The 72,089-nt window shown below is 42.5% G+C and overlaps 1 protein-coding gene, 1 non-coding gene and 1 pseudogene across 4 annotated transcripts; all 3 read left to right on the top strand.

Moving 5' to 3' along the window:
* Nucleotides 1-14,271: 14,271 nt before the first annotated feature.
* Nucleotides 14,272-14,378, top strand: LOC142449487 (U6 spliceosomal RNA). The gene has a single exon (XR_012784647.1). It is a non-coding gene; the product is annotated as a U6 spliceosomal RNA (small nuclear RNA).
* Nucleotides 14,379-28,755: 14,377 nt separating this feature from the next.
* On the top strand, nucleotides 28,756-71,639 carry NDUFAF6 (NADH:ubiquinone oxidoreductase complex assembly factor 6). 3 transcript variants are annotated; one of them, XM_075549469.1, is made up of 9 exons: nucleotides 28,756-28,956; nucleotides 34,813-34,912; nucleotides 43,744-43,866; nucleotides 52,588-52,644; nucleotides 55,779-55,881; nucleotides 56,828-56,961; nucleotides 61,066-61,167; nucleotides 65,063-65,119; nucleotides 70,153-71,639. In XM_075549469.1, exons 1-9 carry the CDS (start codon nucleotides 28,760-28,762, stop codon nucleotides 70,279-70,281), a joined length of 1,002 nt encoding a protein of 333 aa, XP_075405584.1. In that variant the 5' UTR covers nucleotides 28,756-28,759; the 3' UTR covers nucleotides 70,282-71,639. The 3 variants fall into 3 exon arrangements, with proteins under 3 accessions (XP_075405584.1, XP_075405585.1, XP_075405586.1); XM_075549471.1 differs by having other exon boundaries at nucleotides 28,923-28,956; nucleotides 34,813-34,916; XM_075549470.1 differs by lacking the exon at nucleotides 52,588-52,644.
* Nucleotides 56,974-61,035, top strand: LOC142448017 (nascent polypeptide-associated complex subunit alpha pseudogene; annotated as a pseudogene).
* Nucleotides 71,640-72,089: the final 450 nt, after the last annotated feature.

The raw sequence follows: 72,089 nt of genomic DNA, 5'->3' as shown, positions 1-72,089 counted from the left end.
AGTTGGGAGCATATGTTGTCATTTAGTAATACTTCATGGAAGACAAATGAACATGACCAAGTCTTGTCCATTGTAGTTGCATAAAGAAAAACGGACAGCCCAGGACCATGGGAAGAGCACGGTTGAGATCTCCGTGTGAAGTGGAGAGGGCTGAGACCCGAGGCACGGGAGACTGTGGCACAGAGCAAAGGAGCAGAGTCTCAACCGGAGACCAAGACATGAAGACCATCTTTCTGGTCTACAGAGTCAGAGACCAAGAGACCAAAGGGCCGATGAGCTAAAGACCCCATCAAGGCTTCCTTGGCTGCTGGTAGACAAGGTAATTTTGTGGACCAATGGCTATCTCATTACTGCTGACTGATCCTGACTTGGTAGCCCATTCGCTTCCCTAGTTGTTGTTGCGAGGTGCCATCAAGTAGGTTCCAACTCACAGTGACCCTCTGTAGTACAGAAGGAAACGCTGCAGGTCCTGCGCCGTCTCGCCATTGTTCTTATGTCTGAGCCCGGGGTGGCTGCCCCTGTACCAGTCCATCTGGTTGAGGACCTTCCTCTTTTTCGCTGCCCCTCTAGCAAGAAGGAACTCCCTGTCCACTTTTGAGGAATGAGTCGCTCAAAGCCGTGTGCAGAGCATGAACTTCTCTAATGACCCCTCCCTTAATTGTAAGAAGAACAGGGGAAAAAAAGAAACACCGAGTAATCTTACCTTTGATAAGGCAAGAAAGGGCAAATTCTAAGGTCCCCAACTGCTGCAGCCTAGGTTTTTCTATAAATAACTTTTTGTAAATGCCAGTTTGATGTGTCATGTTAAGATCACAAGGCCTTTACAAAGGAACTCTATACTGAACTTTGACTCAAAGGAACAACTGGCATTGATGAGTATTGCCCATTTAAATATTTTCCTTTCAAAATAAACTGAGAGAAGACTTTCCCAATTATAATATGGACTATACTAACATTCTTACAGGTCTTTTTATTGATGTGGAAATATCTTGAAATGCATGTTTTCGAACAAAGCCAACATTACCACTAGCCAACATAAAATGCATACAGATCGATGTAAATGTTCTTTATTCAAATGATGGTTTTTTATTCCATCCTCATTTTAGTAGCCTAGAAGAGAAACTCAAACATATTGGTGCCATTTGTAGCTGAAACCACCCTTTTGTGTAGTCTGTTGGCTGTCCCAGGCTGTTGATAGGAACCAGATAGAGCTGGGCTTAGAGCTTTAGTCATCTTGCATTGCAAACTGCTGGGTCAGTGGGTCAGAGGACAGAAGGTGGAAGGTACCAACAGAGACCCTCAACAGGGAAAACGCTTAGAAGCCTGAATCTTCAGAGGTTGAAAAATCTCCTGGTCACTTTCTCAGCTCCCGGCCAGCTCAGAAGAAAGTGAAGTAAGAAGGTTCAGTAGTCTGGGGAGGAAGCGGAGAGCCTCCTTTTTGTAAGAAGAGCCAGGTGAAGATGTAATTTCAGCAGAGATTGCGAAAGAGGGCAGAGAAAGGAGTGTCCAGAGAAGAAAGAAAATGGACAAACATATTCCCCTCTTACGCCCACAGGAAAATCATTTCAAATGTCAATTCTCCCCGCTGTTTACTTTGTAAAACTAAAGGGAATTTAGAATTGTTCACTAAGACAGAGACACAATAGCTATGCTTTAATGCTTCTTGTAAAGTTATGAATTTTTAAAAGTCGTTTCTTTTTTCTTAACAAAACACCCCTCTCTGCCCATAGACAAAGGGGCTTGTAAAGGCTTGTGGGAAAATTCCATTATCATTTATAATTCCACTTTAACGTGAACTAATTGAAAAGCCCCTCATGCCCTGGATTGGATTGGTATGATTGGAAATTCTCCAGCACATACACGGGGATGGCCACAGGTCCCTAGGTGAGCAGGGTGGCATCTCTGCAAAAGAAAAGTATGTGTATCTCTAGGAACCACCACCGGTCAGCTTGAAGGGTTTATAGAAAAAATTCAGTCAAATAAAAAAAAAGAATTCAAGTTTATATCGAAGACCTAGTGGACTTTTATTCAAATAACTTCAACTAGCTTATGGGTATTTCCCCTACACCCAACTATATAGGTAAAGTATTTCGGAGTAATACAAACATCTTATAACCATTTGGAACTTTTATTTCTTTCAATATTGTGGTTGAGGAGAAAATTCATGAAGCGTATTAATTTTCCACTTAACAATGTATACACAATTTGTCACGTGACATTAGTTGCAGTCTCCTCGATGTAAAACAGGACTCTTCCCATTTCCTCCCTGGGATCTTCCCCCGCACCCCGCTCCCAGTCCACGTGTTTCCTGTCAATTCCTTCTCTCTGAACTTCATTTTGGGGCAATACTGTGCTTTCCGTCTCACTGGTTGATTGTTCTGAGGCTCCCCTTCCTCGTGTGGGTGTTATTGTTCACATCATGTCTATTGTGTGGCTGCGACATGATCTGCAGCGTTGGGCTGAGCCCTAGGTTTGAGGGGTGGCCTGTCCGGGGGCCATGGTCTCAGAGTTTCCAACAGTTGAGACTGTTTTCACTAAGACAGTGGCATGGTTGTTTTTAACCTACATTTGTTTTCTGCTATTTGTTTGCTTTTGTCTCTGGCGGCCAAGATTGCCGTTCATGTGCTTTTGTGGTGTTGTCACGTGACAAATTGTGTATACATTGTTAAGTGGAAAATTAATAAACTTCATAACATCGAGCCCATTGCTATAGCCACTGTGTCAACCCATTAAAGGTCTCCTTTCTCCCTGACTCTCTCCCACACATGATGTCTTCTCGAGACTGGTCCCACTCCATAGTGTCCTAAAGGTGTAAGACAAAGTCTCCCCATCCTCGCTCCTGAGGCATATCCTGGTTGTACTTCTTCCAAAATAAATATGGCAAAGAATGCTGAATATACTGGACTATATGTGATGTGCCGGAAGAACATATTTATTTTGTGGTTGTGAGACTGGCACAGCCCCTGCAGTGTTTTATTCTATTGTACCTAAGATCCCGGGGGTCTGAGCTCAGTCAATGGCATTGGACAACAAGAGCATGGGCTCTGATGCACAACAAGGGGTTTTGATTAGGATAAACATCTAGATTCTCTCTAAAATTAGCAATCTGCTGCTCATAAAAGGAAAGATTTTTCAAGCAATATTTGTTCAAGAGTGGACTCCCCTCCCCCCAATTCCTACAAACAAAATGAAAAGGAGCAAATTCCCAAGGGAATTTGGAATTGTACACCAAGACAAAGCCAGTCATCCTCTAAAGTTAGTTTATTGTGCTGCAAAGAACATACTAGCAACTATTGTTTTATTCTCTCCCCCATTCTACACCCCTCCACCCAAGCTTGAATTAAAATGAGAAATAGTGCCTTTCAGGGTCTTTACCAAAAATAAACCAACAACACCTCATGCTGACCTCCAGCAGGTTCAAATGAGGTGTATCTAGCTGTGCCAGCAGGCCCCTCCAGAGAGCAACCACTGAGGTAAAACAGGGGAGGGGAGAGGTTATTCCAGTGGGAGCTGTTGTGGAGTTCATCCCACCCTGTGAGAGCAGAGCTGTGTTTCAGAGCAGATCACCAGGACTTTGTTCCGAGGTGCATCTAGGTAGACTCAAACCACCAATCTTTCAGTTAGTCTTTGGGTGTGTTAACCATTTGCCACTTCCAGGGGCTCCTGGGAAAGATTTAGTGGGGTGTCAAGGCAAAGAGGAGAGAAGCAGGCTTGAGTAGAGGGAGCCATCAGACCTGGTGCAGGTGAAGGAGGTCCAAACAAAGCCTGTGAAGGAAAGGAGCCCCCCACCGCCCACTTATGGTAGAAACGGCGAGGACTTGTCCACTGCCTGGCTCTATAATCTGGGAGGGTCTCCCTGAGAAGAACAGTACTTCATCTCAAATGCTCAAGCAGATCTAGGAGGAGTTCTAAATTGGAAGCTGTCAACTATTACAGGGTGCAAGAGATCTCAAATATCGTTTAAGGAAAACATTTACTAAGTCTTGAGCAGGAGAAATCATTGGGTTAAGGGAGACCCGCGAGGTCATAATGGTTTTCGGGGGTATACCGAGAATCAGGATATACTGAGACTTAGCTAGGACCTGGGAGAACAAAGGGAACTGTCATAGAAGCACGAGCAGTAGCAGGCTAATATACCACAGTCGCAGTGGGACGACAGGCATGGGAGTGGGTAATCACCAACTTTATATGGAAAGGAAGGAAACCCAGGATAAACGGTACATTTTTCACAAACAAAAACAAAACAGGAGGTCTTTCACTCCCCAATTTCAAAATCTATTATACAACCACAGTAATCAAATCAGCTTGGCATTGATATAATGATAGTTCTATAGACCAATGGATTCAAATGGAGAACCTAGAAACACAATCAAGTACCTGCACCATACAATATCCGAGGCTATGCAATCAATTCTGACTCATAACAACCATATTGGGTAAAACTACCCATGAGGGTTTCTGAGACTGTAACTTTTTATGGGAATAGAAAGCCTCATCTTTCTCCTGCAGAGCCACTGGTGATTTCGAACTACTGACCTCGTGGTTAGCAGCCAAATAGGTAACTACTACACCACCAGAACTCACACTTGATTTTTGATAAAGGACTACAACGCACTAAGTGGGGGAAGAGATAACATTTTCAATAAATGGTGCTGGAAAAATTGGATCTTACCTGCAAAAGAATGGAACAGGAACATATCTCATACCATGCACAAAAACAAACTCAAGATGGATTAAAGACCTAAATAGAAACTCTAGACCCATAAGCCACCACTTGTCTGTCAGTTTGTCATGCTGTAGTGGCTTATATGTTGCTGTAGGATTAACTGAAGGGCAGAGGGATAAATGGCTCGGTGAGCCTCGCCTTGGTTGTTCTGTGCCTCAACTTAAAGGGGTACACTACCTGTGGGATGCCTAGCCTGTGGACTGTGTCGCTGTAAGGTGAGGTCCCTTCAAGCCCACACGATTGGAATGTTCATCTCTGGAGCTGGGGACCGACAGTTGATGACAGTTGGGGACCGGCCTTGCTGTTTGCTGCCTGGATATATATAGCCCAGCTCTCTCTACAGAAGGGGTCTGGCAACTGGCAGCTCTCAAGCCTTAAAGGACTGCTAGTGTCTCACTGCTTTATAATTTAACTGTTAATTTCTTGTATTATCTATCTGTATATAATTATATATCTATCTTTATAAATATATTTATATATAATTACTAGAAATCTGGTTTGTCTCTCTAAAGAACTCTGTCCAATACACTGGTATTTCAAATGCCAGCAGGGTCACCCACAGTGAACAGGTTTCAGTCAAGCTTCCAGACCAAGAATAGACAATGAAGAAGGATTCAGCTCCCCACTTTGGAGGAAGGGGCCTCTGAAAACCTTACGCATACCTTAGAAACATTGTTGGCCTAATAAATAGAAATGTAACATTGTCAGATGGTGCTGGAGAATGTAGGATGGTCCCTGGGGGTGAGGGCATTGGAAATGTAAGGGGAGGAGCTCTCAGGAGATCTCAGAGTGGAGTTAATCATGGAGACATGAGTCAAGTAAAGCCTGTGGGAGGATGATACGATCGCTGAGGACAAACAGGTGCATAAGCAAATGTGGCGAAGAAAGCTGATGGTGCCCGGCTATCAAAAGAGATAGTGTCTGGGGTCTTAAAGGCTTGAAGGTAAACAAGCGGCCATCTAGCTCAGAAGCAACAAAGCCCACGTGGAAGAAGTACACCAGCCTGTGCGATCACGAGGTGTAGAAGGGATCAGGTATAAGGCATCATCAGAACAAAAAATCTTACCATAGTGAATGAGGTGGGGAGTGTGGAGTGGAGACACAAAGCCCATATTTCGCCACTGGATGTCCCCTTGCAGAGGGATCTAGGGGAGATGAGTCAGTCAGGGTGCGATGTAGCACCCGATGAAGAATACAGCTTTCCTCCAGCTCCTAACTGCTTCCTCCCCCCCAACTATCATGGTCTGAATTCTACCTTGCAAGTCTGGATAGAGAAGAGGATGTACAGTGGTGCAGATAGGAGCTGGAGGCACAGGGAATCCAGGGTGGATGATACCTTCAGGACCAGGTGTGTGAGTGGCGATACTGGGAGGGTAGAGGGTGAGTAGGTTGGAAAGAGGGAACCGATTACAACGATCTACATGCGACCTCCTCCCTGGGGGACAGACAACAGAAAAGGGGGTGAAGGGAGACGTCGGACAGGGAAAGATATGACAAAATAATAATTTATAAATTATCAAGGACTCATAAGGAAGCGGGGAGCGGGGAACGAGGGAAAAAAAGAGGACCAGATGCAAAGGGCTTAAGAGGACAGAAAATACTTTTAAAATGATGAGGGCAAAGAATGTACAGATGTGCTTTACACAATTGATGTATGTATGGATAGTGATAACAGTTGTATGAATCCCTAATAAAATGGGTTTTTTTTAAAAGCCTGTGGGTGTGGAGTCTTCAGGATCTTCATTTGCTAATGAGGCTTGACTCAAGATGAGGAGAAACAGCTGCAAAGATGCTAAAGATCAGAACTTGGGGTGGGCAGATTGTGGATGTAGGAAAATTGGAAGTTCTCAAAAATGGAATGCATAAAGATTGATATCTTGGGAATTAGTAAGCTAAAATGAACTGGTTTGGCCATTTGAATTAAAAAATCATGTGATTTACTACACCACGAATAACACAATCAAGCGGAGGGTGTGGCATTCATTGTCAAAATCAGTCATGAAGTATAATGCTGTCTGTGAAAGGCTTATATCTGTCAGCCTTTGAGGAAATCCAGTCAATATAACTATTATTCATATGTATGCACCAACCACAAAAATTAATAATAGAGAAATTAAAGAACTCAAACAATGACTTTAGCCAGAAATTAATCAAACATGCAATCAAGATGCATTGATAATGTTTGGTGATTAAAATGGAAAAGTTGGAAACAAAGAGGAAGGATCAGTAGTTGGTGATAGAAAGGACCCTGGAAATCGCGTGATAGAATTTTTCAAAGCCCATGACTTTTTCATAGCAAATATCTTTTTTTCAATAATGTAAAAGGTGCGTTTACATGTGGATTTCTCCAAATTAAATACATAGAAATCAAATTGTGGGAAGAGATGATGGAGAAGCTCAATATCAGCAGCTAAAACCAGGCCACGGGCTGACTTCAGAACAGACCATCAATTGCTTATATTTAAGTTCAGGAGAAAGCTGAAGAAAATTAAAATAAGCCCAAAAGAGCCAAAATATAGCCTTGAGTCTATCCCACATGAATTTTGAGAACAGCTCAAGAACAGATTTGCTGTATTGAACACTAATGAAAGAAAGACGGAGAAGTTGTGGGAGGACATCAAGAACATCATGAAGCAAAAGGCCATTGAAAAGGCAGGAAAGAAAGAAAAGATCTTCGAAGTGGATGTCAGAAGAGATTCTGAATCTTACTCTTAATTGGAGAGTAGCTAAGGCAAATGGAGGAATGGATGAAGTCAAAGGGATGAACAGAAATTTACAAAGAGCAGCTAAAGAAGGCAAAGCCAAATATTGTAATGAAATGTGTGCAAAGACTTAGAGTCAAAAAACCAAAAGGGAAAAAACACATAGCATATCTTTTTTTTTCCCACACAGCATATCTTAAATGGAAAAAAACTAAAGAAAAAAATTCAAACCTCAAGTAAGGAGGGAGGATGGGAAAAGAAAAAAGGAAGAAAAACCATATACGTGGATGTTATGTGTGCACACGTGTGTGTGTGTGTGTGTCTGTGTGTACTGGGATACTGTCACTATTTTGATGTGAAGGGCTGTGGAGGTCCATATAGGATGTTTTTCTTTATATTTCACAAATAAAAGTAGAGGGGGGAAAAAGAAATGGGAAGGGAAGCATTTAAGACGCACATACTATGCGAGGCAGAGGAATTTACACGCTGCAGGATATTGTTTTTTTTTTCTTTAAAAAAATCATTTTACTGGGGGCTCGTACAAATTTTATCACAATCCACACATATACCCATTGTGTCAAGCACATTTGTACATTTGTTGCCATCATCATTCTCAAAACATTTGCTTTCTACTTGAGCCCTTGGTATCAGCCCCTCATTTTCCCCTCCCTCTCTGCTCCCCCCTCCATTATGAATTGATAATTTATAAATTATTTTGTCATGTCTTACACTCTCCGATGTCTCCCTTCACTCACTTTTCTGTTGTCCATCCCCCAGGAAGGGGGTTATATGTAGATCCTTACAATCGGTTCCCCCTTTCCACCCCACCTATCCTCTACCCTCCCGGTATCCCCACTCTCACCACTGGTCCTGAAGGGATCATCCGCCCCGGATTCCCTGTGAGGATAGCGTTTTCTGACCAAGGCAACCCCTGGATCCTGACTGTGCATCCCAGCAAGGCACCCTCCACTAACGTAATCTACTTTCTGACGCACTCCCCGAGGTCAGAAGGAACGGACTGGAGGCTTCATCCCCACGGGGCTTTCAGTGCAGGTGCCACCCAGTGGGTTCTGGCCCATACCCGTCCTGAGCACCACCAAGTAGAACCTTGCCCCTTCCTGCACGATCCTAGCGGTTCCTCTTCTGTTGAGCCCATTGTTGTCGCTGCCCCTCCCCTCTGCCAAGCATGATGTCCTTCTCCAGGGACTGGTCTCTCCCGACATCATCTACAAAGTCCATGAGGCCAAGTCTCCCCTGCTTGCCTCTGAGGAGCACTGTGGCTGCCCTGCTTTCAAGACCGATTGCCCGCCCCCAGGACAGCTTCATTTCACAGACGAGGACATGAACACGTGGCGACGGGCTCCAGCAGCAGCTCTGGCTCCTTCCCCCAGGTCCGCACCTTGGGCCACTCTTGGGCGGGGTGGGGATGGGGGGTTAGGCTGCCGCTTCAGGAAGCTGCCCAGATGCGTGCGCGCTCATTCTCTGCGCGAGGCTCGTGCCCTAACTTGCTTGGTCACAACAATGCCGCTCGCGGGCGGGGTCACATTGTAGACGTGTCCGGTTTTGCCGTGGTAACATTTGTGCGGCATCTCCTTCTGAACAGTGCCCATGTCTACAATGTCACCTTTCTTGTAGATTTGTTGGTCCACACGTTCAGTATTCTTCACCAGCACCTTATCCTGCTGCAAACGTGGTGCTTAAGGTTTAAGCGCTCACGTACAAACAACGCTGAATAAGGAAGACTGCAGAAGAATGGAGCCATTTGAGTTGTGATGCTGGCTACTAAGACGGCTGGGATCTACCATCAGTGCACGTGGAAGCAGCAGTCAAGAAGTCAAAAGACCACTGCTGTGGGTGACTCTGCACAGACCTCAGAGCAGTGAGCAGCAAGGCCGTTCATCTGAGGACTAAGGGGTGCCTGACCCAAACAATGGTATTTCCAAGAGCCTCATATGCAAGTTAGACACTGAATAAAGAAGACAGAGAATAATTGATGCATTTGAATTGTGGTGCAGACAGCCAACCCACCACCAATTGTGGGAAACAGAAGGATTTCTCCCAAAATGTCTCCCTCAAATAGATGCCAAACTTAGCTGCTTGCGAATGACCATACACTTGGAGGTCATCAGGAGTAGATCAGGGGTCATTCTCCCTAAGAGCTAAAAGCCATCTAGACCAAACAGTCACCACTGTTTATCCCACAACAAATAAGGCCCACTCCCTTCTGATGGGATAGTAGTTGTCTGTTTCCTTGTAGGAGACCCCAGAGAGGTCAAACCTGCCCAAGGATGACTCAGGCTAGGCTGCCATCATGAATCTAGGGTCCGCCCATCTTGTCACATGTATAGTACTAGACCTTCCCATTCCTGTGGGCACACCCCTAGCTCATCCCCTTCCTGTCACGCTTATGCCTATCACACATCCCCTTCCTATGATATGTATGCCTATTGTACTGCCCCTTCCTGTGACTTGTGATTAGCTGTAATCATGTCCCCTAATGAGATATAACCCTTGGTTAACAATAAAGTTAGGGCTCTCTCCTGCTCTCCCGGCTGGGTTCCCCCCTCGAGGACAATCAAGCGAGGCTGAGGTGCACATGCTACCATGAATGTGTCTGACTCCATTTATTTCAATATTTCTCTTCTACCTCTCATGCCCTCTATAACTTTACTATAATCTTTACTTATTATCACTGTATAATTCCCCCTACCGGACCTGTGATGATTTGTGGGGGACTCTCCTCACCCCACAACCAATTCCATTCTTTCTGAGATTTTGTTACCCATCCCTCTCTTTTTTCACTGCCACCAAATCGATTCTGACTCATACCAACTCTCAGGACAGAGTAGACCTGCCCCTGTGCATTTCTGAGGCTATAATTCTTTATGAGAAGAGAAAGTCTTTTTTTTCTCCTGAGGAGCGACTGGTGTGTTTGAACTGCTGACCTTGTGGTTAAAAGACCAACTTGTAACCATTACACCTCTAGTGTTCTTTTCTCACTTCAAAGGAGTGGTATTTATAGTTTGTGATATAGATTTTGGAACACTCTTTGATCAATCTGTGGACTATAGATATACACACTGAGGATTTCTGAAAAGCTTCCTTTCTGTAATAATACAAAAGACCTTACAGACTTAACAATTATGTCTGTATTATTGTTGTTGGGAAGTGTGGAGCCATGTGTGAGTCATAGTGACCCCGTGTGACCATAGTGAGAGAAGCAGATCATGAGGCCTTTCCTGTGGAGTCTCTGGGTGGGCTTGAACTTCTAACCTGAGGGCTTAACCATTGTGCCACCCGAAATCCTTGACTATACCTACAAGGGGGCTTGATAGTGTTTTGGGGGAAATTCCATTATCTTTCAATTCCAATTTTCAAAAAACATTTGGAAGCCCCTCTAGGAGAGTCTATTTCCTTATTTACTATTTCTTCATTGAACAAATATTGATTGCATACTTCCTGTACCCTAGGCACTGTTTTAATGGCTGTGTCTATAAAATTATATCCACATGTTGGAAAAACTCATATCCTGGTTAGGGGAAGACAGATACTGAACTAGTGAAAACAAATATGTATGCCACATAGTGGTGGGACATGCTACCAAGCCAAATAAGGTAGCCCAGGAGAGAAATTTTAGAAAAATATTGAATCTACCATAGCCTGCTAGAAGCACTAGCAAATTTGTCTTGAAAGAAGTGTGGCCATGGTGCATCTTAGAAGGACGGCAAGACTTCCTCTCATGTACTTTGGACATGTGATCAGGAAGGGACCAGCCCCTGGAGAAGGACATCTGGTTAGATAGCTCAGCAGCAGAAAAGAAGATCCCCTCTCTATGAGATGAATCTACACAGTAACTACGACAATGGGCTGACACATACACTTGTGAGGATGGTACAGGATCAGTCAGTGCTTCATTCTGTTGTGCATAGGGTTACTATGGGTCAGAATCGACTCAAAAGGCGCCTAACCACAACAATAGAGGACAAAAGCAACAGGATAATGCGATTTCTGATGGGGGAGTAAGAGGAGTTGGCATGTGAACTGGACAAACTCTAGCACAGGGGGGCTCACGCTTTTTCAGCATGCGAGCTACTTATAAAATGATCAAGTCAAAATGATCTGCCAACTACAAAAATGTGAAACATATTTTTATTTTATTTATTATATTTATTCATAAATACATTAAGAATTCTTTATATGTACAATGTATGTTTATGTACCTTGCATAACTGCATGAGTCCATATTGCATAACACAACATAATTAACTATGTACATTTTTTGCCATTACCTGAGTTTACGCTGATGACTTGCACTGAATGGAAGGATCCAGGGATGCGTAGTCCGGACAGTAGCTGCTGACAGCCAGCCTCAAGCACACTTCCGAATGATCATCAGTCATGGTGGAACGGTACTTGGACTTAATGATCTTTATGTGGGAGAAGGCTGACTCACATCAATAAGTAGAGCCGAATAATGCAGTCAAGGAGGCGGCACATGTTCTCATGTTTGGGTGCTTTCCCTCTGCGAGTTCCTGCGCTCTGGACTTGAGCTGAATGTCGGCTTGTAGCGTCAAAATCCCCCATTCCGTAGGAAAGTGCTACGTTTTTGTCTTCTTACTTGGTCCAGCGCCCCATTCATTTTAATGCCCTTTCTTACGTTTAAGAGAAAAAAACAAGGTCTGAAAATTGGCGATAACTTAGCTTGTTGGTTTTGCTGCACTTAGTGTAGTTGTTTTGTGTATGCATTTGACACCTAAGCTTGCATCTGATTGGCTGCGCTGTATATCGATTAAGTGACGGGATTGATGATAGGCTTATGTCTATTTTGTTAATGCCGTGCGATCTATCCACACTTCATTTGGAATCGACTCGTAGATCGCGATCGACGTCTTGAGCACCCTGCTCTAGCAGATAACTGAGAGAAGCATACACTAACAGAGAGAACAGCAAGTGCAGAGACCGTGTAGTGGGAACATTCTTGGCAAATGTCAGAAACCGCAAGGCCAGACTTTCTGGAGCATAGTGAGCAAGGAGAAGGCAGACACATACAGGAGGAGCTGTGTGTCCTTTAATAAAGGGACAGGGTCACCTGGAGGCAACCTCACAAGACGGGAACTCCGAGATAAAGCGACCTGATCTTTCTTCTTCCTTCTTTCCTTTGACTCCTTGCTGAACCCAACCAGAAGCCAGATCATAAGCATTCAAGAATGTGGTCCATACCGGTCAACACTCCTAGTGCAGTGGAGGGTGGAGGAGAAGAGAGGATCTGATTTGAAGGGGCAGCAGACGAGAGAGATTTTGGCCAGAGTTCTCAGGAAACTTCCTTCCAATCCCTAGGTATTTAGCAAGCTGATAACCTGCTGCCTCATCCCATCCATTTCTTATTGACCATGTTTCATGGACTATAGAAACACTCTGCCCTGGAGTGAATTCTGACTCATTGCAACCCTGTAGGGCAGACTACAGCTGCCCCTGCGGGTTTCTGAGACTGTAACTCATTACAGAAGTAGAAAGTCGTATCTTTCTCCATGGAGTGCCTGGTGGGTTTGAACTGCTGACTTTCTGTTTAGCCGCCTTGACTGGATTAGGGAACATGGTGAATCAATAGCAATGGGTGCCAGAAGAGGGAAAGTGTTCCAAAGTTTATTGTGGTGATAATTTCACACCTTTTAAAATATGATTGAACTATTGAATTGTATGACAGTTTATTTATTTACTTATTTATTTTGTTTTGGTTTTATGACCGCTGAAATATAGCTCAATAAAACTATTTCTTAAATGCACAGTTCAATGGATTCTAGCGGATGCTCATTAAATACAAATTATGCTGAACTGTTCTTGGTACTGTTGTGGAGGGCAACTCTGAGTGATGCCAAAAGAGGAAGAGAAAGCAGGATGAGGTGAAGAAACAGAAGAAGAAATTACATCATTGGGAAGTCTTAGGGCTCCTCACCGTTTCCTCCCAGAACATACACATAACTAGGCAAAAGAAATAAGGGATTTCAGCTTTTAGCATGTAGATATAAGTTCATTTTTTCCTCTCACATCAGAATGACATTATCTTAGGAATAATCTTGAAACATCATATAGTTATATATAACATATATGTGTATAACATGCAAGAGAGCTTTAAAAAAGTTCATTCCAAAATGGAATTGAGAGATAATGGAATTTTTCATGAACTTTTTTGAAATACACACACATGCGCACATACGTACATATATATTCAAAGTTTGATTCTTTATTTTAATTGAAAACAAATAATTTGTGCAGATATACCCGAACAGGGTACATTTCAGTGTTGTGTAGATATCACCATCAATCTTTCTTCACATGTATAATTTTATATATTCAATGTAAGGAATATTGAGCAGATATTTCTCAAGAATGGCTAATGATCAACTTGTGGTTGCTGCAGAGTTTGTGGTAAACCTTGCAAGCAGGAGGTAGAGAAAAAAAGGTGGCAGAGAAAACAGAACTAAAGAAATGACAACTTCATCATTAGGAGGTTGGCAACATAACCCCAGAAGCTTGCCCTTAAACCTGAAATATCCCCTAAAGTCTTCTTTAAATGAAAAACCAACAATAACAACAACAGATCACTCACTCCCATCGAGTTGATGCCGACTCATCCTGACTCACTAGGACAGGGCAGAACTGTCCTTCTGAGTTTCAGAGACCCTTCTTTTTACAGGAGTAGAAAGCCCTGTCTTTCTCCTAATGAGCAGCTGGTGGTTTTGAACCTCTGAGTTTGCAGATAGCAACCCAGCATGTAACCACTATGCCAACAGGGCCCATTCATGCCACTAAATGACAGCTTAATTGGTAAAGAAAGTCTACCTTGTGCTCGCTTCGGCAGCACATATACTAAGATTGGAACGATGCGGAGAAGATTAGTACGGCCCCTGCGCAAGGATGACATGCAAATTCGTGAAGCGCTCCATTTTTTTTTTAAAAGAAAATCTGCCTGTACATTGTGTCCCTTTAAGATTTACCTCTTTGAGGACCAAGGAGGCTCTGGTGGTGCAGTGGCTAAAGTAAAATGCTGGCTGTTTGAAACCACCAGCCACACTCAAGAGGAGAAAGATGCGACCATCATTTCCATGGAGATTTCAACCTTGGAAACTATGGCGCAGTTCTATTCTTTCCTATAGGGTCTCTGTCAGTCGGAATTCACACAATGGCAGTCAATTGTTTTTGCTTTGTTTTTTGGTTTTTTAATATGGGAATAAATGGAAAATAGCAACTCAAAAGATTAGACAAGAGACTTAGGAGGGCAGTGAGTTTATGTTATTTGGTGTGAAACAATTCAGCAATGAATGGTGAGAATGTTTATATAAATTGAAGAATGTAAATGCCAATGGATTGTACAAGTAGAAACTGTTTAATTGGTATATGTTATGCTATATATAGGAACCCTGGTGGTGTAGTGGTTATGCGTTGGGCTGTGATCCACATGGTCAGAAGTTCGAAACCACCAGCAGCTCCGTGGGAGAAAGACTGGACTTTCTACTCTCACAGTCAGTTGCAGTCCTGGAAACCCACAGAGAGTCACTATGAGTCAGCATTGACTTGATGACAGTGAGTTTGGAGGTTTTGGTGCTAGGTTTAGGAGCCTCAGTGGCATAGTGGTCACAAATCAGCACAGACTCTATGGCACTGAGTTTATGCTGTATATCGAGGACCCCTGCTGGCATCGTGTGTTACATGTTGGGCTACTACTAACCACAAGGCCAGCAGTTCAAACACACAGGCCTCTTCAGGGGAGATAGATGAAAACATTCTGCTCCCATAAGATGTAGTCTCAGAAACCCAGAGGGGCAGTTCTACTCTGCCTTATAAGGTTATTGTGAGTCTACATCGACTTGATGACAGTAAGTGATGCTGCAAATAGTCTCAACAACAAACATGAAATTGATTAAAACAACAAATAAATAAAATCGATTTTAAAGAAAGAAAAAAAAGTTGACAATATAAGATCACAGTAGAAAAAAAAAGGAATTGTGGAGACACAGTGTTGGGATTGGACCGGTCTGACGCCACCACACTGAGGCAAAACACTAAGGGCATGCGGCAGAGCAGCTGGAGGAGCAGAGCAGGGAGGTCCCGAGGGAATGCCAAGGATAGATTTGGGGGCCAGGGCATGGGTCCCCCATGAGACTTGACTGGAAGACACTCCTAGAGGTCAACAAACAGACCTTGAACTATTTACAAGTTTTTCCTTTTTTTAATGTTTGTCATTGGTTTTTTAGTTCTTGTCATTTTGTTTTCATTTGTCGCTTTGTTTTGTCCTGTCTTGTATTTTGAGCATATTATTATCTCTGCAGGTCTGTTTCGATAAGATAGGCTGAATGAACAGTCTGGAGGAGAAAACAACGGGACCTAGGGTTCCTGGGGGACATGGGAGAAAGGAGGTGGTGGTGACCAACCCAGGGACAAGGAAACAACAAGTGATCCAAAATCAGTAGCAGGGAGGGTGTAAGAGGCCTGGTAGGGGATTGATCAAGGGCAATGTATCTGAGAGAAATTACTGAAACCTAAATGGAAGGGTGAGCATGATAAGGGGACAAGAGGAAAGTAAACAGAAATAGAGGAAAGAACTAGGAGGCAAAGGGAATTTATAGAGGTCTAAATATAGGCATGTACATATGTAAATATATTTATATATAATAATGGGGAAATAGATCTATGCATATATTTATAGGTTTAGTATTAAGGTAGCAGATGGACACTGGGCCTCCACTCAAGTACTCCCTCAATGCAAGAACAGTTTGTTCTATTAAATTGGCATTCCATTATGCACACCTTCCCGATACGATCGCTGAAGACAAATGGGCGCATAAGCAAATGTGGTGAAGAAAGCTAATGGTGCCCAGCTATCAAAAGATATAGCGTCTTGGATCTTAAAGGTTTGAAGGTAAAGAAGCGGTCATCTAGCTCAGAAGCAACAAAGCCCACATGGAGGAAGCACACCAGCCTATATGATCACGAAGTGTCGACGGGATCAGGTATCAGGCATCAAAGAACAAAAAAATCATATTATTGTGAATGAGGGGGAGTGTAGATTGGGGACCCAAAGCCCATCTGCAGGCAACTGGACATCCCCTTACAGAAGGGTCTTGGGTAGGAGACGAGCCAGTCAGGGTGCAGTGTAGAAAAAATGAAACATACAGCTTTCCTCAAGTTCTTTAATGATTCCTCCTATCATTATCCAAATTATCATGATCCAAATTCTACCTTACAAATCCAGCTAGACCAGAGGATGCACACTGGCACAGATAGGAACTGGAAACACAGGGAATGCAGGACAGATGATCCCTTCAGAATCAGTGGTGAGAGTGGCGATACCTGGAGGGTGGAGGGAAGGTGAGGTAGAAAGGGGGAACCGATTACAGGGATCTACATATAACCTCCTCCCTGGAGGATGGAAAACAGAAAAGTGGGTGAAGGGAGACATGGGACAGTGTAAGATATGAAAAAATAATAATAATTTATAAATTATCAAGGGTTTTTGAGGAAGGGGGAGCGGGGAGGGAGGGGAAAATGAGCTGATACCAAGGGCTTAAGTAGAAAGCAAATGTTTTGAGACTGATGAAGGCAACAAATGTACAAATGTGCTTGACATACAATGGATCGATGTATGGATTGTGATGAGTTGTATGATCCCCCAATAAAATGATTTTAAAAAAGAAGAAAAAATTGAATGAAGCAACAATTGTATTAGCACAGTGTTCATTTTACTTCTTCCTGTTTCTGACAAAATAATGTTTTGGGTACCTGTTTTAACCTGTTTAAAGTAATTATTTGACCTTGGACAATTTTGCTATTCTTGCTAGTGGGTAATTCATACCAAGTATAAGTCCAATATGAAATGGCCAAAAGTGTGTATTGAAATCGATAGCTCACATTCTTTCAAATTGGATGATTTTACTAAAGTTAAACATATATTAATCATATAGGGGTGCAAACAGTTTAGTTCTTGGCTACTAACCTAAAGATTGGTGGTTGCAGTCTTAAATAAACGATACAGTTATGGAGTTTGCATGCTAAAAGAGGAAGAGAGAAAACAGGATGAAGTGGAGAAAGAGAAGAAGAAAGTACTTCTTGCGAAAAATCACAGCACTTGCAACCTCTGTGGAGCAAAGTTCGGCTCGGACACAGAGGGTCTCCGTGTCTTGGGGTCTAAGTTGACAGCAGCTAACGACAACACATGACATCCAAAAGCACCATGCATTCAAGTTCTTCCAACTCCTAACGAATTGGTTTTCTACAATCAGGTAACTTAGGCTGGACTCTTGGGTAGATAGTGGCCACTTTCCACAAAGGGGAATGTTCTTTTTGACTCTGTATGCCTTCCTATTCTTAAAATATCTGAGTCTAATTGTGATATTTGGTGTAGAAAGTTACACGTTGGGTTGCTAACAGCAAGGTAAGCAGTTCAAACCCACCAGCTGATATTGGGACAAAGAACAGGCTTTTCACTCCCATAAAAGTTCATAGCATACACTGGTACAGATAGGAAATGGAAACACAGGGAATCCAGGACAGATGATCCCTTCAGCATCAGTGCCAAGAGGGGGCGATACTGAGAGGGTGGAGGGAGGGTGGGGTAGGAAAGGGGAACCGATGACGGATGTACATATAACCTCCTCCCTGGGGGACAGACAACAGAAAAGTAGATGAAGGGAGACATCGGACCGTGTAAGATATTATAAAATATAAGGGCTTCATGAGGATGGGAGGAGCGGGGAGGGAGGAGATCAAATGAGGAGCTGATACCAAGGGCTTAAGTGGAGAGCAAATGTTTTGAGAATGATGAGGGCAATGAATGTACAAATGTGCTTTATATGTATGGATTGTGATAAGAGTTGTGTGAGCCCCTAAGAAAATGCTTTTTAACAGAGCATTCAAAGCCTGAAAACCCTGGGAGCAGTTCTGCTCTGTCCTATAGGGTTGCTGTGCATCAACACTGACTTGACGTTTCATGGATCTTGGTGTAAATTGGGAGGTCCCCTCCCTGGCCTGCTGGCCTTCTTTCTTGGGCAGAGGCAGCCCCACAGCAACTCCAAGGGCCCCCTTGGCCAGGCAGGTTTGTGTGGTGCATAAACTTTACAACCCTAGGCAGATGCCCTGTTTCCAGTGCCCAAATCCATGGCTTTCAGAACAACACCCTGTACACCTCTCCGTGTGGGGTCCTCTGCCAGACCCAGGAGAGAAAGAAGAACAAGACAGTCTGCCTTTGGCATTCTGGGAGGAGGGCCAAGTAAACACATGACCACAATCAGGCCTAGAAAGCGATCAAAGAGAAATCCACACAAACAGCTAAAGGAGCACAAAGGAGGGAGTCAACTCACTTTTCTGAAAGGAAGAGGCATGTGAACCGGGGATCACAGAGCGAGGAGAAGTTCGTGAGTTGGAAAAGGGGCACTAGGACTTTTGGAACAAGGACACCACGTTTGGGGTTGCCCTTGAACTCCTGGCCTCTGCAAGCCTTAGGCTTGCAGCTGAGTCAGTTCAATCAAGGCCTTCGACATCACCATTTTTCTAGAACTTGCCTGGCTGTGCCTCCTTGTTTGCCTTTGAAGAGGCCAGACAAGCCCAGCCCTGCTGGAGTCTTACATGGGGGGTTGGGAAACAATGTTCTTTTGCCAGATCTGTCCCTCTGTATCGCTCTCTGGGAAGGCTGGTCAAAGGCTGGGGATTTGGGACCTCAGCCAAATGACCTCCTGGACAATACAACCCACAAGGACATTCCAGGAAGAGAGAACAGTGTAATGGCACAGTAATTTGTGTGCCAAGTGGAAATATACTTAGTGACAAACGTTTTGTTTAGCTTCAGGTGTGACCTTTGACTATGCAACACAATTGTGGATCAGCAGCAGTGTAACTGTCGCAAGACCGAACCTGCTGACTTCCCAGGAAGGATCAGTTAGTTTTGTCCAGAAAATCTATTGCAAGATCCCAGAGTGTGAGTTTGTCCTTAACCCTAGGAGACTGTTTTCTGGTTGGCAAGTGTTCCTGGTTTCCAGAAGAATCGAGGGGATGTGCGTCGCCCAACACAGGACATGGTCTGAGAAACAACTCTGTTTGGGTTCTTGGGGCAGGAAGTCCTAAGCCTCTTCTTTGAGTCATTAGACAGAAGAGTCATATGCTAGGCATTAACTGATTGTATCTAACGATCCAAGGGAATGGTCTTTTTTTTTTTCCCTGATATAGACCCTCTGGCATGACTTTGATGTTTTTATTTTTAATTTTATGTTTTAACAGTTTTATTGACAGATAATTCACTTCAATAGTTCAATCATATTTAAAAGTTGGACAATCATCACCACAATCACATTTAGAACATTTTCTTCTTTCTTGTGCTCATGGTTATTACCATATATACTCGTGCATAAACCGAGTTTTCAGCACATTTTTAATGCTGTTTGGGTGGTAAAATTAGGTGTCTTGGCTGATATTTGGGTTGGCTTATACTAAAGTATATAGTAGTTTCCCATTTCCCCCCAACCTCCCTGTCACACCCCCCAGGAAACCATTGACACAGTCACTGTCTATAGATTTACTTAGCCTGGATTTCTTATCCAGAAAAACATACAATAACACCAAAAACCAATGAACAATAATTTAAAAAAGGGAAAACTTCAGTAGAAAAGAAAGCTAAAAATATTAAAAACAAGAACAAATTTAAAAGAGGTCTAAAAGGAGATCCGATGATAAGATTGCATTTTAAACAAGCTGCATCACCAACAATCCACTTTCCAGTGATGCACCGGGCCTGACAGCAGGCTATTCACACCCGTGCTACATGGTGAGAGGGGGTCACCAGACTTCACTCCTCTGTGTTTCCCTTTCACTTAAAATAGGTCAAAAGGAAGAGCAAATGCTAAGCTTTTACAGATATAATTTAACATAATTATATGCCATAATCAACTGTATAATGCTCTCTGTCTGATAACGAGGATCTTCACACCCTTCTACTGTGGTCAGAGAGGATTCACCAGAGGCTTAATCCATGTGTGGACCCTGCAAATGGATTTTGGGTTTCCTCTGTCATCCATAGCCTTCTAATACAGTTCCTTCCTTCTGATTTGGATTTTGTTATCTACACATTGATGTTTTTAAATCACCATGTCCTCTAAACCTATTCGTAGAGTTCAAGGAAGGCTATAAGCTTCAGTGTAGTTGAACGCCTTGGTATTTACCCTCATGAGTTGAAAACGTATGGTCATAGAAAAACCGGCACATAAATATTTATAGAAACTCTGTTTATATTTGCCAAAAGTGGAAGCAGCCGAGATGTCATTCTGTGGGTGACTAGATAAACAAATTATCCTACATCATACAATGACATGAGCAACCAAACCATAAAAGACTTACAGGGATCTTTAAATGCATATCGCTAAGTGAAAGCATGGAGTCTGAAAGAGTTACATACTGTATAATTCCAACTCTAAGATATGCTGGAAGAGGCAAAATTCATGCCAACGAGTAACTTCTGACTCGTGGGAACCATATGCACGGCCTCATGGCAGCCCTATAAGATAGAGTGGAATCGTTTCTGAGGCTAAAAGTCTCTGTAGGAAAAGGGAGCCTTCTCTTTCCCCCACAGAGTGGCTGGTGGTTTCAAACTGCTGACCTTTCAATTAGCAGCCCAATGCCAAACCCAATATACCACCAGGGCTTCAGATGAGAGTGTATCAATATTGGTTTATCACTAGTACCAACTATACTACACAAATGCAAAGCTGTTAGTAATAATGGGGCAGGCTATGTGGAAGCATCTGTTCTTCCTGGGGAATTCAGTTAGAAACCTTAAAGTGCTCTTTGGAAAAATGTGTGTGTGTTTTAAGTAAACAGAGTATTTGCCACAATGGAAAGTATGATTCAGATATATGAGAAAGACTTAATAGTGTTAATATATAAGACATCATGCAGATCAAATAAAAAACATTCCCAACATAATAACGGAGAAGGATGTTAATGATAAATCACTGAAAAGACAATGCAAATCTGTAGCAAACAGGTTTACAAACTGACATGCACTGGGCTGCTTACCGTAAAGTCAGTGCTTAGACACCACCAGGCATTTCTGTCCTGCCCTATGGAGTCACTATGAGTTGAAACCGACTCATTGGCAGTGAGTTTGGTTTGGCTTTCCTCCTCCAAAGCACTCATAGTTTAGTGGGTTACAAACTGGACTGCTAAGCACAAGGCTGGTAATTCGAACCCATTGGCTGCTCTGGAGGAAAGAGAGGAGACTTCCGGCTCCCCTAAAGGTTTACAGCCTGGGAAACCCAAAGGGGCAGTTCTACTCTTTCCTATAGGCTCCCTATGGTTGAACTGAAGTTGTGACTCAGAGAAAATCTGGAAAATAAAGCTATTTCAGCATTTCATGGGAGTAGTTTTCAAGGAGCTCTGGGCCATTTTGTGTATGTGCATTCTGGGAAGGGTGGCTACGGATGCACAGCTTCACTGCTTCTGTTGCCGTCTGACATTTGTGCGTTTGGAGCAGAAACACCAGATCTTACAAGACATTGGCCCGTTTGAAACGTGTGTTGCTTGGTCAGATGGTGTGCCACCTCTAACCATCAGACTAGACCTCTTCTCCTGAGATAGATGCTGGCATTCGAAGGTCAGGAGATCCTTAGAAAAGCAGCGGCCACCTTTGGAAGGAAAGACGGTCTGGTCATTTTAATAGAGGTTAGCCTGGCTGGAACATCTTAGCATGATGTAGCTACTTCTGTGTGGCTGTGTTATGTTGTGATATGCTGCTTTGAGAATGCTGTGCTGTAGTTGATCAGCAATACATAGAATGTCATAGGGGAAAACAGACAGTAACCTTATCCACCTGTTAGTTGAGCTCAGAGATCCAGTGAGTGTTTGATTCTGATGCAAGAAGGCATCCATCCGTCTGCTTGTGGGCCACGTCAGCATGTGATCCACTCACAAGCGCTGCCATCCATAGCCGTTGGCAAGACAGTCTGTCTTTGGGTTTTGTTCCCCTTGCCCCCAGTCAACTCCCTTAGTACAGTGCTCTTTGTGAGTCGTAGAGAAGCAGTCCTTTTGGAAAGTGTGCTATAAAAACTGCTGTTTATTTATTTAATAATTTATTTATGGATCTTTCTTTCTCTTAGAGGGGGTACCTGGATATGAACCAGGGACAAAAAAATTATTTATTTTTGAGTGGCATAACAAGGCCTTCAAAAGCAAAAATCTTATGAAAATTCAACTTTACCTCTGAGGGATATTAGTAATTACATTGTACATATACATATGTATTTGTGCCAACCCCAACTAAATTCACTGCCATTGAGTTGATTCTGTCTCCTAGTGACCCTATAAAACAAAATGACGCTGCCTTGTGGATTTCTGAGACTGTAATTCTTTACGAGAGTAGAACGCCACATCTTTCTCTTTCAGAGCAACTGGTGGATTCGAACTACTAACCTGTGGTTACATGTGTAACCCCTGATGCCACCATGTCTAACTTAGGTATCCTGTTTTGGGATGCAAAAGAGACCCCAATCTCAAATATAATTTAAGGAGAACACGTGTTAAGTCTTAACAGAGAGAAACGCAAAAACACAGACCCATCACCTGGATGAGGGAGGCCATTAGCATGAGGTCAAATGGTGTTCAAGGAGTCAAGTTAGGGTGCTGGTTAAATTAGGCCTAGAATCGAGGAACGGTTCTCAATTCATGATTAGAGGCAAATCAGTACGACAACTTTACAGGTGGGACCGTGATTGGGACACCTACATTATGTTAGATAGAGGGGTTGACACAATGTTCCAGAGCCATCAACCAAGGCATTCAGGGCCTGAATGATAGGACCTGACTCATGACTAGGGGACCCCCCTGTCCTGTCCCCAGTAAGGTGACCTCCATCAACGACACACCCAGGGAAGCCCCCAAAAGAGACTGCCCTTCCTTGGGCTGACTGGAGAGGGATGGAAGTCATCTACTTTCCAAGGCACTCTGCCTGAGAACAAGGAGATCTACAGTTTTAGTTCACAATGAGAAAGAATTCAGTTAAGTCTTAATCTATGAGGGGACGCCACAAGTAGATTTTGGGCTGCCACTGCCATGCATAGCCTTGTGCAAACTGGGGTGCTTGGAATTCAGGCTCTAATACAATGTATAGACACGTATATATGTTTTTCAAGGAGCTCTCGTTTTACTTTGTGACATGTTTATGTTTATGAATGACTTTAAAAATATGATGAAGAGATAAAGAAATGATTCATTCAGACAGATTTGGGAGGGATGTAACAGCTGTGGAATAAAAATCTTTACAAGTAGCTTGTGTCTTCATCTAAGGAACAAAGGACATTTTAAAGGTAACACTGTTTTTTTTCCAGAAACCTAGGACAAACTTTGAGGTGATATATGTGTGTGTGTGTGTGTGTGTGTGTGTGTGTGTGTGTGTGTATATATATATGAGAGAGAGAGAGATGGTTGCAATCCATAGCAACCTTATGCATAATAAAATAAAATGAAACACTGCACGTTCCCTTGCCATCCTCACAATGGTTCCCAGGCTTGAACTCACTGTTGCCGCCATGGTGTCAGTCTATCTCCTTAAGGGCCTTCTGCTTTTTCAGTGTCCCTCTGCTTTACCACATGATGTCCTTCTCCAGGGACCGGTTTCCTGACAACATGCTCGAAGTATCTAAGAGGAAGTCTCTCCATCTGTGCCTCTAAGGAACAAGCACTGGGGCTGTACTTCTTCCAACACAGGCCTGTTTGTCCTTTTTTTAAAAAAAAAAACATTTTATTAGGGGCTCATACAACTCTTATCACAATCCATACATACATCAATTGTGTAAAGCACATCTGTACATTCTTTGCCCTCATCATTTTCAAAGCATTTGCTCTCCACTTAAGCCCTTTGCATCAAGTCCTCTTTTTCAATAGTCTTCTCCAGCACCAGAATTCAAATGCATCGAATTCAGTCTTCTTGATTCAATGTCCAACTTTCACATGTACATGAGGCAATGGAAAGTACCATGGCATATATATCTGAAAATCCTTTTCTTTCAGGGGTTTGCCTTTGTAACACTAGTCCCAACTTTTCTTCCCATTAATGGTTAACCACAATAGAGCTTTCCCATTTCACTTTCATCTAATCTCTGTCTTTATTTCTTAAGTCTGACCTGGGTTAGTAACAAATGTCAAGAGGGGTACACTTTCCAAATAAAGCTGTTTCTTCATTGGAGTTGGGTTGATTGGGATTGTAACAATCATCTTTGAAGTACTGAGATGGCAAAGTCACCCTATGACAGAGTCCATCTGGGTAGGAAATCAGAATTGGAGGTATGGATAAGTGATTTTTTAATGGAACAGTTTAACATGTTTGTCTGAGATAACAAACAGAAGCCAAGAGGGAAGACAGCCATCAGGGGCTGATTGCCCAATAAGCAAGGTACGTAAGCACGGGCATCCTTGAGCATACTTACTACCCTGTAGTTAAATGTTGCATGTTGTTCACTACAGGTGTGATATTTGATGTTTCACCCACCTGAAATACTTGAGGGACAAAAATGTAAGAATTAAGCTTTGGACTGCTAACCCCAAGGTGAGAGACTGATGTCTACATCTACTTAGAAGAAAATGCCAGTGGATTTTCTGATGAACTGCATGGAGAAAGTGCTTTTTAAGCTTAATTCAAACTCAGGTTGCCCTCTATCCGAAACCTGTGTTCTTTTAATTATGCTAAAATGTTCGATTAAAGTAGGTTCAGTTTATTGACAAATACAGCTCCTTTTAACCTTTCAAAACCAAACTCATTGCCATTAAGTCAATTCTGATTCATATTGACCACAGAGGACAGAAGAGAACTGACCCTTTCAGTTTCAGAGACTTCACATCTTTAGGAGAATAGATAACTGTGTTGATCTGGGTTGACTAGAGAAACAAATCCAGAGAACTCATGTGTAAGAGAGAGCTTTATATCAAAGAGCAATTAATTGTATGTTGAGAAAATATCCCAGCCCAGTCAAGATCAAGTCCATAAGCCCAACATTAGCCCAAATATCTGATACTAGTCCATAAATTCCTTTTAAGACTCTCACAGCACATGCAGTGATGTCAAATGCAGGAAGACGAAGGCAGAGAGAGAGAGTGTGTGGTCTGCCTCCAGGAAGAAAGCAAGGAAGTTTCCAGAATCCCCAGGAGGTCATGTCCACAAGGAGGCATCATCAGGCTGTGACCTGATTGACAGGCTAGACTTCACCCCTTCATTCTTTAATATCCTCAAGTAGACATCAGATTATGTAACTACCAAAACCTCATCTTTTTTCCAGAGTGGTTAGTGGCTTCGAACCACTGACAGTGTTGTTAGCAGCTCCATGTGTAGCTCACTATGCCACAGGGCTGCTTTAAATTCCTTAGGGTTGGCTTTATCAAAAGGGATTATCTGTTGATATAGGCAGGGCAGGATGGCGCTCCATTACCCCATTGGAGTCTCCAGCTATCTTCCTCAAAGGCTACATACCACAGAGGCAGCCATTGTGTGGTGATACTAGATGTTTGTAGTGTGTCCATCGCAGTCTCGCAAAGTCAGTGCTAGCCCTGCCTTACAGATCCCTTATGAGGAGGCAGGAAAAGGAGTCTCTCTCTCTCTCTCTCTCTCTCTCTTTTTTTTTTTTTACATTTTATTAGGGGCTCATATAACTCATCACAATCCATACATATACATACATCAATTGTATAAAGCACATCACTACATTCTTTGCCCTAATCATTTTCAAAGCATTTGCTCTCCACTTAAGTCCTTTGCATCAGGTCCTCTTTTTTTCCCCCTCCCTCTCCGCTCCCCCCTCCCTCATGAGCCCTTGATAATTTATAGATGGTTATTTTGTCATATCTTGCCCTATCTGGAGTCTCCCTTCCCCCCCTTCTCTGCTGTCCATCTTCCAGGGAGGAAGTCACATGTGGATCCTTGTAATCAGTTCCCCCTTTCGAAAAGGAGTCTCAATAAGATTTAAATTCTTCTTCTAACAGTCTCATGCTTTTCTATAAGCATTAGGCTACACACTGAAAGGTTGGTAGTTCAAACCCACCAGCAGTCCCTTAGGAGAAAGATGAGGCTATCTGCTCCCATAAAGATTTATAGCCTCAGAAATCCTATATCAGGCTACTTACTATGATTTGGAGTTGACTGCATGTCTCTGGCTTTGACTTGGGGTTTGATACACATTCAAAAGTCAGACATCAAGTTAGCACTCTGGTAAAAAAGATATATACTGTCCTGCTATGATGAGGTCACTATGAATTGGAATTGACTCAGTAAGAGTGGGCTTTGGTTTCCTTGATAAATATATCTTATTAAGAACTTGGAACATCAGGTTTAAATATTAACTTTCTCACTATTTGGAGTTCCATGCTAGACCTTGGAGGCTCAAAAATGGAAATTCTAGCCTGTGGTCTGGCCTCCTTTTCACCCCAAACAGGACTTTGGAGAAATACAGATGTTTGACTCCGACCCTGCTGCTTACCCTTTCTGTAATTATAGAGGAGCCGCATAACCAGTCTCGATTTCCATATGTAAGTCGAAGTTAAAAAAATTGCTTTAAAGAGTTGTTATGAGAAATGGAAGCAAATGTCACCTGTAAGGATCAGATCTATCTATTAAGCTTCTGCAGTGTGCTTCAGGCTGGGAAGACCATATGGAACAAATCAGCCCCTAAGCCAGGGGTTCTCAACCTGTGGGTCGTGACCCCTTCGGGGGGTGGTGTAGGATGACCCTTTCACAGCAGTCGCCTGATTCATAACAGTAGCAAAATTACAGTTATGAAGTAGCAATGGAAATAATTTTATGGTTGGGGGTCACCACAACATGAGGAACTGTATTAAAGGGTTAGGAAGCTTGAGAACCACTGCAAGCCATGGTAAACTTGAGGTGTAGTGCGAGAGCCATTCAGCAAGCAGGTGAGCATAGGTCTTGGTTGACATTGGTTTAAGATCATAGGTTTTCTTCTAGCCGTGAAAGGCAGTCAGTGATTCTAGGGAACAGTCAAGAGTTTGAGATTGTGTAGGAGCGCTTGGTGATCTGCTGTTGTGGACTGTTACCCCGCCCCCTGATGGAGGAGCTGGTGGCCTAGTAGTTACCGGTTGGTCTGCTAACAGCTAACTGCAAGGTCAGCAGTTCAAAACCACAGCCCATCACCCCAAGAAAAGACGGGACTTTCTACTCCTGTAACTAGTCCATGAGTTAGCTCCAGGGGGTCGCTATGAGTCAGCATTGACTCTATCAAGGCGATGCTGGGTTTTTTTTACATTTTATTAGGGGCTCATACAACTCTTATCACAATCCATACATATACATCAATTGTATAAAGCACATCACTACATTCTTTGCCCTAATCATTTTCAAAGCATTTGCTCTCCACTTAAGCCCTTGGCATCAGGTCCTCTTTTTTTTCTTTCCCCCTCCCTCCCCGCTCCCCCCTCCTTCATGAGCCCTTGATAATTTATAGATTGTTATTTTGTCATATCTTGCCCTATCGGAGTCTCCCTTCACCCCCTTCTCTGCCGTCTGTCCCCCAGGGAGGAGGTCACATGTGAATCCTTGTAATCAGTTCCCCTTTCCAACCCACTCACCCTCTACTCTCCCAGTATTTCCCCTCACACCCCTGGTCCTGAAGGTATCATCCACCCTGGATTCCGTGACTCCAGCTCCCACATGCACCAGTGTACAACCTCTGCCCTATCCAGGCCTACAAGGTAGAATTCGGATCATGGTAGTTGGGGGGAGGAAGCATCCAGGATCTGGGGGAAAGCTGTGTTCTTCATCGGTACTACCTCGCACCCTGACTGACTCATTTCCTTCCCTAGAGGATCTCCAGTGGCCGAAAAATGGGCCTTGGGTCTCCACTCTGCACTTCCCCCTTCATTCACTATGGTGTATACATATATATTGGATGATGCGCGGCGATGTTTTTAAAGAGTTACAGTCTTGTAAGCTCACCGGGGCAGTTCTCCCCCGTAGTTTTATCGGACTGGGTGGTTATGAGCCCGTCTCAGGAGGCTTTGGGCGCCGCGCTGGCGGGATGTGATTTTGGCAGTTACTTCTCTCCGGAGGAGGCACTCAGCACCTCTCATGGACAGATTCTCGGAGGCTTGCCCGGGATATGGCGAGAGGCCACACTGCTCACACCAGGGCTTTCCCAAGGCGCAAGGCCGGATGGACAGGCCCACAGCGACCCCTACATCTGCCCACGGCGGCTCGGCTTCCGGCGGCGGCGAGCGGCGCGGGCGTGCGTGCGGCCGGGGGCGTGGCCGGGCGTCGGCGCGGGGTCGAAGGGCACGCGGCGCCGTCGCCATCATGGCGTCCTCCACGCTGGGCTCGGCCTGCGGTCTGCTGCGTCTCCGCGTCCCCGGCGTGTGCCGCCCGCGGCCGCACCGGGAACTCCGCGCTGGCCCGCGGAGGCTCCCCGAGCTCGCAGTGTCCGGGCGGAGCGTAGCCGCGCTTAGCGGCCGGGCAGCGTCGGGCAGTGACCTCTACTGCTTGGAGCTGCTGCGGTGAGCGAGCCGGCCTCCTAGCGGCGGGAGGGGAGCCGCCGAGGTGCGGGGGGCGCGGGCGGGCGCGCGGCGCTGACCCGGGCCCGCGGAGCTCGTGGGCCGGCGCGGGCCTGGCACTCCGAGAGGGAGAAGTAGAAAGAACAGCCACACAAGTCACAACATCGGGGCCGTTTCTCCTTGTTCGCTCACGCCTGTCGCCTCATTTCAGGTTTCTGCATGCGTCGGGGTTTGGTTTGACACGTGACACCATTATTAACGTTCATGACAGTACTCACCAAGTTTAAAGCCGTTTACGCGGGATGTGCTAGTTACGAAGTGTGATTAAAAACAAGCATAGAGCTGCTACAGAGGGCTGTGAGGAGAGGGTTAAGGCCTTCTAGAACAATGCCTGACAAAGTAAGGTCAAAGTCAGTACAATATGCATTATTCCCTCACTTAATAAACTTGTAGCGGGATTAGGACATTTATCAGAAGCTCCTTAGAAACTCCTACCTGAGCAGCAGAAGTCTGACCCGCTTGTTAAACCAAGCGGACTTAAGGGGGAAGAGTCGGTTCTTCTGGGTGTTCTCCGTGCCACATCTCTTAGAAACGGTCAAACCTATTCCAGCTTCATACTCGGGTCTTAGTTTGGAAGCTTGGCTGAAACCTGCCCTCCATGGGTGACCCTGCTGACGTTTGAAATACCAGAGGCAAAGCTGCCAGCACGGCACCACTGCCCACGCCGCTGCCCTAGAGAAAGCAACGCACACTGCCCGAAGAACAAACAGGTCTGTCATGGAAGAAAGAAGTACAGCCAGGGTGCTCTTCAGAGGCAAGGGTGAAGGGACTTTGCCTCAGATACTTTGGACATGTCTGCAGAGACAAGTGGAGGGGGGACCGGGTGCGGGAGTACCTCGTGCTTGGTAATGCAGAGGGTCAGCAAAAACAGAAGAGGCATTGACACAGACGCTGCAGCAGTGGCTTCAAACATAACAATGGTGAAAATGGTGAAGGATAGGGCGGTGTTATATTTGGTTGTACATGGGGTCGCTGAGAGTCAGAACTGATTCGATGGTACCAAACAACAAAGTTAGGTGGCAGGACTCAGGACTGAGGGCCCCTTTGGAACGTAGGCCTGACTGCAGACACCGGTTGGTATCCCCATGCCCTTCTGAAGTATCAAGCCTGAGAGTATGAAGTCTCAAGGATTTGTGAGAAGTACTAGTAGACCAAACTACTTTGGATCAGAGTGGACAAGTATATCCAATTTTTAAAAAGTTCTCCGTTAGTGCAGAGTACCATGTTGTATTATTGCCATCGAGTCTGTTCTGCCTCATAGTGACTCTGTACATTCAACAGAACAAAACATTGTCTGATCCTGCACCTTCCTCACAAATGTTCTTGAAGTTTGTGCCCGTTATTGCAGCCACTGTGCCAATCCATCTTGTTCAACGTCTTCCTCTTTACACTCCCCCTGTACCAAGAATGATGTCCTTTTCCAGGGACTGATGTCCATGTCCATGTCCAAAGTGTATATGAGACTTAATTCTTCCCATTCTTGCTTCTAAGGAGTAGTCTATCAACTTATTTCAAGACAGGTTTGTTTCTTTTGGTAATTTATGGTACTTTCAATATTTTTCACCAGCACAATAACTCAAATGCTTCTATTATTCTTCAGTCTTCCATATTTATGTTCTAAGTTTCACGTGCATATGAGGCAATTGGAAATACCGTGACTTGGGTCAGTACCATGAGGCAACAAAATTCCCTGGTATTTTTAATGCTTTGTGTTTAATTGCTGGGTTGTTTGTAGTATTCTGCTCCCCCTTATTTGTTTGTTCATTATTTACAGGGGAAGCAACATAGAATTAATGCAAATCAGGGCTTTCATTGTAAAAGTCAAAGCTGTCAAAAGGTTGTATTCATTTTTGTGCATTTCAAAGTTAGTAATTTTTGATAGAAAATCCAAGTTGCCAGAGTATATTGCCCTTTCCATGTTTGTTATAATTCTCTCTAGAAGTGACACTTTTCTTTTTTAGAAATAGTTACTCTTACTAACTTCCTGTGCAGTCTTCTAGTGTTACCTTATGGATTCACAAGCAAGTGAACACACAGCTTTTCTGAAATAGATAATGTTCACATGGCTACTCCGTATGTAACCCATCCACATGGATAGTCATTTGAATCGGAGGCTATTGACTGGAGAGATTAAAAAGAGCTAGGATTTTGCATACACTCCAGACCTGAGTTTCTTAACCCTAACTCTCAGTGGGGAAATTACTTGAAGGCTCATATTTTTCCTCATTTGTGTATTTCTGCTCCTGCCTTAAACTGGGTTGTAAGGATTAAGTGCCACTGTGTTTATAAAAAGACAGCATTGAATTCGTGGTTTTTGAAAGAAAAAAGGAAACTGGAAGGGAAATAAGAATGTCAGGCTTCCAGCTGTCCATCAGCAATCTGTTTATGCAGAGTTGATTTGGACATTCATCTTACACAAGCCCTCCAACTGTCAGGAAAAAATTCCATGCCAGAGCTTCGACTCCTCGAGGGAACTAGTCCCGTTTGATTTCTGGGAAAGTTGCAAACCTCATTTACACAGGCTTCCTTGGAGTTTGGTTTGATGAAGGGTAAACCAGGAGGGCTACCTCAAGCTTTGGGAGTAAGGCTGCCACGAGGGCGGGAGCAGGCAGTGATATTTGAGAGCAAATTCAGTGTTCTCCATCCTCCTTAAGCCTCACCAAAAAAACAAAACCAAGCTCACTGCCATGGAGTTGATTCTGACTTGTGACCCTAAAGGACTCTGTCTCCCCGCCCCTGTGGTGTGGAAGCCGTATCTTTCTCCTGAGGAACAGCTGGTGGATTCAAATGACCTTGTGGCCACTGGCCCAGCACATAACCTCTGCTCTGATACACTCTTTCTTACGTCTGTCCGTGCTAGACCTCAGTGTACACCTATCTTCAAGGTCCACCATGTTGTGCGCACATAGCAGTGTGGGAAACTGAGGGACTGGATGAGAATATAAGCGGCCAGATTCTCTGCTCATAATCACCGAGTCTGGAGGGCCAGCTCTCAAGATAAAATGACTCTTCATGCACATTCTCATGACTGAAAATAGTCCCTACCATAGCTCTCCATAAAGGAGCTCATAAAAGATGCACCTGGCTGCTCACTGTGCACCAGGAGGTTATCTGTAGTTAAGAGCAATCAGAGTCTATTGCCCATCCCACCCTAACATGTAGCTAACTCCCTTCTGATGTCTTCTGATACTAGTCATCGATTGTTCCCCTGGGGAGGGCTCAAGGACAGAAGAGGTTAAGCCATTGATTCATTCTATTACCTGCTTATTTTATTACCCATTCACTCTATTACATGTATGCCTGTTGAAAGATTTGTAAGCCCCATGATTATAGACACTCATTGAAAAATATATTCACTTTATTGATCCCAACATTGGGATGAGCCCTTGTGCCTCACTATTCTGTCTTATTTTCCGTAACCGCAAAGCCGCTCCTAACGACCCTTTTGTTTGTGGGACAGATCCCACAGCAAGCACTGAATACATGTTATGAGCGAATTTAAGGTGATTGGCCCTGGTGTTGCTGCATAAAACTCTGAGTTCCATATCTCCCGTATTATCACATTTCTCATTCTCCGGAACAGCCCTGAAGTACCTTGGCCTCAGTCACTTACAGCATCCCTATATGCATGTAATCCAATAATTGATACTTATACCAATGATGCTGATGAGAAAGTAGTGAAATAATTTATCTACTAGAAAGCAGAGAAGCAGCTAATAGAACAGGGCTTATGTTAGTGAAAAATTTCAGTATATTCTAATGCAGTTCTCCGTGAACTTTTTGAGTTCTCTACTTGTGTTTTTTTTTTTTTCAAATTAACACCCCACCCACCCACCCCCCACCCCCCACACACACATACAAGTGAAGTTGGGAACAGATCAAACCCTATAATGTGTAGTTTATTTTGTTTCCCAAAGGTTGCTAAAAAGTGGTGCTCTGGGGTCCATGTATTTTTCATTTTCTTGTGAGAAGCTTGAAGTATTTCACTTAATGGCTATTTTATAGGCGGTATAGAACAGGTAGAATGTCAAGACTCAATTTGCAAATGAGAAAACAGATTGAGTAATTAGTGTAATTTCTGTCAATAGCTACTTGAGTAATAGAGAATCAGATTGTAGTTTTGATTTCCATTCAGGATCTTCTCACTATCTATTAATAACTTTCAAATGCTTCAAGTACACTAAAGCTCGGAGTTTTCCGTGTAAAATAGGAGTATGACTGCTTACACTTACCTAAAAGTGGAGGCGGGCTTTGCTGTCGTGGCTGTTAGAACCTTTTTGAAGAACCCTGTTGTGGGTGAAGCCACGTTAGATCTGTGTGTAGAGCTATTACTGTTCCTTTAATTTCTGTCACCCTTGGGGTAATCACCAAGGGAATGTATAGAAGGGGCCTAATGTCTCTATTAGGCACAGGGCAAAATAGGAACCAGTTGAAAATAGGAATAGTTAACATTTAAGTGTCTAAACTCAGGAATATATTTCAGATGGGGCCCATTTTATGTTGAATTCTATCAACGGGCTTCAAAAAGTTCATGGAAAAATTGCATTACCTTTTAATTCCATTGTTCTATGAACTTAAACACCCCCCCCCACCAATATTTTATAGTACATATTTCTGGAATGTACATAGAAATATACCTTTTTAACTTCATTTTGAAATATTTTTAATTTACATAAAAGCTACAGAAATAGTATGTAGGGCTCTTTTGGAATTTACTCAGATTTCCTCACTACTATTAACATTTCTGGCCCACTTCTGAATAAATTGCAGATATGATGTATCGTTCTCTACTTTGTAGAAATCGCTCTTTTTATCCTTACATAGTGATGTTTGCATTTTGGGTAAGAATATTTTAGAAGTGATTCTATGGTTTTATCTCTGTTTCTTTCAGAAAACACATGGCACTAATTTGTTCTACTACTGTGATAGTAGCTTTTTTATTACTTAGTTGGAAATATATATCTTCCAGGTTTCTCTCCTGTGTGCTTAATAATATTAGCTAATGAGCAGTAGGTATTTTATGAGGCGATATTTCAATACCATATATCCCTTTAAAAAATCACTCTATTGGGAGCTTTTACAGTTATTACAACAGTATAAATGTCCTATTTCCATTAAACTTTAACCCATTTAATAGTCAGTCATGGATGATTTTTGCTTGAGTTAACTATTAGTATTTTCATAGTTAACAAATGGTGGTTTCTAAATTTCCATCCTGTTTTCTCAGTTTATTCATAGCATATTTCTGTATTGTAGAGCTTTTCTTCCCATTTGTGTACTCATTAATTTATCTCTATTGGTCTTTGAAGGCCCCACCTTGTTTTCATTTTTGAAGCAGTCTTATTGGCACATAGTGCCCATATGATATAATTCAGTAGCTCAGTGTCTAGAAGAGCTGTACAGTCCAGTTTAGAGCATGTTCCTCTTGTGCTCCCGGTTCCTAGCTGCCCATTTCCCCAGCCTCCCTGCCAGACCCTAGGAAACCATGAATCTAGTCACTGTCCCTGCAGCTTCACCGATCCTGGATTCCTATACCAAGACTAGATGAAGTCCCAACTTCCTCATACCTGTATGTGTGTGTATCTGGGGTTCAGAGTATCACACAGCGGAAGTGTATGTGTCTCTTTTTAACTGGTTAGGAGCTGGGGGCAAATAGATTTTTTTTTACATATTTGTTCAGGAATAGGTATAAAGTATATGAACTTTTAATCATGTTCTGAGCAGAAACTAATGTTGGTTAACATTTTTGTGTGCCACTTGGAAGTGAAGAGTGACTGTCTTTTTTGCCTTTTGTTACAGGAGACGAGACTATGAGAGCTACTTATGTTCCCTGCTGCTCCCTGCAGAGTCCCGACGTGCCGCCTTCGCATTGAGAGCCTTCAATGTAGAACTGGCTCAGGCTGGTATTAAAATGTCTTATCATTTTATTTACAGAATGGTGATGTCATGGGCTTATTTTAAGTTGAGCAGTAAAATATATTTATAATTTATTTGTTAGATAATTTAAAGATCTCTACTGGTGATTTATTTCTCCTGCTAACTATGTAGTCTTAATAATTAAACTGTAAAAATACAGCTATCTGATGGACTTAGTGTTTCCTGAAATTTTATTTCTTCTAAGGCTTTTACCCTGTGAAACTGCAGAACAAACTTCAGTTTGTTCACTAAAGAGGTTTGTCAGAATATCACTGCTTATCATCTCCACCAATTGTGTAACTTCTGTTTGCACAGTGAGTGTTCCAAAGTGAGGTTGTAGCTCCAACGACAAATAGGGAATGGAAGCGATTACAGCAAATTCAGAACTCTGATCATAATCAACTCACTTTCTAAAAATATTTTACAGTGCACTTTTAGCTTTCCAGAAAAAAATAGCAGAAATTCCAAGTTGCCAAATACTCCTACCTTCTGCATACAATTGCCCTTAATACTGACTTCTTATTTAATGTGTTTGTAACTATCGATGAGCCAATATTGGTTATTACTTTTTAGTTCCCATTAGGGTTCACTCTGTGTTGTATGAGTTGTGTTATATACCGCTGTATTATCACTCAGAATATCCTTGACCCTTGAGGAACATTGGTATGAACTGCACAGACCCCCTTGCACGTGGATTGGCCCCCAGCCAGCCCATTTTTTGAGCTAAGGGTTGGAACTGTCCGCTGAAAACATGGTGTGATGCAATCATTCCTGCGTGTGCGGTTCTCTAGTCATAGGATGGAAGGGTGGAGGGAGGAGCTACCCACTCGGCTCTTTGAGCAGATCGTCCAGTGTCACCTGTAAGTGGGCCCTTGCAGTTCTAATCAGTGTTGTTCAAGGGCCACCTGTCAGTTGAGCCTGGATTTTCTACCTCGTGGCAGGTGGCCACCCAAAGCACCGGTGTTGTTCAAAGGCCCATTGTTGTTTTATTCCCCTAAAAATTTCTCGGTTTTCCACTATTCACCTTTCTCCTCACCCTCATATCGCCCCATACCATGGCAGCCACAATGTTTTTATTGTCTTATTGTTTTGCCCAGTCTAGAATGTTGAAATCATACTGTATGCAGCATTTTCAGATTGGTATCTTTAATTTGTAATATGCATTTAAGATAACTGTTTTTTATGACTTGACAACTCATTTATTTTAAAAATCATTTTATTGGGGGCTCATACAACTCTTACCACAACCCATCCATCCATCCATTGTGTCAAGCACATTTGTACATTTGTTGCCCTCATCATTCTCAAAGTGTTTGCTTTCTGCTTGAGCCATTGGTATCAGCTCCCCCTCTTTTCTCTCTCTTCCCCACCTTCCTACCCTCATGAACCCTTGATAAATTATAAATTATTATTTTGTCATGTCTTACACTGTCTGATGTCTCCCTTTACCCACTTTTCTGTTGTCCATCCCCCAGGGAGGGGGTTATATGGAGATCATTGGGATTGGTTCCCCCTTTCTACCCCACCTTCCCTCCACCCACCTGATGTTGCCATTCTCACCACTGATCCTGAAGGGTTTGTCTGTCCTGGATTCCCTGTGTTTCCATTTTCTATCTGTACCAGTGTACATCCTCTGGTCTAGCTGGATTTGTAAGGTAGAATTAGGAGCATGATAGTGGGGTGGGGTGAGGTGGGATGGGGTGGGGTGGGGTGGGAAAGAATTACACTGTACCCTGACTGGCTCATCTCTTCCCTACTACCCTTCTGTAAGGGGATGTCCAGTTGCCTATAGATGGGCTTTGGGTCCCCACTCCATACTCCCCCTCATTCATAATAAGATTGTTTGTTCATTGATACCTGATCTCATTGATATCTCGTGATCACACACTGGTATGCTTCTTCCATGTGGGCTTTGTTGCTTCTCAGTTAGATGGCTGCTTGTTTATCTTCAAGCCTTTAAGCCCCAGACGCTATCTCTTTTGATAGCCGGGCACCATCAGCTTTCTTCACCACATTTGCTTATGCAACAGCTTTGTCTTCAGTGATCATGTAGGGAAGATGAGCATAATGGAATGCCAATTTAATAGAACAAAGTGTTCTTGCATTGAGGGAGTACTTGAGTGGAGGCCCAATGTCCATCTGCAACCTTAATACTAAACCTATAAATATATGCACATAGATCTATTTCTCCATCATCATATATAAATATATTTACATATGTACATGCCTATAATTAGACCTCTAAATGTCCTTTGCCTCCTAATTCTTTCCTCTATTATTTCCTTTTACTTTCCTCTTGTCCCCCAGCATTCTCAGCATTCATTTGGGTTTCAGTAATTCCTCTCAGTTACATTGCCCTTGATGAAGCCCTGCCAGGCTTCCTACACCCTCCTTGCCACCGATTTTGGATCACTTGTTCCCTTGTCCCTGGGTTGTTAACCCCACTTCCTTTTCCCCATTCCCCCTCTCCCATGTCCCCCCCGCCCTGAACCATTGGTCCCGTTGTTTTCTCCTCCAGATTATTTATCCCACCTATCTTATTTAGATAGACCTCCAAAGATAATAATATGCACAAAAACAAGACAGAGCAAAACAACACCAAAAAAATACCAATGACAAAAAAGAGAAAAGCCTATAAACAGTTCAAGGTTGTTTGTTGACCTTTAGCAGTGTTTTCCGGTCCAGTTGGCCCCAAAGTCTGCTTTTGGTATTTCCTCAGGACTTCTTTGCTGTGCTCCCCTTGCTGTTCTGTTGCACGCCCTTAGTGTTTTGCCTCAGTGTGTGGGGTTAGATTGGGCGTGATTCCCACACTGTGTTTCCAGTGTTGTCATGTGGGGACATATTTTCAACTCATTTGGGTAATTATTTATGAATCTTGTTGCTGGATCCTATAAGACCATGTATATGGGCCCCTGCTCAAGTACTCCCTCAACACAAGAACACTTTCTTCTAATAATTCGGCAATCTGAGATGCTCACCTTCCTGGAACAATCACTGAAGACAATGGGTGCACAGGCAAGTGTGGTGAAGAATGCTGATGGTGCCTGGCTACCAAAAGATATAGCATCTGGAGTCTTAAAGACCTGAAGATAAACAAGCAGCCATCTAGCTGAGAAACAACAAAGCCCACATGGAAGAAGCACACCAGCCTATCCAGACACGAACACTGAAGACAAAGCGGGTGCATAAGCAAATGCAGTGAAGAAAGCTGACATTGCCCAGCTGTCAGAAGATATAGAATCTGGGGCCCTATAGGGTAGAAGATAAACAAGGGGCCATCTAACTGACAAACAACAAAACCCACATGTAAGAAGCATACCACCCTGTAAGATCACAAGGTGTCCAAGGGATCAGGTATCAGGCATCAAAGACCTATATATATATATATACACACACACACACACATTGTGAATGAGGGGGAGTTGCACACAGGAGACCTAGGGCCCATCTGTGGGAAATTGGACATCCCCTTGCAGAAGGGTTGCAGGGAGGAGACGAGCCAGTCAGGGTTCAGTGTAGCAACGATGAAATATACAATTTTCCTCTACTTCTTAAATGCTTCCTACCCCCCATTATCATGATCCCAGTTCTACCTTGCATATCTGGCTGGACTGGAGGATGTACACTGGCACAGATAGAAACTGGAAACACAGGGAATCTAGGATAGATGAATCCCTCAGGACCAGTGGTGAGAGTGGTGAAATCAGGAGGGTGAGGGAGAAAGGGGGAACAGATTACAAGGTCTACATATAACCTCCTCCCTGGGAGACGGACAGTGGAGAAGTAGGTGAGGGGAGACATCGGATGATGTACAATATGACATAATAATTTATAAATTATCAGGGGAGCGGGGAGGGAGGGGAAAAAGTGAGGAGTTGACACCAAGGGCTCAGGTCGAGAGCAGGTGTTTTGAGAATGATGATGGTGGCATATGTGTAGGTGTGCTTGACACAATTGATGTATATATGGATTGTGATGAGAGTTGTGTGAGCCCCTAATAAAATGATTTTTTAAAAAGACCATGTATAGCTATGTAAGGAATTGCCAAACTCTTACAAAGTAAATGTAGCATTTTACACATTCCCCAGCAACCAAGGAAAGTTCCTGTTGTTCTACACGCTCTCCATCACTTGCTGTTATCAAGTGTGGTAGTATTTCATTGTTTTAATTGATAGTACCCACATACCCACACACGTATACATGTACACATACATTTTTTTTCAAACTTGATTTTTGGTGAATATTTACACAGCAAAACATAACACCCATTCAGCATGTTTGACATGTACTGTTCAGTGGCATTGGTTACAGTCTTGAGATTGTATTACCATACCATCACTTCCCACTCTTAATTGCCATTAGTTTAGACTCAAAGCCAACACCACACCTCTTGCTGTCTAGGCCATTCTGACTGTAAGAAGGGGTGGAACTGCTCCATGAGATTTCCAAAGCTAAGTTTTTGCTGAAGCAGACTGCCACATCTTGCTCCCCGAGTAGCTGCTGGGGTCAAGCCATGGACCTTTCACTCAGCAGTCAAAATGCTAACCACTGCTCCACCAGGAGTTCTTCACTTCAACTCATTGCCCCCTCAACTTCTCATCCGTGCTATTGCTCTAGTGTTGTCAGTTTGATCTCATAGAGATAATTCTTTCAAAAAGCACACTGTTCAAGGCGAACATACTCTTGTTCTCTTGAGCTACAATATTCCTTTAAAGATGACTTCACAAGATAGTTTATGTTCAAGGCACTAGATTTGCAAGGTTCTTTCATTCTCACTGGATCCAGATAAATGATTTTGGGTGTCTTTTCATATACTTACTTGCCATCTGTATATGTCTTTTCATGAACTGTCTATTCAGATCTTTCGCACACTTTTTAATTGTCTGTTTTCTTATTGTTGAGTTGTATGTATATGTAGATGCAGGTCCTTTATTGCCACGTGTTGCAGATCATTCCTCCCAGTTTGTGGCATCCTTTTTCATTCTCTGGATAGTAACTCCGTTTTGTCTTAAGAATTACAAAGGAAGAAGAGACTTCCCCCTCCCTCCTAGAATGACAGGAAAGTGTGCAGGCACAAGTGCATTGAAGTGGAAAATGCAGGGAGAGTGTAAGGAGAATGGCCTTGGTCTGCACAGTAAAGTAAATAGAGAGGGTGCTGTATTGGGAGTGCAGGAGCTGAGGGAAGTTTGGAGTTTGAAATGGAAAGTTTGGCACAGCTTCTTTGGTGAACATAACAGGTGAGCAGGAACAAGGGGCAATAAAAAAATAGAGTTGAACATTGAGAGGGAGAAAACTGAAGCTTTCCCCTCTCTCTTCACAACCCTTTTCACAGCGTTACAGTCTTGGAAACCAGTGTGTTAGTCTGGGGGGTAATTTAGAGAAACAAATCCAGAGAAACTCACATGTACAAGAGAGAGTTTTATATAAAGGGTAAGTGCACATCAAGAAAACATCCCAACCCAGCCCTGCCCAAATCCACAAAGTCCTCCTCCATCTCACAAAACAGACACAACGATGCTGACTGCAGGACAAAAGCCGAATCTGAACGTGTAAGCATCTCAGCACTGGTAGGGGTCTCCACACGGCTGCTCCAGCACCCAGGGCTGTATCGGGGTAGGTCCATGTGACTTCTCCTTGGGGATATCTTGTAGAAAGTGAGCCTTGCCAGCTGAAGCAGGGAACTGGCTAAGGTAGCTGTACCCTGGTGCGACCGTCACAAAACAAAAGACCCGAGAACTAGACAGGCGAAGCTCACCAAGCCATTTATCCCTCCGCCCTTCAATTAACCCCACATGTGTTTATCGGCCAGGTTGGCACTATGAACATTAACTATCTCACCAAGCAGTTCCACCTTGTCCTAGAGGGTCACTCTGAGTCAGAATCGACTCAGTGGCAGTAAATTAAACATTATAGCGTTGAGGCACAGCTGAAAATTGGTATTGTAGAAGTCAGTTTAATAGAGCCTGACTGTCCTCTGGTTCACTTGTTGAAATCATGGCTAGTTGGTTTTTCATTTTGCCCTTTTAGAAACTTCATTAGCATATGAAGTCAATCACAATTTAGCTGTTACATTGCCACAGTAGCCTTCCTTTATAACTTTAGAATGGTTAAAATTCTGTTTTAAATCAGATGAATCGGACATTTCTCCCTAAGCCCCAGGTGTCTCAATCACTTTTGAGGAATGTCTTACCACTTCTTTGTAAACAGTCATTTATTCAACAAGTATTATTGGATGTCTCAAATATGAAGGGGGCTTCAAAAATATTGTGGGAATATTCCTCTTTTAATTCCTTTTCCCACAAGTTTTTCGAAGCCTCCTCATATATTAGGAACAATTTTAGGTCCTGAGGATATAGCAGTGACTAAAACATCAGAAGTCTCTGGACTCAAGAAGCAAATGAATATACATACTATTTTCCGCTAGAGAAAGTCCTGTGGGGGAAAGTAGAGTAGGATTTGGGGGGCGGAGAGGGCAGGGTATAGTGGAGGTTCCTGTTTTAAAGAGGAGGGACATGAAGCACCTCACTGAAGCAGGGATTTGGGCAAAGCTTTGAAGGAAGTCGGAGGGTGGAGAGTTTTCTAGGCGAAGGAAGAAGCAGCACAAAGACTCTGAGGATGGCATGTGCATGTTCAAAGACCAGAAGGCCCCTGCGGCTGCAGCCGAAGGAGGTGTCGGGAGATTCAGTTAGAGGTAGCAGGGGATCCACCGGGTAAGGACTTGGAGACCATTGCAGTCACTGATTTTTTACTCGGACAAAATGGAAAGCCGGTGGAGAGTTTTGAACAGTTTTGAGTCTTACAAAGGGTTACTCTTGCTACTTTATTAAGAATAGACTGTACACCATTACTATCTGCGTACCAAGTATTGCTGGAGACCCAGTGAGCATCAGCACAGTATTTTAAGTTTAGAGCAGACCTGTGGAAGTAACTTCTCAAGTAGAAGAGTAAGAATAGTACAAAGACTATATCAAACCAAAAAACTAAACTTAATGCCATTGAGTGGATTCTGACTCATAGTGACCCTCTGGGACAGGGTAGAACTGCCCCTGTGGGTTCCCGAAGCTGTAACTCTGTACTGGAGTAGAAAGCCCCGTCTTTCTGCCGCTGAGCAGTTGGTGGTTTCGAACTGTTGCAACCTTTTGGTTAGCAACCCAACACGTAACCACTACGCCAGCAGGGCTGCGAAAGACAGCACATATATAATGCATTTCTTCTGGTGTAAGTGCTTTGCTTTACAATTCCACCTGTATGTGCACAAACACACATTTTATAAATGAACCATTTTGTAGAGCTCATCCCTAAAAACTTTAATGTGCGTTTCATAGAAATAAGAATGTTATCTACCTCAGTATAGTTACCAACCTAAGGAAAGTTGATAAATGTTAACTCATTTTCTGCTTCCTCTAAAGAACTTTTGGTTCTGCTTCCTAGTTTTATCCTCTAACTTGAAAGTGATTTTACCATCAGTAACCTATCAAGTATTCTTTTTTTTCTACTCCCCGCCCCCCCACAAATAATACAAAACTTTATTTTAAAAATTAAAAAAAAAACAAAACCAACCCTATTGCAAGCCAATCGATTCCGGATCATAATGACCGTATAGAACAGAGTAAACTGTTTCATAGGATTTCCATGCCCGTTATATTTTATTATTATGATGATTAAAAGACCATTTTATTGGGGGCACTTAGAACTTTTATAACAATCCATACACAGATTGTATCAAGCATATTTGTACATATGTTGCCATCATTCTTTTCTAGATATTTTTTATTGAGCCCTTGGTGTCAGCTCCTCCTCCCTTCTACTTATTTTAAAAAATATTTTTGTTAAAGAAAATTTTAGGCATATATGAAAGTAGAGAAGGTAGTAAAATGAACTTCATGCACCCATTGTACAGCTTTAACTATTAATAATTCAGTAGTCAATATTTTATCTCCTTCCCTACCCAACCCACTTTCATTCACAAGGTGTTTTTAAGTAAATGTCTGATATATTTTTCCATTTGTAAATATTTCACTGTGTATTTTAAAAGAGAATTCCCTTTTTAAAAACTTAGTTCCATTATCAGATGTTAAAAAATTAACAGTAGTACCCTAAAACTTCCAAATCAAACTCACTGCCATTGAGCCAATCCTGACACATAGCAACCCTATAAGATAGTGAAACTGTAAATCTTTACAGGAGGAGAAAGCTTCATCCTTCAGCTGAGGAACAGCTTAGTGGGTTCAAACTGCTGACCATGTGGGTAGCAGCCCAATGTGTAATCCACTGTACCACCAGTAATTTCTTAATATTTTTAATGATCAGGATTCAGATATTCCCAATTGTATGCTTATCTCTTTTTAACAGTGTGTTCAAATCAGGATTCAGATAAAGTCCATAAAGTCCACTGGTTTATATATCTTGACTTTTTAAATGAATAAATCATTTTATTTGGGGCTCTTAAAACCATACATCAAGTGTATGAAACACATTTGTGCATATGTTGCCATCATCATTTTCAAATCTTAAACCTCTTAATCCAAACATTTTCCCTCTGTCTCTGTCTCTGTCTCTGTTTTGTTCTTTTCCCTTTATATATTCTTTCCAGAAGAATCTCTTTCACTTTGGGATATAACCTTGGAGATATTTTTAATTCAGCAGTAAGTAATTTGCTGTTTTTACTTGAAAAAACTAGCAATGGAAACAATTTAGCTGAGAAAAAGCAAATACATGAATTAAACATAGTTTTAGCTAAAAGGATATAATTGTACAGAGTCACCCGAGGACACCGAAGGGTGCATTTGTTACAGTTTCTCACTCTGTTTCCAGGTTAAGGACTCAGTGTCTGAGAAACCCATTGGACTGATGCGAATGCAGTTTTGGAAAACCACTGTGGAAGATTTATACCAGGACAAGCCACCTCATCAACCAGTGGCCCTTGAACTATGGAAGGTAAACAAACAAATTGCTACTCTTAATTTGTAAGAATTTACTTGAGCCCAGTTTCAGGTGGATTTAATTTGGATAGTGGCAATAGAGACTCTAGCCATAAATTATTCTTAGACTCCTGTAATGTCAGTTCCATGTTAGTGTTGTTAGGGGATTTAAAACCATTCTCTGCATATTTGCTTAATTCTTTGATGTTTTTATTTTTAAAAGGAAAAGAGAGGGAAGCTGCTTATTTATTGTCTACACATTTATTTGCAGAATTCTGATGCATTGGCAGACAAATTTTCTGTTCTGTCTGCCCAGCTGCAGCTTTGATCCATAGACTGAGCTGTAGAATGACCTATATTCCTCTTTTGTGAAGGGAGACTTATTACTCTTGTCCAAACACAAATGCACAACCACTTTGTTAGTTTGATAGAATTTGTAACTTGGTGATTTTTAAGTGTTAAAAATAGGAAATCTATGCACCAGAGCATTATTTGTATAGCTGGCATATATAGGAAATAGTTTTTTGTTAAAATAGCTATAGGGATTTTTCATTCATAAATATCCATGCATACTTTAGACACGTGCTAAGCTATGATTGGAGGGGGCGCTGATCAGGTGCCTTTCATCACTAACGTAGACCCTTGTAATATGGTGAATGCCACAAGACAGTTCTGTGATAAGAACCATGAGAGACCTGACAGTGATAGAGTTCTTCCCAGGTCTGGGTACCAGCAGAAGCAGGCCATGTAACTGGATCCTAGCTTGACTTTATAAAACCATAGTGTCAGGTTAGGTTCTCAAAGACACAAAACCAGTGAGGTGTATGTGTGTGTAGAGCGAGATTTTGATCTCAAGGAAATGGCTCTGTGATTGTGGAACCTGAAGCTGGCAAGTCCCAGATCCACTAGTTACTGTCAGGCTGGAGGTTTCTCCAGACTCACATGGTTGGAGGGATGGGTGAACTTAAGATTAGGAGGTCACAGTAGACCACTGGCTCTCGGGGCTATGAAAGCATATAAATCCTTAACATTGGCAAGTCAGATGGCTGGCTGCTAGCTCACGTCCCATGAACCAGAAGTCAGATGATGGCAAGCTGTTTGTAGGAACCACATAAAGGGATAGCCTTTATATATTGGCTACAGGTCACACCCATAGTGAAATTCCCCTTACATAGTGAAATTCCCCTTACATAGTGTCTTAGTCTGTGTAGACTAGAGAAACAAATCCATGGATACACGTGTGTATAAGAAAGAGATTTATATACAAGAGCAATTGAACATTGAAAAAAAAATTCCAGCCCAGTCCAGATCAAGTCCATGTCTGGTATCAGCCCATGTGTTTGATACCAATCTATAAAGTCCTCTTCAGGCTCACGAAACACATGCAATGAGGCCGAATGTAGAAGATTACAAGCCAGTGGGTAGAAAGTCTTTGGATCCAGTGGCATTGGAAATATCTCAGCGCTGGCAGGGGTCTCTGCATGGCCTCTCCAGCACCCAGGGTTGCATCAGGATGGGTCCATGTGTCTTGTCAGCTGCTATTGTCTCCCAGGGTGAGCAGAGAGTCTCCCACCGCCAAGGAGGAAAACCCAGAATTCCCAGAATCCTTAGGGGAAGGCTATGCCCACACAGAAGCCTCATTGGCTATGATCTGTTTGGTAGGCTAGACTCTACCCCTACATGCTTAATCCTTAAATTGACAATTATATAACTACCACAATCAGTAACTTAAGTAAGGGCATGACTCAAAATATACTCCACACTAATCTTGTCTTGTGAGCATATAGATGTTAGTATTTATAACACATAATATAGTGAATAATTACATCAGATCATGACATGGAAGACGACAGCACAAGACTGGGAGTCTTGGTCCAGCCAACTTGACACATGACATTAACCATCCATCATACCTCGTAAGGATGGAAAACCAGCCCTGCTACAGAAGGACTAAGTAAAGTGTATTAGGAAGCTCTCTGTATTAGACTAGATGTTTATCTCCGTTCGCACTTCAAGAAGCTCAGTCTAGGTGGTTCACAATAGAAAAAAGGTTCTCGAAACTCTGTTTGTTTTACATACAACTCTTTGACTACCCAGAATGCAAACTCCCTGCTGTTGGGTTGATTCTGCCTCAGAGAAACCGTGTGGTACAGAGTAGAACTGTTCCACAGGGTTTCTGAGGCTGCCACCCACAGAGAGACTCATAGCTTCAAACCACTGACTTTGGAGTTGGCAGTCCATTGCTTAGTCCACTGCATCACCAGGACTCCTTCCTGTGACCTCATGGTCTGGTTTATGCTCAGATGTACGTTGAAGAGCCTGGCCTTCCTTTGATGTAATTCTCCTGTGCTCTTTCAATATAATATCTATTTTTGAAATCTTAATCATCTTCTGAATTTCTATTTACTCTTTTAGTATGGTTTCTAATTTTCATTTAATTTCTGTTTCTGCTTACAGTGCTCTCCTGAATTCTTTCAAAGTTTGTTTTTGTTTTCCTTAATTTTCTCAAGCTATTGAAGGCACCAAAATGGCTTTCTTTTAAATTCCTTACTAGCTTGTTCCTAAGCCATTTCTTCCTCAGGAAGAGTCCCAGGCTCTGGTCACTGAGTTGAGCCACTCTGTCTTGTTTTCCCTGTGAACTGAAATGACCTGTTGTCTTTGAGACATAGTACTGTTGTATTTATATTTAATTGGCTGTTGTATATTGCTGTGCTCTTTGTCATTCACCACCTGTGTCTGTGGGTGCAATAGAGATAAGCCTGTGTGCACAATTCGCCATTTGCTGTTCATGTTGTGTAATCGAGGTTGGGTCTGGCTGGTGTTGGCTTCTAATCTTTGGTCAGGAGAGGTGGGAGGTGGCCCTACTCCACTGGGTGGGATTCCAGGAGACAGGAGTGTGGTTGGGCTGTGTGAGGTACTCACTATCTGTTTTTTGTCACTTGTATGCATGGCCTTTTCAGGATATCACATCTGCAGCCACACTTTGTCTATTCGTCTTTTATTGGCATTGCTTATTTTGATCACCCACTCAAGATTGTGTTTGGTTTCTTCACTATTTGTTGTTGCTAAATGCCATGACTCAGTTCTGGCCCATAGCAACCCAGTGCACAACAGAATGAAACACTGCATGGTCTTTGCCATCCTCACAATCACACCTGTGCCCGTGCCCATTGTTGAAGCTAGTGTGTCATTCTACCTCATTGAGAGCTTTCCTCTTTTTTGCTGCCCCTGTATTTTACCAAGCATGATGCCCATCTCCAGGGACTGGTCTCTCCTGACAGAGGCCAGTACAAAGTATGTAAGACCAAGAATTGTCGTCCTTGCCTCTAAGGAGCACACTGGGCACACTTTTTCAAGACACATTTGTCTGCCATCTTAGCGGTCCGTAGTACTTTCAGTATCCTTCTCCAGCCGAGAATTCAAATGTACCAATTCTTTTTCAGTCTTCTTTATTCACTGTCCAAGTTTCACATGCTTTATGAGGAAACTGAAAATACTGTAACTTGGGTCAGGTTTGCCTTCATCATCAAAATAACATCCTTGCTTTTCCAGACTCTGAAGAGATCTTGTGTAGCAGATTTACTTAATACGAGGAGTCTTTTCATCAACTGACTGCTACTTATGTGAGCTTTGATTGTAGGTTCAAGTAAACAAAATCCTTGACCATTTCTCCATTTAACACGATGTTCCTTATTGGTCCAGTTGTGAGGATGTTGGTTTTCTTTACAATGAGTTGTAATCCTTACTGCATCCTTCTGTGCTGCATTCTTCATACAGTTGAGCTTCTCTGATGATTTACTAAGCATGCAGATTGACCTCTCACACACTATTAGTCCAGTTAGATTAGAGAAACAAATCCTTGGAGACTCATGTGAATAAGGAGGAGGTTTATATACAAGAGCAGTTGAATATTTTAAAAAACAAAATGCCAGCCCACTCCAGATCAAATCCTTAAGTCCAATATTAGCCCATATGTCCGGCACCAATCTGTAAAGTTCTCTTCAGACTCACAAAACATATGCAATGGTGCTGAATGCAGGAAGATCACAGTCCAGTGGATGGGAAGCCTTGTGGATCCAGTGGCATTGTAAACATCTCAGCGCTGGCAGGGGTATCCATGTGACTTCTCCAGGTCCAGGGTTCTGACTGTATTGGGATAGGGCCATGTGACTTCTCCTCAGGGATGTCTTGCAGGGAGTCAGCCTTGTCAGTAGTGAGTCTCCAAGGGAGTGAGCTGAGAGAGAGGATGTTTCCTGCTTCCAATGAGAAAATTCCCAGAATTCTCAGGAGAAGGCCATGCCCACACAGAGGCCTCATTGGCTTTGACCCAATTTACAGACTAGATTCTACGCCTTCACTCAATCCTATCAAGTCCCATTTGACACCAAATTACGTAATTACTACACACACCTTTCCTGATTATGAAACCATGGAATATCCCCTTGTTCTGTTCACACAACTGCCTTTTGATCCATGTACAAGTTCTGAGTGAGCACAGTGAAGTGTTCTGGAATTTCCATTCTGCTCAAGGTTGTCCATAGTTTATTATGGTCCACAGTCAAATGTTTTGGCATAATCAATAAAACACAGTAGGCATCTTTCTGTTGTACTCTGCTTTAAGCCAAGAGCCATCTGACATCAGCAATGATATCCCTTGTTCCCTGTCTTCTGTATCTGGCCTGAACCTCTGTCAGCTTCCTGTCAGTGTACTGCTGCAGCTGTTATTGGATCATCTTCAGCAACATTCTACATTTATGTGATATCAGTAATATTGTTGTATAGCTTGAGCATTCTGTTGGATCATCTTTCTTTGGAGTGGGCACAAATATGGATGAGTGAGTTCTTCCAGTGCTTCATCAGCTGGGTGAAACATGTCAATTGTATTTGGTATTGAATTCAATTGGCATTCATCAATTCCTGGAGTTTTCTTTTTGACAACTACTCTCTACTATTTAATTATTGTCTTTTCTCTTTTACAACGAGGATACTCTCTGTAGGAGACTCCTTAAGACCATGGTGATATTCCCCTCCCCTTCAGAAACTTCCCCTAGGCTTGGAATTCATTGATGATTCTTCTGATTTAGTACTTAGATCACTATGGACTCATGAATTACTTTTTTTATTTCAAGTCTATAAATCAATACTGTACTAAATTATTTTACTATTCCAATTATCCCAGGTTTAGAGAGCGGAAGCCCATTTAAATTGGCTCTGATGTCCTTATAACATGCCTGTCATCATTGTGTTCTATGCTTTTATTTTCTAGTACAATGAAACATGTACTACCAGGACCCTCTATTACCTGTCCTGCCTGCTCTGGGATCACTTGCTCTCCTCACTCATTTAAATGGAAAAGTATTAAAGACCAAGATCCGGGCACTAGCTGTGTGCTTTTCTACCAGTGGTCTTTATTTGCGAAGATTTTCTCTGCCAATAATTTTATTTGGGGTTTTAGTTATTATTTTCATTTTGAGAGAAACAATTTTCTTTCCTGAAGAGAATGCCTTCACCTTATGTAAGGAAGTTTGTATTTAGAGAGATCAGAAGAGCCAGAGTGCATCCCATAGTATAAAAGTTGAGCTCATACTCATGTTTTTATTTTGGAAGTGGAATCTTTAAGTTATTAAAAGTACATGGGGGGAAATTTTTAAAGATCATTTCATTGGGGCCTCTTACAGCTCCTATAACATTCTGTACATCAGTTGTATCATGCATATTTTTACAAAGGTTTCCAAAACATTTTCTACTTGAGCCTTGGTATAAACTCCTCTCTTTTCCCCTCCCTCCTCTATACTCCTGCCTTCATGAATCCTTGATCAATTATATATTGTTATTATTTTGTATCTTACATTGTTCGTTATCTCCCTTCACCCACATTACTGTTATTCATCCCCTTTGGTGTGGGTGGGGGGCTATATATCCAACCTTGTGATGGGTTCCCCCTTTCCCCATTTCCCCTCCCACACCATTCCCCTTCCCTCATGATATCACTACTCCAACTACTGTTCCTGAGGGTTTTTTTTTTAATGTTTTATTAGGGGCTCATACAACTCTTATCATAATCCATACATACATCAATTGTGTAAAGCACATCTGTACATTCATTGCCCTAATCATTTTCAAAGCATTTGCTCTCCACTTAAGCCCTTGGCATCAGGTCCTTTTTTTCCCCTCCCTCCCTGCTCCCCCCTCCCTCATGAGCCCTTGATAATTTATAAATTATTATTTTGTCATATCTTTCCCTGACCAATGTCTCCTTTCACCCCTTTTCTGTTGTCCGTCCCCCAGGGAGGAGGTCACATATAGATCCTTATAATCGGTTCCCTCTTTCCAACCCACTCTCCCTCTACCCTCCCAGTATCACCACTCACACACCTGGTCCTGAAGGTATCATCCACCCTGGATTCCCTGTGCCTCCAGCTCCTATCTGCACCAGTGTACATCCTCTGGTCTAGCCAGACTTGCAAGGTAGAATTCGGATCATGATAGTGGGGCGGGGGGGTGGGGGGGAGGAAGCATTTAGGAACTAGAGGAAAGCTGTATTCTTCATCAGTGCTACATCACACCCTGACTGACTCATCTCCTCCCCTACATCCCTCTGCAAGGGGATCTCCAGTGGCCGACAAATGGGCTTTGGGTCTCCACTCTGCCCTTCCCCCTTCATTCACTATGGTAAGATTTTTTTGTTCTGATGATGCCTATACCTGATTCCTTCAACACCTCGTGATTGCCCAGGCTGGTGTGCTTCTTCCATGTGGGCTTTGTTGCTTCTGAGTTAGATGGCCGCTTGTTTACCTTCAAGCCTTTAAGACCCCAGATGCTATCTCTTTTGACAGCTGGGCACCATCAACTTCCTTCGCCACATTTGCACCTGTTTGTCCTCGGCGATCGTATCATGGAGGTGTGCAGCCAATGATATGATTTTTTTGTTCTTTGATGCCTGATAACTGATCCCTTTGGAACCACATGATCACACAGGCTGGTGTGCTTCCATGTGGGCTTTGTTGCTTCTGAGCTAGATGGCCACTTGTTTACCTTCAAGCCTTTAAGACCGCAGAAGCTATATCTTTTGATAGCCGGGCACCATGAGCTTTCTTTCCCACATTTGCTTATTCACCTGCTTTGTCTTCAGCGGTTGTGTTGGGAGGGTGAGCATCATAGAATGCCAATTTAATAGAAGAAAGTATTCTTGCATTGAGAGAGTACTTGAGTAGCGGCCCAATGTCCTTCTGCCACCTTAATACTAAAGCTATAAATATAGGCACAAAGATCAATTTCCCCATCCTCATATATATATTTGCATATGTACATGTCTTTGTCTAGACCTCTATAAATGCCCTTTGCCTCCCAACTCTTTCCTCTATTTTCCTTGACCTTCCTCCTGTCCCATTATCATGCTCCGTCCCCCACCTGGGTTTCAGCAATACCTCTCGGTTACATTACCCTTGATCATGCCCTACCAGGCCTCCCACAACCTCCTCACCACCAATTTGGATCACTTGTACTCTTGTCCCTGGGTTTGTTAACCCCACTTCCTTTCCCCCCACCTTCCCCTATCCCATCTCCCCCTGCAACTGTCGGTCCTGTTGTTTTTCCTCCAGCTTGTTCATGCAGCCTATCTTACTTAGACAGACCTGCAAAGATAATAATATGCACAAAAACAAGACAGAGCAAAACCATGCAACAATATACATCAAAAACAACAACAACAAACCACTGACAAAGAACAAAACACAAGAAAGGAAAGCTTGTAGTTAGTTCAGGGATCGTTTGTTGGCCATTAGGATTGTTTTCCAGTCCAGTCTGTTGGGGCACCACGCCCTGACCCCAAAGTCCACCTTCAGCATTTCCTGGGGACCTTGCCGCTCCATTCCCTTGCTGTTCCGCTGCACTCCCCCAGTGCTTTGTCTCGGTGTGATGGGATCAGGTCAGGCGCAATTCCCACACTGTGTCTCCGGTGTTGTCCCCCACAGGTCCATGGGTCAGTGAGGGATGTCATATCTCAGAGTGGGGCTGGCCATGTGGTCCTCTCTGTGGACTGGCTGCTCTAATTGGGATCATCGTCCTCAGGGCCTTGTGCACCAGGATGTGCTCCACTCTCTCCTACTCCCCTTTCATCTGCTCCCATGTGCTCAGATCAGATACATCCCTCTCCCAGAGCTGAAGATTCAATGCTGTCCTTTGAAATAAATTCTTCTGGGGGCAGGGGCAGGCGCAGGCATCCACTTAGTATTTGGTACTGGGGCCAGCCTCCCAGACCTTTCCACTGGTTCCCTACTCCACGCTGGAATGTTGCATTCACACCTTGGGGCACTGGGTTGAAGTCTGGTCCCTGAGGGGTTTATCTGTCCTGAATTCTATGTGTGGAGAGCTCTTCTCTGTCCCAGTGTGTGTTCTCCAGTCTGGCCAGATTTGTCAGGTAGAACTGGGTCATGGTAGTGGCGGCGGGGAGGAGGCATTCAGGAACTAGAAGAATGATGTGTGTTTAATTGGTGCTTTAGCACCTTGGTTGGTTCGTAAGGGAAATTTTTTTAAGGCTAAAGTTCTAGAAATATTTTTATTTGGAAATACTTAAAAAGGTTTTCAGGGAACATATTTTCCTGATTTTTCTTTAACATCTTTCTGTAATAGTTTTTACAAATATTCTCATACCTAGTTTAGTATTTGATTATTCAAATCTGCAGATGTTTTTTTAAGTTAATTATAAAGACTTACAACTTCCTTTTTATTTTTTAAGGCTATCAAAAGGCATAATCTGACTAAAAGATGGCTTTTGAGAATCATTGATGAAAGAGTAAGTTGAAGTTACTCAAGTTTTATTTTTCTCTTTCTTCCTTTTTAGTCCTTAAGCTTGTTCTTTAGGTAGTAAACATTTAATTAATTTAATTAGCACTTTTCAGGGAGGAAACTTATAAGGACCATGAAGTTTTGCTTTAATACTTAATCAACACATGTCTCCTCTCATCTGTGTTCTTTTCCCTCTAATTGCCATTGGATTATACAAAATAAATTTCAGACATGATCTGCAAATATATTTATATATTTATGTGATAAGCTTTAGAAAACAACCACAATATGATTATGACATTTCACTTACCTTTATAATCATTTTATTGTGGAAAGCAAATGCTTTGAAAATGATGAGGGCAAAGAATGTACAGAACAGAATGTGCTTTATATAATTGATGTATGTATAGATTGTGATAAGAGTTGTATGAGTCTCTAATGTTTAAAAAAATAAAAATTTAAAAATAAAAAAAAATCATTTTATTAGGGGCTCATTGCCCTCATCATTCTCAAAACATTTGCTTGTCACTTGGACTCTTGGAATTAGCTCCTCATTTTTTCCCCTCCCTCCCCATTCCCTCTCCCTCATAAACCCTTGATAATTTTTAAATTATTACTTTATCATATCTTACACTACCTGACGTCTCCCTTCACTCACTTTTCTGTTGTCCATCTCCCAGGGAGGAGGGTATATGTAGATCCTTATAATCAGTTCCCCCTTTCTATCCCACCTTCCCTCCTCCCTCCTGATATCACCACTCTCACCACTGGTCCTGATGGGATCATCTGTCCTGGATTCCCTGTATTTCCAGTTCCTATCTGTATCACTGTACATCCTCTGGTCTAGCCAGATTTGTAAGGTAGAATTGGGATCATGATAGTGGTGGTGGTGGGGAAGCATTTAAGAACTAGAGGAAAGTTGAGTGTTTCATTGATGTTAACACTGCACCCTGAGTGACTCATCTCCTCCCCACTCCCCCTCTGTAAGGGATGTCCAGTTGTCTACAGATGGGCCTTGGGTCCCCATCCCACTTACCCTTTTTTATTTCAGTTTTATTGACACTTCTTCCACATAGTACAATTCAATAAACTGTGGCAAAAATATATACAACAAAACAGTCTCCAATTCAACACCTTCTACATGTATATTTCAGTGCCATTGATTATACTGTTGTACAACTGTTACTGATATCCTTTTCCAAATTATTCCAGCACCAATAATGGAAATTTGATGCCCCCTAAGCATCAACTCTTCCTTCACCCACGGTAGCCAATGGTCAACTTTGGATTTTTGTTCCAGTAGTTACCTTGACATAAAACTACACTTCCATTGTTAAGTCTGAAAAGAGTTTTATGTAAAACATCGCAATCAGTTCTAGTGCTCCCTCCCCTCATGCTTTCAATATTTGCTCCCCCGTTCCCCTCACACACACACCCCATTAACCATTGCATTGGTTACTACCTCTGTTCATCCAGTCTTTCTGTGTTTCATTAAGTGGGAAACCTAACAAACAATAAAAACAAAATGAAGCATAATGAAGAAAGTAGTAATATTTTTTATTAAAATAATAATAAAAAGTGTAAGAAAGAAAAGACTACGAACATTATTTTTTTAAAAAAACAGAAGACATTTCTGTCATGGAACAAACGAGAAACATTTAAGCCTAGAGCAAAGTTTGGCTTGGTTAAGAGGGAGGTCGACTGGCCAAGTATACCATAGTTTGATCCACCTTAATCAAGTTTACAGTAGTCTTTGTCTGACAGTAAAGCTTTCTGAGTAATTATGATACTTTAAAAATTAAATTATTTTAATATCTTCAGTTATTACCTGATATATGAAAGTTAATTGTGTTTCTGTGCACTTGCAATGAATAATTAGGAAATAATAAAGTAAACAATTCCATTTAAAATAACATTAAAATAATAAAATATTTAGGAACTAATTCAGCAAAAAACAAAAGAGTATATAAAACTTATTTTCTAAGAAGTTTAATATCATGAAAAGAAATGAAAGAATATCTGAATCAAAAGACACCTCGTATTTATATATTGGAAGACAATATTGTTAAGTAAGCAAGCAGTGTTCCCCAAATTAATGGATAAATTCCGTGGATTTCCTATCAGAATCCCAACTGGATTGTTAATAGAAATTGACAAAACTGGTCCTAAAATTCATACAGAAATTCAAGGAACTCAGAGTTGAATAATTCACACTACCTTGTTTCAAAACTTAACTACAAAGCACAATAAGTCAGTTGGTATAATACTAGTGTGTAAACATAGAGATATGCGGAATAGAATTGAAGAATGCAGAAACAGACCATATATTACAGTCAGTTAATTTTTTACAACAGTACCAAAATGGTTCGATGGGTAAGGAATAGTCTTTTCAACAAATGATGCCATGACAACTAGGTATCAGCCACTTGCATAAGAATGATGTTTATATAGGTATATTTTTTCAATAGTCACAAAAATTTACTCAGAGAGGATCAAAGACCTAATGTAAGAATTTAAAATATAACACTCTTAGAAGAAAACATAGAGTAAGTCTTCATGTTCTTGGTTTGGTCATTTCCACAAATTAAAAAAATAAATAAAATTATGCTTCTAGGGGCATTACCAATAAATTGCAAAGACAACCTATGGGGTGGGAGAAAATACTGCAAATCATATATATGATAAGGGATTTGTATCTAGAATCTGATTTTAAGAGCTTGACTACCTCAATAGCTGTGTGGTGTCATCTACAAAATGGAAATAATAGTTCTTTCTTTTCTGGGGTTGTTAAGGTTAAGAAGGTACTTTATTTTAAAAAAGGTACTTTATAAAGTGCTTAAGTAAGAGCTCAATAAAGTCAGGGACTTTTGATAGCTTAGACTTTAAAAGGAATTAAAGTTTAAACCAACCCTATGTCTACAGTGATTTGTGCATATAGCTGGTGCTAGAATATTGTTTTGAAAGATAGTTTCTAAGTAGTGAATGTGTAGAACTCAACATTATTTTAATCCTATTTTAGTATGTACTAGACTGTATATATTGAGTCATATTTTTAGTCGTCATTATTTAGCTCTTTAGGGCCAAAAAAATCTTGACAAGATATTGACAATTCAGGAGACTATTTGCATTTTTTGACTGTAGGAAAAAAATTTGGATGACAAAGTGTATCGTAATATCCAGGAACTGGAAACTTATGCTGAGAACACACAGAGCTCTCTTCTTTATTTAACACTAGAAATATTGGGTAAGTTTTCTTCTTTTATACTTCTCTTGCCTAAGAATGAGCCTTTGAGATTTCACTTTCCGATAATTTGATTATCTGACCAATTTAGTACTAAAACTTTTCTTTGTACCATCTATGAAGAAACAGGTTTGCTTTTGTTGTTGTGCAATTGAAGTGGCAGAGAGAGGAACTGTGTAGCTTTCTTTGGAGTAAAAACTAATCAGAATGCTCAGGCATTTATAAAAGTGCGGTAATTAACATTACAGGTGATCTTAATTTTCTTACTGTAGCATCTCCTAACATTTTGGAAGACCATTATCTTTGCTTCTCCTCCTCTATCTGCCAGTAATCTTCCCCATGTAAAATAAAATGAACGAATGAAGAAATAAAGTGGAATTTCCAATGAGTTTTTGTAAGGTTGTTTGTTCCCCTTCTTTCCTTTCCTCAGTGACTTTGTTTTGAGTTAATTAAGCGTAATAAGGAAATTATTTGGTCCAAGGACAGTACCTCGTCATTGGAAAGCTGCAGACCTTCATGCCACCCCAGAAGAATGGTACCCGTCCCTGTTGAGTTTCCAGGCTGCTTTGCCTGCACACTCAGTGACGTGCCTCACGATGAAAGGAGGGAGCAAAGAGCAGAATGTAATGAGCTCAGATGGAAATTGTATTGAGGAGAAGAAATGCAAGACTTAGAATGTTTTTCCGTGATATTGGATTAAAATTCCAGATGTGTTTTTGGTGCTATAATCTGAGAAAAACTCTTTATTTAACCTGTGAGGCAAATGGTCAACTTGTCCTTGTGCCTAACTTTTCTCTCATAAATCCTTGTTTTTAAGAAATAGAGCCTAGAAGAAGCACCTCCTGGTTTTACATGTGGAGGTGATTTCCCAGTGCTGTTTCTGTTGACTTGTTTGGTGCTTACGAAGAGTTGACCAATCCTGTTATTCATTTAACCTCCAAAATCATAGGCATAAAAGATCTTCATGCAGATCACGCTGCAAGTCACATTGGAAAAGCACAGGGCATTGTCACTTGCTTGAGAGCAACTCCCTATCATGGCAGCAGAAGGAAGGTCTTCCTTCCCATGGATATTTGTATGCTGGTAAGCTATGATTCGGACTTTTTAATAATGTTTACCTCAGGAATATAGTGAGGGAAATGATATCTTGATTCTTTATTAAGTTTGTTCAATAACTCCTTCAGAACTGATGCTAGCTAATTGCTTATACCAAAAGAGTTATCAAGTCTGATTTTTATCTAGCAGTCCATTAGGTCACGAGTGGAGCTATGAGAAAGAAAATTCAAAACCAGGCTCATTGCCATTGAGTGGATGCTGACTCATAGCGAACCGATAGGCCAGGGTAGAATTGCCCCTGTGCGCTCCTGAGACTGCAATGCTGAGACTCTGCCGCGGCATGGTTGATGGTGTCAGACGGCTGACCTTTCAGATCGTGGCCCAACTCGGAACCACTCCACCACCAGGCCCCATCTGAGAAGTTACATCCTATGTGCGCCTCACTCCTTCCCAAGCAGTTGCAGAAATCCTTCCTAGTATTCACTTTAGCTGTTCTTTATTTTATGTTTTTTTTAATCATTTTATTATTAGCTCATATAACTCTTATCACAATCCATACATACATTAATTGTGTAAAGCACATTTGTACATTCACTGCCCTCATCATTCTCAAAACATTTGCTCTCCACTTAAGTCCCTGGCATCAGGTCCTCATTTTTCCCCCTCCCTCCCCGTTCCCCTTTCCCTCATGAACCCTTGATAATTTATAAATTATTATTTTGTCATATCTTGCCCTGTCCGATGTCTCCCTTCACCTACTTTTCTGTTGTCTGTCCCCCAGGGAGGAGGTCACATGTAGATCCTTGGAATCAGTTCCCCCTTTCCAATCCACTCTCCTCTGCTCACAGTATTGCCACTCACACCACTGGTCCTGAAGGGATCATCCGCCCTGGATTCCTTGTGTTTCCAGTTCCTATTTGTACCAGTATACATCCCTCTGGTCTAGCCAGACTTGCAAGTTAGATTTGGGATCATGATAGTAAGTTGGGGGGGTTTGGGGGAGGAAGCATTTAGGAACTAGAGGAAAGTTGTATTTTTCATCGTTGCTACATCGCACCCTGTCTGGCTTGTCTCCTCCCCGAGACCCCTCTGCATGGGGATCTCCAGTGACCTACAAATGGGCTTTGGGTCTCCACTCCACACTCACCCCCTCACTCACTATGGTAAGATTTTTTGTTCAGATGATGCCTGATACCTGATCCCTTTAAAACCTCGTGGTCGCACAGGCTGGTGTGCTGCTTTTATGTGGGCTTTGTTGCTTCTGAGCCAGATGGCTGCTTGTTTATCTTCAAGCCTTTAAGAGACGCTATCTTGATAGCCGGGCACGATCAGCTTTTTTCGCCACATTTGCTTATGTACCCATTTGTCTTCAGCCATTGTATCATGGAGATGAGCACACAGTGATATGATTTTTTGTTCTTTGATGCCTGATAACTGATCCCTTCGGCACCTTGTGATCACACAGACTGGTGTGCTTCTTCCATGTGGGCTTTGTTGCTTCTGAGCCAGATGGCCGCTTGTTTACCTTCAATCCTTTAAGACCCCAGACGCTATATCTTTTGATAGCCGGGCTCCATCAGCTTTCTTCACCACATTTGATTGTTTACCCTCTTTGTCTTCAGAGGTTGTGTCGGGAAGGTGAACATCATAGAATGCCAGTTTAATAGAAGAACGTATTCTTGCATTGAGGGAGTACTTGACTGGAGGCCCAATGTCTATCTGCTGCCTTAATACTAAACCTGTAAATATATACACATAGATCTATTTCCCTATCCTCATATATAAATATATTTGCATATATACATGTTTTTATCTAGACCTCTATAAATGTCCTTTGCTTCTCAGCTCTTTCCTCTATTTCCCTTGACTTCCCTCCTGTCCCACTATCATGCTCAGTCCCCACCAGGGTTTCAGCAATTCCTCTTGGTTACATTACCCTTGATCGTGCCCTACCAGACGCCCCACACCCTCCTCACCACCAATTTGGATCACTTGTTGTTCCCTTGTCCCTGGGTTTGTTAGCACCCCTTCTTTTCCCTCCACCACCTCTTCTCTCATGTTCCTCCGGAACTGTCGGTCCCCTTGTTTTCTCCTCCAGATTGTTCATCCATCCTATCTTATTTAGACAAACCTGCGGAAATAATAACATACACAAAAACAAGACAGGGCAAAACCAAGCAACAATATGCAACAAATCAATGACAAAACAGAACAAGAAAGAAAAGCTTGTAGTTAGTTCAAGGATCGTTTGTTGGACTTTAGGAGTGTTTTACAGTCCAGTGTGTTGGGGCACCACGCCCTGGCCCCAGAGTCCACCTTCAGCATTCCCTGGGGACCTCGCCACTCCATTCCCTTGCTGTTCTGTTGCACACCTTTAGTGTTTTACCTCAGTGTGCCGGGATTAGATTGGGTGCAATTCCCACACTGTGTCTCCGGTGTTGTCCTCTGTAGAGCTATGGGTCAGGGAGGGGCGTCATGTCTCTTAGTGGGGCTGACCATGTGGTCCTCTCTGGGGACTGGCTGCTCTAATTGGGGTCATCATCCTCACGTCCTGGTGTGCCGGGATGTGTTCCACTCTCTCCTCTTACCCCTTCATCAGCACCCATGTGCTCAGATTAGATATGTCCCTCTCCTGGAGCTGCAGATTCAATGCTGTCTTTTGAAATAAATTCTTCTGGAGGGAGGGGCAAGTGTCCACTTAGTAGTTGGGATTGGGGCCAGCCCCCCAGACCTCTCCACTGGTTCCCTACTCCACGGCGGCAAGTTGAATTCACATCTTGGAGCACTGAGTTAAAGTCTGGTCCCTCTTTCCCTGTGGAGATATGAACAATACCCTTCCGTTCTTTCTGCCGCCATCTTGGCTCCGCGTCTGTGTGCAAAATGCCTGGTGAAGCCACAGAAACCGTCCCTGCCACCGAGCAGGAGTTGCCCCAGCCCCAGGCTGAGACAGGACCTGGAACAGAATCTGACAGTGACGAGTCAGTACCAGAGCCTGAGGAGCAGGATTCCACACAGGCCACCACACAACAAGCCCAGTTGGCAGCAGCAGCCGAAATCGTGAGGAACCAGTCAGTAAAGCAAAGCAGTCGGAGTGAAGAGAAGGCACGAAAGGCTATGTCCAAACTGGGTCTTCGGCAAGTCACAGGGGTCACTAGAGTCACTCTCCGGAAACCTAAGAATATCCTCTTTGTCATCACAAAGCCAGATGTTTACAAGAGCCCTGCTTCAGACACTTACATAGTTTTGGGGATGCCAAGATCGAGGACTTATCTCAGCAAGCACAGCTAGCAGCTGCTGAGAAGTTCAAAGTTCAAGGTGAGGCGGTCTCGAACATTCAAGAAAACACACAAACTCCAACTGTGCAAGAGGACGGTGCAGAGGAAGAGGAAGAGGTTGATGAAACAGGTGTGGAAGTTAAGGACATAGAATTGGTCATGTCACAAGCAAATGTATCCAGAGCAAAGGCAGTCCAGGCCTTGAAGAACAACAGTAATGATATTGTAAATGCTATTACGGAATTAACCATGTAACCACCTGAAAACAAAGGACACACACACCGCGCCCCCCCCCCTTTTTTTTTTTGGTGTTTCAAAAGCGTAATTATGTTTGGTTTGAAATTTGTACTGTTTCTATCAATAAAGTTATGGCTTGGGAAAAAAAACAATACCCTTCCTTTGGGTGGGTTAGTGCCCTGTGTATTTTTTGTTTTTGTCATAAGAAGGAAGTAATCCATTATAAAGAGTTATTTTGTTTATAAAAAATCACTTTTTTTCCCTCTGTGTACTTTGGATGAAATTCATTATTGTCTGTTCTTCTTTGAAACTTCCTGTATGTTTGTGTTCTTGTTATTTTTGTTCCACCTGCAACCATTGCTAATGTTTTATTGCATATTATTCCAAATCTGTCTCTCCATTAGTGCTGGAATACCCAATTAGCAAAGTAATTAAGCAAGCACAGGTAAACCCATGCTTACCTTAGGTAATCTACCCCTGCTTTCCATACACACATATATGCACATTTATTTTAAAGTATGATATTAATCTTAGTGTGTATATACTGTACTACCTTTTTGGAGCCAAGTTACTTATACGTGTACTTTTAGAGTCCTAATATGTACATTTTCCTACATAGCATGGTGTTTCACAAGAGGATTTTATACGGAAGAACCAAAGTAAAAATGTAAGAGATGTCATATATGACATTGCCAGCCAGGCACACTTGCATCTAAAGCATGTAAGTACCCTCTTCCCTCCAAATCCTTTAGGAAATGAGCATTTCTAGAGCTTGCTTATCACCTTCATTCATCTCTCATTGAATTCTCTTAGGGGCTATCAGAAATTTCAGTTCACTAGGTTCTCTGCTATAGTCCTCAGCATCTCGTGTGATACATTATTAGAATGTAATGATTATTTGTGGGGTATAAACAAGTAATCAGAATATAACTTCCTTGAAGACAAAGACTCCATATTAACCTTCTTTTGAATGGCTGGGAGAAATGAGCATAGTTCTGTGCAACAGCAGAGTTGTAGAGTATGCACATGGAAATTCAGATGGGACATTAGTTAACATCAGGAGAGGTTTAGGTGAGATCTGAGAATGTTGCACAAGTATGGAGTGACATTTGTGGGAACTTGAGTTGCCCCAGTTCATGGACATGTAAGTGCCTGAGTGAGTATTCATTCTCAGGCCTCACTCACTGAAGATTGAGTCAGTAAACTTGGGGAGGGACTTGGAATCCGTATTTATAAAAAGCGTGATTTTTTTTTTTTTAGTCAACAGCTATGTTTAATGAACTACTCATTTATGGGGTATATGAAATATGGCCCTGAGAGATGGGTTGAAGATAGTGAAGCTTTGGAAACTTTGTGAAGTTGTAGAGCACAGTGGAGCCCTGGTGATGTAGTCGTTAGGTGTTGGGGTGCTAACTTCAAGGTCAGCAGTTCGGGACCACTAGCTACTCCATGGAAAAAGACAAGCCTTTCTACGCCCATAAGCGTTCCGGTCTTGGAAGCCCACAGGAGCAGTTTCACCCTATCCTATACTGTTACTGAGTTGGAATCGACTCTACGTGGTTTGGTTTTGAGCTAGCGTGGTGGGAGAGTGCAACCTCTAGACCCCAGTGTTGGCGAGTAATCCTAGCTCTGCCATTTACTAACCGTGCACTCTCAACCCGCTCTGCCTCCGTTTCTCGTCTGTAAAAGAGGATCGTAGTAATACCTAACTCAAATTCTGGTTATATAAATCAATGACGTGTTAGACATAATGAGTCTAGCGCACTGCCTGACATTTAGTATGTGCTAATTAACCTGCACCGTACTTGATGAAGCAGCGGCCCTAACGTTTTACTCTGCAACATTAGTGGCAGTGGTGTTTAAACTGCCAGCAGTGCTGGAAAGAGTGAAGGTTAGGAGCTGGGTTAGCACACACAAATGCATTTACTGTAACCTACGAGACTGGGCCACTGATGAACCCAGCAGGATCGGGGGGAGGGAAGGATGCCGCTGTGTAAAGAGTTCAAGTATAAATGATAATGGTGCCCGTGTGCTGGGCACGCAGCAGACTTTATACTCCCTGCAGACATAACTGAATTTGAGGGGTGATTAGAGAACTTTTAGAAAGATGGACTGTTGAAGAATGTAGGTGTGTGATTTTGAAAGAAGATCTGAACTAGAGATAGATGTGAGTTATTCACAGAAAGACTTATGGTTAAAGCTTTCAGTTTAGGTGAGAATGTACTAAAGAAGAGAGCCAGGCGCAGAACCCGAGACCCACCTGTTTATTTCTCAGCTAGCAGGAGAACAAGCCATTTTTAGCAAGAAAGAAAAGGAAAGAATAACCAAAGAACAAAAAAACAGAACTGGTGTCTTGAAAAACCAAATAACAGCAATAACGAAACCTGCTTCCATTGAGTTGATCCTAACTCAGTGAAACTACAGGACAGAGTAGAACTGCTCTGTCGGGTTTCTGAGGCTATTCATCTTTATGGAAGCAGACTCCTTAACGCTCCTGCAGAGTGGCTGATTGGTTGGAACCATCAACCTTTCTCATAAGTTCTCAGAGTTATTTGGCCTCCTGCCCCCTTTTTAGAAAAAAAAAAAACTCAGTCCTCCCTGGCAATGAAAAACTTTTGTACTACAGCCTGTAATGCCAGGTAAAATGTAGGCATCTGTTCTTGTAGCCCCTTGGCTGGTTCTGTCCCTCCGCCACCAGGGGATGGTGTCACCAACTCTGGAAACGTTGACTCAACCCATTGTGCCACCAAGACTTTCTGAAAACTAAGAATAAAATTCCAAGAAAGAGGGAACTGATCTCAGGGATCTACATATAACCTCCTCTCTGGGGGATGGGCAACAGGAAAGTGGGTGAAGGGAGACGCCGGGCAGTATAAGATATGATAAAATAATTTATAAATTATTAAGGGTTCATGAGGGAGGGGAAAACGGGAAGGGAGGGGGAGGGGGAAAAGGAAATTAGCTGATTCCAGGAACCCAAGCGGAAGGCAAATTTTGAGAATGATGAGGGCAACGAATGTATAAGGGTGCTTTACTCAATTGATGTATGTATGGATTGTGATGAGTTGTATGAGCCCCAATAAAATGATTTTTAAAAATTCTAAGAAAGGGATAGTCAAGTATTGCATGTGATGGAGAGATGAGACAGAAAAGTAGCTCTGGTGATTAGTGCATCATGGTGATCATAAAGGAGCAGTGTCAGAGGAGACCAGTAATGGGGGTGGGTGGAGGCGTCGTATAAAACCAGACTGCAACGGGTTACGTGAGCCCAGAAGTAGAGGCAGTGAGTAGCTGCTGTGCTGGGCATTCAGGATGCCACAAGCAAAGGCTTGGACTGAGAGGGTCTGATGAGTGCAGGAAGGTTATCCTCATCCACAGTGAGTGGTCCAGGACGTCAAGCCCCAGAGCAGCAGGGAGCTGGCTTGAATGGATGAGGTTAGAATTCTAGGATGAATCGTTGTGACTCGATTTCAGGAAGTTTAGTTAAAAATGAAGCAATGACTTAAAGATGTGAACTTGATTGGCTATAGAAAATACATTGGTAGGTTTGGGAGCACAAAGACAGGGTAGCCAATTAAACCAACACTCAAACCAAACGTAGTCATTGAGTCAATCCCGACTATAGGTCAGGGTAGAACTGCCCTGGTGGGTTTCTAAGACTATACTTCTTTATGGAGTAGAAAGCCTGCCTTGTCTTTGTCCTAAGGAGCGACTGGTTATTTTGAACCACTGACCCTGCAAATAGCAGCCCAACAGGCAACCATTACACCACCAGGGCTCCAGTGGTATTCACTGCAGAGGGGAACATGGGAATCCAGGTTGGGAAGAGAGAGCCCTATTTTGGTACTTGACAAAATGTCAGCATTTCAAGCTGACCAGTCCGTCTGGGTAGAAAAGCCCTGGAGAGCTGCTCGGAAGGATTACAGCAAACCTAGACTCTTTTGAGTCCGAGGCCATGTGGATATTTATAACATCATCCGAGGGCCGTACTGGTCAGGCATTTAGTTAACTCCTCTTTAATGTGATGGCTGTGGGAGTAGGAGGAGGCTTTTGAAGAGTTACCGCCTTGGAAACCCACAGGGCACTTCTACCCTTCCCTGTGGGGTCACTGTGAGTGGAAACAACTTGATGGCAGGAGTTGAAGTCATCAGTATCAGTTAACATCACACACCTGACAAAGAGAAGCCGTTCAAGGCATCACTTTCCCCCAAAAAACAAACTCCCTGCATTACAGCCTAGGAAGCCCCGTGGGTAGTTTTGCTCTGTCATGTAAAGTTATAGTGATTAAGAATTGACTAAGCAGCCATGGTTTGGTTAGATTTTGGTTTCTTCACTACCCTGTGGCTTAGAGCTAAAGGGTCAAGGCAATTGGAAAGTGCCTGGAGCCAATCTGTAAGAAAGAACGTAACTACTAAAATAGGAGCGATGTTATCATGCGTCCTTTAGGTCTAGGAAATCAATCTTAGTCAGCAGGAGATGAGACATACTATCCGCCTTTTGAGAGGGGCCCTAAAGGGCTTGTCAAATTGTGGGTGTTACTTTGTGATCACTTTTAGAAGGAGAGTGTTTATTTCAGAAGTATTTATGTATCAAACCAGTTTCCTTTCCTTTTTCAGGCTAGGTCCTTCCACAGAAATGTTCCTGTGAAAGCGCTTCCTGCGTTTCTTCAGACGGTAAGGAGATGAACAAACAAGGCTCTAGAATGAGCGGAACGGATGTGTGTGGCCTCTTTGTATATTGTAGACAGGAGCCAGTGCAGTTCTTTTGTTTGCAGCCTTTGGTTCTGTTTCCCCCGTTGTAGGGGACTTTCCCAAGTACCTTCTGGGATGGCTGGTCCCTGGACAGAGCTCTTGGCACCACTGACTTATAGTCCATCAGACTCAAAGGCAAAATAGAACTGCCCCTAGAGCTGTGATCTCTGTGGCAGCCGACTGCCGCCGCTCTTTCCTGTGGAGCAGCTGGTGGGTTAGGTACCATTGGTTAATACTGAGTATCCCATTAGGTTTTTCTCCATAGGAACCATATTGTAACACTAGCCCTGAGCAGACCAGTGCTGAGCTAGCTGCGTCACAATGGTGCAGAAAACTTTTTCAAATGCAGATTGCTGGCGGGGAGGTGGTCCCTAGGGGAATCTGCCGTTAAAAAAGTTTCTCATGTGATCCTTGCTGAGAATTTGCCTTTCTACCCTTGACACCCTGAATCCGACTCTACAAGATGCATCAAGACACACCTGGATATGTGTCAGTTATATAAAATTACTCAATTTTCCTGAATTGTCTAATGACTTCCCAGACAGAGTTCATGAAATTACATCCTTGCTGGCTATCCTGATAGGATATTTCATATTAATTTTCAATTCTAGAGTGTCTAATTTTGCAATCTGAATCTACCCTGGGTAGTCAAATGAGTGCTGAATTTGGTTTCAGAGAGACCGAGTTTCGAATTCCAGCTGTGCCTTCTGGTTCTGTGACCTTGGGCAGGCCTCTTATCGAACTGCTCCAGGCCTCAGCTCCTCTTCTGTAAGAAAACCTTTCTCCCAGGAGGTCCTCAGGATTAAGTGACATGTAATATGCAAGCACCTGGCACAGCAGATTTGTTTAAATGCCCTGTATCAGTCAGAGTGTCAGGAAACGGATGGTTTTACTGGTGATAGAACATGAACATTTCTTAAAGAGTAGTTTTTTTATTCAAAGCTTTTAAAAAGGTAGTGATTTTTAATCTAGCCAGTCTTGATTCTAAAAATCCAGCATAAGGAACTAAATAAATCTGGATTTGTGTTTTTAAAATGATAAGATTGTCATTTATATATAGGGAAAAAATGGATGAACTTACAGAACTGTTAAAAAGAATGTAGTGGCAGTCTCAAAGAGATGCACACAATATACTAAGTGGGGAAAAGGCTACGCAACATTATGAATAGGACGATTGCATTTTGAAAAAAAATGATTGTGTGTATATATATTCTCATATATACAAACCAAAACCCCAAACTCCCCACAGACTAGTTGGATGCGACCCTGTAGGGCAGAGCAGGGTGGGCAAGAGAGCCATGTGGGGCTCTTCTGATGCCTACCTGTGGCTCTGAAGTGAAAGTGAAACTGAAAAGAAGACTATTGTGGCTTTATTATAACATTGAAAGGGTATCATTCAGATAATAGTGATAACTGTTTGTAAAATTATATTTATGACTCTCGAATAATTTTAAAACTGTAGTTTAAAGGGACAGGATTGGCTCTTCCATCTCAAAGCTTCGCTGAGCGCTGGGACAGTAGAACTGCCCCTGGAGGTTTCTGAGACTGAGAAATCTTCATGGGAATAGAAAGCCTCATCTTTCTCCCACACGTCAGCTGATAGTTTCAAACTGCTGACCTTGTGGTTAGCATCCCAACACATACACTATCAAGTCTCCTCATATATACAAGGAGACTTCAAAACGTTGGTGGGAAAATTCCATCTTTTCATTCCATTTTCCACGAACTTTTTGAAGTCCCCTTGTACTTTTACACATGCATAGAAGACATGTGCAGTGAAGTATATTAAGATCTCTCTATATATTATTTTAGGTGTCACTCATTCAGTTGACTTCTGAGGCCTCAGTTTTCCAGACAGTACTTTTTTGTTGAGCTTTTTTTTTAAAAAACAGTTTTATTTGGTTATAATCCATATATCATACAATTCAATCATATCAAGAAAGGTTGTACAATCATTACAACAATTTCAGAACATTTTCTGCTTTCTTTTTTGTTTGTTGTTTTTTAATCATTTTACTGGGGGCTTGTACAACTCTTATCACAATCCATACATCCTTCCATTGTGTCAAGCACATTTGTACATTTGTTGCCCTCATCATTCTTAAACATTTGCTTTTTACTTGAGCCCTTGGTATCAGCTCATTTTTCCCCTCCTTCCCCTCCCCTTCTCTCACGAACCCTTGATAATTTATAAATTATTATTATTTTGTCATGTCTTACACTGACTAACATCTCCCTTCACCCACCTCTCTGCTATCCGTCCCCCAGGGAGGACGTTATATGTAGATCCTTGTAATTGGTTCACCCTTTGTATCCCACTGTCCCTCCACCCTCCTGGTATCGCTACTCTCACCACTGGTCCTGAAGGGTTCATCTGTCCTGGATTCCCTGTGTTTCCAGTTGCTATCTATACCAGGGTACATCCGCTGGTCTAGCTAGATTTGTAAGGTAGAATTGGGATCATGATATGGGTAGGGAGGAAGCATTTAGGAACCAGAGGAGAGTTGTATGTTTCATCGTTGGCTCCAGTCTGTACTCCATGGGAGTAGATTTCCAGGTCTTTCTCCTATAGAACTCTAGTTCCTATAGAACTGCAGGGTAGGTTGCTTATCCATTGTGCCACCAAAGCTCCGTTAGTTTTCAGTTCTCATTTTCCCAACAATCTTTTTGAACTCATAATATGTGCCTATATTATAAATCATCCCACAGTGGACACCTACGAACTCTTCCATTTAACCGAAGAAACGGCGTGCTGCTGGTCAATGGCATCCACTTAGGTGTTTTCCCATCCCAGCCTCCCACCCACCTTCCTGTACCAGATAACCCCAGGGGACCAAACCTCTGGCCACTGAGCTGCTTTCTTTTTTTTTTTTTTTTTTTTTTGAGCTGCTTTCTAAGGACCCGTTTAGTGCTGCCGCTCTGCCGCCGGCTTGGTTGCACACTGAGTGCATACATAGGCGCTTGAAGGCTTGCCCGGGGCCCCCGAGGTACAACAGTTGGTCTCCAGTCACCCGAAGTGAGTGATAGGAAAGAGAATCCGCAGTAGAAGGAGGATGTGGAACGTGTGGCTAATTGCCTCCTTTGCCATGAGACTAGAGGAACTGTATAATGCCCAGCTACCATTAATGAACATTTTGACCAAAGATTCCATAGAAAAATCTTGATCAAAAGAGGCAAATGCAGAACAGAATTTCAAATGCTCGTGAACTCCAAATTTTCTGCAGCCAGGGAATGAATGGGCTAAACTTCGGAAACACCTGCCCTCTAAGAGAAGCTTAAAACCCTAAACCAAAAGTATCACAATCCTCTTAAAACTGAAAAACAGTTTAGCTTAACTACTAAAACAAACTCTACTTGGAGCATTTTTCTCACAGACGATGCATAAGAGATCAGATTGGCCACAGCACCTAGCAAGATCAGGGGAAGTGAGTTTACGTTAACAGGAAAGGAGAGTAGTGAAGAGATGGTGCAGAACGTGAAGACGCGATCGATGTCATTGGATGGTACATGTGGAAATGGCTGGTGGGTTTCCTTTTGTTTTGTTTTTTTTTTGCTGTGCATTCCCAGCCACAACAAAGTTAATAAAATTTAGCAGGATAAAAAATAGATAATGAATTTGCTTATTTGTACACTTGTAAGGGGGCCTGATGTCGGTTAGGTGTTGAGCTGCTAACCGTATGGACGGTGGTTCAAACCCACCTTCCACTACATGGGAGGAAGTTAAGTCTGTCTGCTCCTGTAAAAATGTACAGTCTCTGTGCTATGTGTGGTGTGTGTGTATGTGTGTACTGTATATGTATAACACCCATATATGGGGTTGATATGAGTCAAAATTGACTAGATGGCCATGAGTTTTTTGGTGGTGGAAAGGAAGTCCATAAGAAACTGTAATTTTCATTTTCTTCTTGCTCATCTAGATATTCTAATGATTCTGTGAGCATAACCCACGGGGTCGCACAGGCCGTGCACTGCAGAACTTTGAGGGGCACTGTCCATGCGGACTCGAGTGGGAGGGAGTGCCAAACTAAGTGGCTTCCCGGTTATGAGAACAGTTATTAAAACAAATAGAGCACAGAGCACTGGCCATTGTGAGTGTTTTCCTTCCGGGCCCTATCCTGACAGGACTTTGTCTTGCTTTGTGAGATGGAGAAAGGAAAGGGTCCTCCCTGGTTGGAAATAGTGTTTTCTAGCAAAACACGCCGATTGCTGTCAAGTAGATTCCAACTTGTGGGGACCTCACATGTGGCTGAGCGGAGCTGTCACAGCGGGACCTTTTGGAAGTAGACCACCAGGCCTTTTTGTGAAGAACCTCTGGTGGGTTGGAACCACTAACTCTTCAGTTAGCAATCAAGTGCTTAATCGGCAGCTGTCACCCTCAGTGTCGTGTCCCCTTTCACAGGGGTCACCTAAATCATAACAGTAGCAAAATGACAGTGATGAAGTAGCAGTGAAAATAATTTTATGGTTGGGGTGGGAGGTCACCACAGCCTGAGGAACTGTATGACAGGGTCGCAGCCTGAGGAAGGTTGAGAACCACTGTGCTTAATGGTGTGTGCCACTCAGAGACTGGACTTTCCAGACGTCTTCATAAAATAAGACGCTCATTTAAACAGTTGCAATCCCTTTCATGGCACAGTTTATTTTGGGAGTTAAACTTTCTTTTCTTTTTTTTCTTTCTGTTTGAAACATTCCTTTTTGTTCCTCAGAACCTAATAAAACGTAATCTTCTCTAATTAAGAGACTTGATATTTCTCATACTTGGCCTCTGGTATTCTTTTACTGGCCCATTAGAAATTTCCATAGATGTATTTATTCTCTTTCTCCCTTTTAACCTTTATAACACAGGCCAGGTCATCCCAGGGAAACCGGAATATCCCTAACATTTGCCATCTTTCTGTGGTTTCTTTTAAAGACTTGATCATTTCATGATCTCGCAATCACTCTTTTTTTTTCAGGTTGCTCTGGAGGACTATTTAAAGAAAATTCAACGAGTGGATTTTGATATATTCCACCCAACTTTACAGCAGAAGAACACATTACTTCCATTATCTTTGTATATTCAATCATGGAGAAAAAGATATTAAAATAGTTTTTATGGCATTGATACTCTTTTATTATGTTTACAAGTATAATGTTAGAGTTCTTGTCTACCTACAAGAGGAGTGGATGCTGTAATTACAGAGAAAATGAATGTATTGGTTGACATCGGAAGACTCAGAACTAACGAGAGGTTGCTGAAGAACCAAGATTCTACTGCTGGCACCACTGGCCCTGACACGACACTGCAGTGTTACTGTGAAGTCAGCACCAGCAGGGGGTGTCATTCCAGCTTGCCATTCTCCCAGCAGCCAGAGGACCTGGGAGGAATGCCTTCTTGCATTACCCTGGGTGGGGATCGGAGAGCGCTCAGTAGCACCGGAGTCGGTACACAGAGCAGCCAAACCTCAGCTGTGCAGTGCTGTGGGACTAGTGTTTTTCGTTAGGGGCTGTGCAGAGTGGGATTAACATTGGGAGAGTGTCTGCCATTGTGTGGAGGGCTTTATGTATCCTTAACGTTCTCTTCCCCTTTGATCAAGGAGACCGCCTGGCATGGTGGGCACAAGGCTGTCACTGCAAGTGAGGCTCGGTTCCTATAAAGAGTCATAGCCCTGGAAGCCCTCTGGGGCAGCTCTGCCTGTCTTGTACATGCAAATCGTCTTCCTGGCATTGGGTTTGATTTTGTTTTAACATCCCTTTACACAACTTGTTTAAGGGAACCCCGATGGTTATTAAGAGTTGGAGCCTTAATGTGACTTTAGGCCTAGTTGGTTTTACAGCGTTTGCTGTGTTAGACCCACTGCTTCAGTCCTGCCATTCACATGAATATGATCATGCAGCAAAGAGAAAAGAAGTCGGATTGGTATTCAACATTCATTTAGGGGGATCTACATTTTTTAAAACTAGTTTACGTTGAGCTCAGTGATAAGCATTGGGCTATGTGCTTTTAAAGGGGTTCTCATTTGATCTTACAAACCCTAGGAAATGAACTTTTTAGGGTAATGAACATTTTTATTATAAACTATATACTCATAAAAACAAATATATATGTTCATTGCAAAAAACAATTGTCTTTATTGTGGGTAATTGGATCTGAATGAATTTCTTGATTGCCAAGCATTCTGACCGTTTACCCTGCTTTGCAGGCTTGTCCCGCCCCCCACTCACATCCCTTCGGTGTACTGTTGTACTTGTTCTGCATCAGTCATTCATCTCTAGGTGTGTGGTCTCAGACCGGACTCCCTTGTCTTTGTGCCTACTGAAAAAATGTGAGTCGATGATGGCTTACAATATTATATCTTTGTAATAAAATTCCAGCTGAGAGCTGCTTGCGGGCAAGAGTATACTGTGTGACTCTGCCTTCCTGCTTAGAGCAAGTAGACTAATAAATGTATAGTTGACAGAATTTGCAATGAAGTTGTGTATGTATATTCTATTAGTTGATACTGATACTGAAAGAATATCTTCTTGTCTAATTCTGTGACTTTAGAGATCCATTTAGCGTATCTTGAAATGCTAGTACAAGGAAATAGGACATATTTCCTCTTGGGATTCTGAACAGTCCAGGGTTGGAGAGTTCACTGAAGAGAGAGTTGCCAGTGCACATTGACCACAGGTCTTCTAGGTTACATTTGCCTGCAGTGAGCTCCTAAGCATCTTGGTTCATAGAGTCCTGAAAAGAATGCTTTATATACGGAGCAGGATTACTGAATACTGGCTCCAAAGTCAACTGTCTGTTAAGTAAATAATTTCTAAATACTTTGCAGTCCATTTAAAAATTTATATTAGAGATTTGGATGAACTTAAGCTACCAGCCTCCTTGCAATTAGGATGAGGGTCTTCTCAGAGCCATTTA

This window comes from Tenrec ecaudatus, chromosome 5 (assembly GCF_050624435.1).
Source record: "Tenrec ecaudatus isolate mTenEca1 chromosome 5, mTenEca1.hap1, whole genome shotgun sequence".
NCBI lineage: Eukaryota > Metazoa > Chordata > Mammalia > Afrosoricida > Tenrecidae > Tenrec > Tenrec ecaudatus.
The sequence above is the reverse complement of the archived record's forward strand: the minus strand, read 5'-3'. Positions and strand labels throughout refer to the sequence as shown.

Coding starts and splice junctions, on each gene's coding strand:
- NDUFAF6 (XM_075549469.1), top strand. CDS start 28,760: ATGGCGTCCTCCACGCTGGGCTCGGCCTGCGGTCTGCTGCGTCTCCGC. Junction 55,882..56,827: donor TTTAACACTAGAAATATTGG/GTAAGTTTTCTT, acceptor CCAAAATCATAG/GCATAAAAGATCTTCATGCA. Junction 65,120..70,152: donor TTCCTGCGTTTCTTCAGACG/GTAAGGAGATGA, acceptor TTTTTTTTTCAG/GTTGCTCTGGAGGACTATTT.